Here is a 72,089-nt window from a genome sequence, read left to right as displayed (position 1 = left end):
GCCACATCCGTGGGCCTTTGGGGACTGATTCAATTGTACGGAATGTTGGGTTAGACTTGACTTAGAATATTGAGTTTGTCATGCCACAGCCGTGACTCAATTATTCAAGAGGCTAAAGTTTGATTAGGGAATAACATTAGATGTAATTGACAAGAGTTGTCTGCCTATTGAACATTACATGGCGTTTCGTGCCACAGCCGGGGTTGTGTAATGGAGTGTAGGATCCCTATTCCCACTAGCATTATGAATGCTTAATTTTTCATGTAGGGGGTTGAATAAATTAGGAAAACTAGTGGGAGCCACTTATGAATAAAGACCCGATTCATATAGTGTTTTGAAATGAAATCGAATATTTGCTAAGTGTTGTTATGTGTTTATCATTTACAGATTTACTTTGTACGTTATATCTTCTGCACTATCACTCAGGAGCAAACTAGATGCTCACAAATTGACTGGTCCTAATTATGCTGACTGGCTTCGAAACTTGAGAATTGTTCTTAGGATTGAGAAGCTGGAATACGTAATTGACTCACCTAAGCCTACTGAACCTGCTAGTGATGCACATAATGATGAACATGTTGTGTATCGTAAGTGGTTAGATGATGCAAATGTTGTTCAATGCATCATGCTAGCTTCCATGAACATTGAGCTACAGAAGCAACATGAGCATATGGATGCTCACACTATCCTCATGCATCTACAAGAGTTGTATGATGTGGCAGGGAGGACAGCTCGATATGAGATATCGAAGGAGCTGTTCGGTTGTAGGATGTCTGAGGGATCATCTGTGAATGACCATGTACTTAAGATGATCAATTTGATTGAACGTCTTGGACAACTTGGTTTTGCCATGGATGGGGAGCTGAGCCAAGACTTGGTCTTGCAATCGCTTCTGAGTTCGTTCTCGCAGTTTGTTGTGAACTTTCACATGAATAAGTTGGATGTCAGCTTGCCTGAACTCCACAACATGTTGAAGACTGCGGAATCGAATTTTCCCCCTAAGAAGAGTTCTGTTCTTCTAATTGGTGAAGGTTCCAATCCTAAGAAAAGGAAGAGGAACTCTTCCAAGAAGAAGAAAGTAGGTGAGAAAACGCCGGTTCCACCAAAAGCTGAAGACCCCAAGAGCAAAGTTGTTTGCTTTCACTGTAACAAGGTGGGGCACTGGAAGAGTAACTGCAAGGTTTACCTTGCAGAATTAAAGAAGAAGAAGGGTAGTGAGACTACCGCTTCTGATTCAGGTATGTTCATGATAGAAGTGAATATGTCATTTCTACTTGGGTATTCAATACCGCCTATGGTTCTCATATCTGCAATTTGTTGCAGGGACCAAGGAGAGATAGGACTCTTGAGGAAGAGGAGGTGATTCTACTGTTGGGAAATGGAGCAAGAGTTGCTGCTGAAGATGTAGAATCATTTCATTTACATATGCCTACGGGCAAGAATATTGTTTGAAATAATTGTTATTTTGTTCCCTCGATTGTGAGGAATATTATTCCCATGTTAGACTTGGATGGATTTTCATTTATTATTGAGAATAATGAATGTTCTATTCTTAGAGATAATATTCTTTATGGACGTGGTACTTTAAATAATGGTCTGTATATATGTGACATAATTTACTTCAGATTGAACAAACTAATAAAAGAAAAGGGATGATGAAAATCTCACTTCATAGTGGCACTGCAGTCTCCATTTAGTAGACATGGAGAGATGACTGCAAATTTGCTAGGAATGGTACACACAGATGTATGTGGACCAATGTCTAAGCAAGCCATGGGTGGATTTTCATACTTCATTACTTTCATAAGATGATAGATCTAGATTCGGATATGTGTCTGATGAAACACAAGTCTGAGGCCTTTGAAAAGTTCAAAGAATATAAGTATGAAGTGGAGAAACAAACCAAACATAGTATTATAATTCTTCGATAAGATCGAGGTAGTGAATACTTTAATGGAATGTTTCTAGATTATCTCAAAGTAAATGGTATAGTCTCCCAGTGGACTCCTCCAGATTGGTATCTGAAAGGAGAAATCGAACTTTGTTAGACATAGTTCGGTCCATGATGAGCTATGCAAATCTTCCAGTATTCCTATGTGGTTATGCATTGGAAACCTCAGCATATTTACTGAACAAGGTGCCTTCCAAATCTGTTCCTCAAACTCCGTATGAGATATGGAAAGAAAGGAAACCGAGTCTTAAACACGTTAAGATTTGGGGATGTCCAGCTTATGTCAAGTAAGTTGACCCAGATAAGCTGGAATATCGATCCGTAAAATGTAGTTTTGTGGGATATCCTAAAGAGACTTTAGGGTATTACTTTTACACCGATCATCGGGTGTTTGTCTCCAGACATACTACCTTCTTGGAAGAGTTTATCCTTGAAGGAAACAGTGGGAGCAAAATTGAACTTGATGAAGTTCAAGAAGCACAAACTACTACGGATCAAGTGGAAACACCTGTTCTGACTGAACAACCTTTTGTGGAACAGCCCATTCATAGATCAGGGAGAGTGTCTCGCCAACCTGAGAGGTAATATGGCCTTGTCATTGAGAATGACAATGAGTTGTCGATCATTGATGATGACGACCCTGTGACCTATAATGAGGCTATGAGTAGTGTTGACTCAGAGAAATGGCATAGTGCCATGAAATCCAGAATGAAATCTATGTATACGGTATATAAAAGATAGATTATAGCAGATGGCCAGGTGGAGACCTTTAAGGCCAGGCTTTTGGAAAAAGGATTCAAACAAAGGCAATGGATTGACTTTGATAAAACTTTTTGCCTGTAGCCCTGTTAAAATCAGTTCGGATTTTGCTTGCGATTGCTGCTTACTACGACTATGAGATCTGGCAATTAGCCAGGTGGTTTTATTTCCAAGAGAAATGAAAACCTAGTGTGTAAGCTATTGCGAACCATATGTGGTTTAAAGCAAGCTTCTCGTAAATGGAACATTCGTTTTGATGAGACAATCAAAGAGTTTGATTTTATCAAAAACGTAGATGAACCATGCGTCTACAAAAGGGTTAGTGGGAGCGCGGTAACATTTCTTATATTGTATTGAATTAGAGTTGACACACATAACAACATAGCAGACCCACTCACAAAGCTACTTTATGAAAGTCATTTTGATCGTCAAGATGGGTATTAGATACCAGAGTGATTGGCTTTAGTACAAGTGGGAGATTGAAAGGAATATGTCCTAAGTCCAATCGTGTATTAGGATTTAGGAATAACTTTTATGTAATCTGTTTTGATTTCATTGATATTAATAAAGACTTGTTTTGTTTTTATTACGGGCTTTATCTATTTAAGTGTTTAAATAAGATATACCATAGTTTAGAGTAAAGCTTTTTATGGATTATGATGAGATCATAATAGTGAGACCTAAAAAGATGATAACTCTAAACTTAAATAGTTCCTGGTCATAGGATTACTAACTGGTAATTAATAATCCGCAGAGATCGGTACATACTATGCTTGCTTCATTATGAAGGATGTCTGTTCTCATAGACATTTGTGTGGTGACACTATAGCTAGTATGTAGGTGCTTATTATAGAATAAGTTCACTGAACATGACTCGCACAGCTGAACAACTGATGGAGTTCACTCACGTGTCAGCAGTTGTTCACATAGTGATAGTTGTACAAGTATCCTTAGACTTGAGGTCATCATAGTCATCTTGTGTACACTGAACTATGCTTTGGTTTAGTTCTTAGTCTCCAGGGACAATTATTAGGGCTCTTCTGGGTATAGGAATTTGTACACGAAGATAGTGTATGATCAATAAAGGATCTACCCCTTCCAGTGAAGGAAGAGAATGTTCAAGGCTGATCCACTTATGCTAGTTCAGGAATCTCTGGCCAGAGTGAATGAAATTAGAAAGGAGTTTCTAATTTGCATAGAACTACACATAGTAAATGGTAAGCAAGTGATTGAATTAGATAGGCTTGACACGAGATCCATGCCTTGTATTTAATCGGAACATTGTAGGGTAGAAGGAGTTTATTGTACGGTAACTATTCACTGACAGGTTCTTGGTATTCTAAGCAGTGAATTCATATTATCCGGATAGTCGTGATATGTTGAGAAACATCACTCACGATGTAGAATAAATGTGATTAATTAATTAATCATATTTAATAAATTAGAGAATTTATATAAATAATGATAAAATAGTTTTATTATTATTTATTTCTACTACCGGCTTAATATTGAACCTACAGGGTCACACCATAAAAAGAGAATGATTTTATGGTGGAGGAATTAATTAATAATGGCTAATAATTATTTATTTGTGAAATAAATAATTAATTGGCAAATTTAATAATTGATTAAATGAGATTTAATTGATTATAAATTAATTAAGAAAAGTTCTTAATATTATTAATTAAGGATTTAATTTTTGGAAATTAAATCAAGAGAGAGAATTATTTCTAAAGTGTTTAGAAAAAGGATTAATAATTAAAAGGTGTTTTAATTATTAATGAGAATAATAAATGGGATAATAATAATATTATTTATGGGAAAATTTCAGCTGAAAATTTTGCCTATAAATACACTATTATAGACCCTATTTTATTCTAACCCCTTCGAAACCCCAGAAACCCAAAAGTTTCAGAAAACCAAATTCTCTCCACCTCCTCCTCCTCCTAAAAGTCGTTTTCTTGGTGGATACCGGTGGAGTGCTTCACACTTGAGGAGCAACTGCTAAGGATCTCTGATCGTTGTCTCCGAATTGTTTTTAAAGGTTAGATTCGATCCCTCGAATTTTTATTCACGATTTATATGCTTTTATTTGAATTTTGTATGTGTAAAAGTGTTTTTCCACGCCCCGCTGCGTTTAAAAATCCAACAATATTTCCCTCTTCTCTTACTCTCTAATTTAGTAGCTTTTTTATTGTTACCATTATTACTACTCCCTCTATCCCATTGAATTCTATACATTATTTTTGGCACGCTTTCAATGCTCGTTTAGATCATAACTCCATAATATTTTTTTAATATTTTTTTTCTGAAAAAAAGTTTTATGTTTAAACTTTTATTCCAAAAAAAAATTTGAAAAAAATATTATAAAACTATGTTAGATATATTTGATAATGTCATGTCTAATATGATTTGTGTTTAGTTTTCAGATCTTACTTAAACAGGACAAATCAGTACCTAACTGGAAATCAGTACTTATACTGAAGTCAGAACTTAAGTTGTCAGAACTTAAGTTATCAGGAGATATTTATCTAGAGATAATATCAGGACTTAAGAAGACTTTCAGATAAGGAAGACGGTTGATTGAAAGGAAAGAAGATCAAGACAAACGCAAGAAGAGATATGCATGAAGAAGGAATTCTATGAAGAATAGAATACTTGGAAGAAAAGATAACTAGTTGATATATTTTAGGAAGCAGAATTATATTCCATATCAATTAGAGATTATCTTGTAACTGTGTAGTATATAAACACAAACATAGGGTTTACACTATATGTGTTATCATAATTGAAGTTATTATTTATTGTAACCCTGGCAGCTCTCGTGATAATTTGTTCATCACTGAGAGAGGACAGTTCCATATTCTAACAGAGTTTAATAAAGTTTGTTTTCTGTTACTTGTGTTCTTTAATTCGATTTGATTGTGATAAACATTGTATTCAATCCCCTTCTACAGTGTATGTGACCTAACAAGTGGCATCAGAGCAGATCTGTTAACACACAAACAGTTTAAGATCCGAAAACAATCATGTCTGAAGAAGAACAAACTCCAACTAAGCCCACCAAAACTGAAGAACCTCCAAAGACTCAAATCCATAGTCGATATGAGCCTATTAGAGTTCCCATACTGAAACCATCTGAATATTCCATATGGAAGGTGAGGATGTCTATGTTTCTGAAAGCTACCGATCCAGAATACCTTGACAGAATCAATGAAGGACCACACAAGCCAACCAAACTCTCTGTTGTAGTTGCAGGTGAACCAGCAAAGTCTGTACCAAAGGAGAAGAGTGATTATACTGCTGAAGATATCTCATCAATTGCTAAGGATGCTAAGGTACGACACTTGCTGTATAGTGCTATTGATAATGTAATGTCAAACAGGGTAATCAACTGCAAGACTGCAAAGGAGATATGGGATACTTTGGAGACAAGATGCCAGGGAACCAAATCAATTAAGAAAAACAGGAAGACAATACTCACTCAAGAGTATGAACACTTTGACTCAAAGCCTGATGAGTCATTAACTGGTTTATATGACAGATTTGTCAAACTCTTGAATGATTTTTCATTAGTTGACAAGGAATATGATCTTGAGGATTCAAATCTTAAATTCCTGTTAGCACTTCCTGAAAGTTGGGATTTGAAGGCCACCACTATAAGAGACAACTATAATCTTGAAGAAACAACTCTTGATGAAATTTATGGGATGTTCAAGACTCATAAACTTGAGATGGAACAAAGAAACAAGAGAAAAGGAAGACAGTCAAGGACAGTTGCTCTTAAGGCTGAGGAGGAATCCCCCAAAGCAGCTTCCTCAAGGAAAGGCAAGGGAAAAGCTCTCTTCACAAAGTCTGATACTGAATCATCAAGTTCTGATACTGATTATGACTCTGAAACTGAAAGCTTACCTGAGATGGATCCTGATGAAGAGATGATGAAGTCGTGTGGTCTTATGGTGAAATTAATCACAAGAATTGCATACAGGAAATTCAGAAAAGGAAAGAAGTTTTCCAGGAAAGGTGCAAGTTCTGATAAGAAGAGTTTCAGAAAATCTGAAGGCAAAGGAGGAAAGTCTGACAGAGGAGATTACTCAAATGTCAAGTGCTACAACTGTGGTGAGAAAGACCACATATCTCCTGATTGCAAGAAAGTGAAGAGTGACAAAGGCAAGGCTCTTGTCACAAAGAAGAAAAGCTGGACAGACACTTCAGATTCTGAAAGTGAGGTGAACTATGCCTTAATGGCAAATACTGATAGCAGTTCTGAAACTGCTGACTTAAAGGTACCTCAAACTACTTATGCCTTTCATATTGATGATATTAATGAGTTGAGAAGATATCTTAAAAACATGTTCATTAGTTATAGAGATCAAACTTTAACATGTGAAAGATTAACTTCTGAAAATCTTGCTTATAAGAAGAGGAATGATTATTTAGAAAAAGAGTTAGTCATGTTCCATCAAACTCAGAAAGATAGAGATGATGCCTTTTATGTTAGGGATGAAATACTTAAAAAAAATGAATCTCTAAAAACTGAGTTAGAAATGGAAGAAGAGATAATCAGGACTTGGACTAACTCTGGCAGAACAACTCAGAATTTGTTAAGTAGTGGAAACTGGAAAGAAGGCTTAGGTTATGGAGATGATAAGAATGATAAGGGAACTGTAGAGATTGAGCATATAGTTGTTAAACAAAAGCCAAAGGTAAATCCTGTTAAGTTTGTAGCTGTAAAGTCTGATAATGATAAATCAGAAGTTAAAGAGAAATTAACTTCTGACAAACCAAAACAGGGTAAGCCAACTGAAGTAAACATAGGCTTAATGACAAAGAAGCAGCTTAAGCATAAGCTGAAAGAAGTTAAGAATGTAAACAAGGTAAATCCACCTAGGAAAAATAGGAATGGAAAGGAAGGTGTGAATAAAAGTAATGATTATAAGCCTGTTCATAATGCTCCTAGAAAAACATGTCATAACTGTGGAAATTCTAACCATCTGGCTTCTTTTTGCAGGAAAAATAAGAACATAAACTCCTTACCTTCAAAGTCGGGAGTTAATAGTCAGTCTGTTAGATATATGTCACAAAATCCTTGTTTTTATTGTGGTAGTTTATGGCATTCCATTTATAATTGTAAGGAATATCATAGTTTGTACTATGATTATTATCAAATAAAACCTTCTTTAAAGAAAGTTAGCATTGTTCCTTCTAGTGTAAGTTCTGATACAAAGTCTGATGGTGTAAATGCTGATAAGAAAAATGTTAACATAAACTCTGATGCTAAATCTGCTGCGAATGTTAACAAACTTAATAAGGCCAAAGGATCCAAGCAAGTCTGGGTCCTTAAAACTAATCATTAATGGTCTTTGTGATTGCAGGGAAACAGGAAAAACATCCTAGTTCTGGACAATGGATGTTCAGGACATATGACTGGAAATAAAGCCCTGCTATCAGACTTTGTGGAGAAAGTTGGCCCAAGTGTTTCTTATGGAGATGGCAACATGGGAAAAACCTTGGGATATGGAAATATCAATCTGGGGAATGTCATCATTGAAAAAGTAGCTCTGGTCTCAGGACTTAAACACAATCTGCTGAGTGTTAGTCAAATCTGTGACAGAGGTTATCATGTGGATTTCTTTGAAGAACACTGTGAAGTTGTAAGCAAATCTACAGATAAAGTTGTTCTGAAAGGATACAGACATGGTAACATTTATGAAGCCAAGCTTTCAACAAGTACTGATGGTTCTGCAATATGTCTGTTAAGTAGAGCATCAATTAAAGAAAGCTGGAATTGGCATAATAAACTCTCTTATTTAAATTTCAACAATATAAATGAACTAGTCAAGAAAGATCTTGTGAGAGGACTGCCAAAATCAGTATTTTCTCCTGATGGCCTTTGTGATTCATGTCAGAAGGCAAAACAAAGAAAATCTTCTTTCAAGAGCAAGACTGAATCATCAATTCTTGAGCCTTATCACCTACTACATATTGATCTATTTGGTCCAGTGAATGTCATGTCTATTGCAAAGAAGAAATATGCTATGGTCATAGTGGATGAGTTCACCAGATACACATGGGTGTATTTCTTGCACACAAAAAATGAAACTGCATCTATTTTGATTGATCATGTCAAGCAACTGGATAAATTGGTCAAAGATTCTGTGAAGATCATAAGAAGTGATAATGGCACTGAGTTCAAGAATTTGATCATGGAAGAGTTCTGCAAAGACCATGGAATAAAGCAGGAATTTTCTGCTCCTGGGACTCCATAACAAAATAGAGTCGTTGAAAGAAAGAATAGAACTCTTATTGAAGCTGCACGAACTATGCTTGATGAAGCAAAGTTGCCAACCTACTTTTGGGCTGAAGCTGTGCAGAGTGCTTATTTTACTCAGAATGCAACACTCATTAACAAGCATGGAAAAACACCATATGAGATGTTGAAGAAAAAGAAGCCAAATCTGAAGTATTTTCAGGTATTTGGATGCAAGTGTTTTGTTCTTAAGACTCATCCTGAACAGCTATCCAAATTTGATCTAAAAGCTAATGAAGGAATTTTTGTTAGATGTCCATTTTCCACAAAAGCCTTCAGAGTCTACAATTTAAGAACAAGGGTTGTCATGGAATCTATCAATGTCTTTTTTGATGATAAGAAGATTACAGGACTTGAAGATTTTAATGATCATAATCAGCTGAGATTTGAGAATGAAGTTTTAAATTCTGATACTGTAAATCTTGACAGTCTAAATCCTAATAGTCTAAATCCTGATACTGCAAACCCTGATGGATTAAACTCTGATGTTATTGAAACTGTGGTGACTACGTCAAAGGGAGATGCACCTGTGCAGGGGGAGCATACTGAAGATACAACCACATTTCAAGAAGTATCAGAACCTACAACAGGCTCTTCAAGTTCTGATTCATCAAGTTATGATGGGCCAAGTTCTGATAATTCTAGAAACTCAAGTACTGATAATTCTGGAAACTCAAGTACTGATATTTCTGGAAACTCAAATTCTAAAGGATCCAACTCAGAGAGAATAATTTCAGGGGGAGCATCAGAAAATGTTGATGAAGACAGCATGGATCATGGGGGAGCATCCAGTTCTAGAGAAAATCTTCCATCTGCAAGGAAGTGGACTAAAGCACATACACCTGACTTAATTATTGGAAATCCTGATGCAGGTGTCAAAACTAGAACAGCTACACCAAATGAATGTCTTTATCACTCTTTTCTCTCTCAGACTGAACCTAAGAAAGTGGAAGAAGCTCTTCAAGATGCTGATTGGGTGCAAGCAATGCAGGTAGAGTTAAATGAATTTGAAAGAAACAAAGTCTGGACCCTAGTGCCAAGACCAAAGAACAGATCTATTGTTGGTACAAAATGGGTGTTCAGAAACAAAACTGATAGTGATGGCATAATTACAAGGAATAAAGCAAGGCTGGTTGCAAAAGGATATTCTCAACAGGAGGGAATTGATTATGATGAAACATTTGCACCGGTTGCTAGATTGGAAGCAATAAGGATATTTTTGGCTTATGCTGCTCACAAAAAGTTTACAGTCTTTCAAATGGATGTGAAAAGTGCTTTTCTCAATGGAGAATTGAAAGAGGAAGTATATGTTGAACAACCTCCAGGTTTTGTAGATTCAAAATTTCCTAATCATGTCTACAGACTTGACAAAGCACTTTATGGCCTTAAGCAAGCTCCAAGAGCATGGTATGAGACTTTAGCTCAGTTTCTTCTGGAAAGTGGATTTAACAGAGGAACTATTGACAAAACACCGTTCTACCTCAACCATGGAAATGACTTACTTTTGGTGCAAATATATGTTGATGATATCATTTTTGGTTCTACAAATGACAGACTTTGCAAGAAGTTTGCCAAACTGATGCAGTCAAGATATCAAATGAGTATTATGGGGGAACTTAGCTATTTTCTGGGCCTTCAAGTCAAGCAGAATGAAGAAGGCACTTTCATTTGTCAATCCAAGTATACCAGAAATTTGCTGAAGAAATTTGGAATGCAAGATTGTTCAAGTGCATCCACTCCCATGGCCACTACAACAAAATTGGAAAAGGATACTGGTACATCAGTAGATATTACTGATTACAGAGATATGATTGGCTCACCACTCTATCTAACCGCTAGTAGACCTGATATCATGTATGCTACCTGTCTTTGTGCAAGATTTCAAACAGATCCAAGAGAACCTCACTTAACAGCTGTGAAAAGAATTTTCAAGTACCTTAAGGGTACAGCTGATCTGGGATTACGGTATCCTAGAGAATCAGACCTTAAGCTAATAGGTTACTCAGATGCAGATTTTGTAGGATGCAAAATTGACAGGAAAAGCACAAGTGGAAGCTGCCAATTTCTTGGAGGCAGATTAGTTTCTTGGTTTAGCAAGAAACAGAAGTCAATTTCCACATCAACTGCAGAAGCAGAATACATTGTTGCAGGAAGCTGTTTTGCATAGATTCTTTGGATGAAGAATCGGTTACTGGATTATGGGTTAGAATTTTTTAAAATTCCTATTTACTGTGATAATTAAAGTGCTATTGCTATGACAGGAAATCCAGTTCAACACTCAATGACAAAGCACATCAGCATTAGGTACCATTTCATAAGGGAACATATGGATGAAGGTACAGTGGAATTGCATTTTGTTCCAACAGATCAACAACTAGCAGATATCTTCACAAAACCACTGTGTGAAGCTACTTTTACAAGATTGGTAAATGAACTTGGAATGGTTTCAGGTTCCTTCTCTAAATCTGCTTAGTTTATGTTCTGATACATCAGATTTTATGATCAGTATTTACAGATATTACTATCTTTGTGTATTCTGTGCTTAAATTGAAATTTGCTTAAGTGCTGATTGTTGTCTGATGTGAATTTCTAAACTCTGATAGTGATATGCTTGTCTCTGTGACTATTCAATCCAATGAGGATAATTGTGCTAGATGCTGAACTAGTAGTCTTTAATATTCTAAAAATCCCATGTTTGAAGTAATTGTTTATGTGGAAATCTTTTAACATAAGCAAATTCTGATATTGAGCTTAGTTAAGTTTACTTTGTGTATCTTATTACTAAATCAAAAACTAGAATAATGCTTCTTATCTGTTAAGTTCTGATGTTAGTAAATCTGGTGAATGTGCTAAGTGCTGATAAGCTTCACTTATCAAAAGAAAAAGAAAAGAAAAGAAATAAAAATCAGGTACTCCTTTGAGATCTAAAGTAAAAATGTGGAAGGGAAGACCCAAGTGCATTGCTGTTATTAAGTTATATGCATTAGAAAAACAAGATAAATATTTTCTTGGTGACTTTTCACACTCTATGATTACTGGAGAAATACTCTGATAATGGCATAAATTCTGATAAGCAGTCGTGACTCACTTACACTGAGAAGCCACTGTAAAATGGAATTTTAGAAGATGCATAAAATGAGCACAAAACAGTTGAGGTGGACTCATGCATGAACTCATTCTATAGTAGACTTCAGAATAATGACAGATTTTGAGCAAAGTTCTTAGTTATGCCTTATTCCTAAGATGTACTGAAGTGAATCAGACTTTAATCTTTATCTGATATTTAGCTTACTGCACAAACATACACTCCATATGAATGATGAAAATTACTGTGGTGATAAATGTTATTTTAGATGAACAGTTTAAGTGTCAGTTGCATATATTCTGAGGACAAGTTATGATGGAAATTCTGATGATTAAGTTCTGAAGAAACGAAATCAGTATTTGTGTGAAGAATTATAGAAATAGGCATTCATTTTTTGAGTTAAAGATTCATGTTCTGATGACTGTTAAGTTCTGATATAAGTCTAAGTTCTGATATTAAATCCTGATTCTTTACTTGACTTATTTGTGGTTCAATCTGAAACTGTCATATTTAAAATCAGAATATGTTTGGGTGAGATATAAACAGTCAACATAATTTGGGTCAGTGGTACTCGTATATGCACAGTAATTTTTACTTGTTTCGTGTGCTCATTAACTCCTGTTTTAAGCTTCCAATGGCTGTCATTATTACTCATCGATCTAGGGAGACGAGGCTTTACTTCTATTCGTTTCACATTTCCTGCATTCATTGGTCTTCCCTTGTCTATATAACTGACCAATAATCCTTCAGTAAAAATTAATTTTTTCTTCTCTCAAAGAATGGCTCAGTTTGGTTGGTTTTACAACTATGGCACTGAAACTGTGCATATTTTTCAAAATAGAATTCCGACTGCATATCCTATCAACAACATTCCTTATAATCTCTGGATTCAATTTCCAGAAATCATTCAAAATGACTTGTTGACTGTCCAAAGAAATCTTCATCTCCGTTCTCTTCGTCAGCAGGAGAGAATCATCCGTCTTGCAGTGCTTTTCGTCTCCAGCAACAGGAACTAGTCGATAGGATCTTCTTAGACTATGACTAAAGCTGTTGATATTAGGAATCATAGATTAGGACTGTCTTGCAACTTTTGCATGTAATTGCTAAATTTCATCGAATGTATTTGTTTGATATATTAATGAAATTTTACTTTATTGCAAGATTTTGTCTATGAGTCGTTTCATATTCTGATGACCTGTTAAATTCTGATAATAATCAAGTTCTGACGACCTTTTAAATTCTGATAATAATCAAGTTCTGATGCTGACGTGGTAGTATTTATTTACTTGGTTTATTTTTGGTCATTACCTCAACGGTCATATTTGTTTGAATATTGGTTTATGAGAGATAAACCAGTAATAATCATTTATTTAATGGGATTACTTGGTTAGTGGGACGGTTTTTCTCCTTGAAAAACTGCATGTGATAAGTAATAATTGCTTATTTACCGTACCCATTAATTTTTGCCTTAACTACTGCATGCTTGACAGGTGTAAAGGTCTGTTTCACTACTTTTTAACTGCTGTCACGTGGGGTGTCTAAGTAAAAGAGATAAAAGACTTTTAAATCTTTTATTTTCAGTTTTATTCTACTCTATCTCTTTTCTTATTCTCTCTCACTTTTTCTGACGGTTTCTTTACAGACATTTTATCAAACACCTTACAGGCAATTTTATTTCTCACTTATTTCTCATGGCACCCAAGGATTTAATTATTGATGGAGCCAAGTTTGTACCAAACAACTATGCTGCAATCTTGAACAAGGCTGAAGCTCCATCAGATTTGTACTTTGTGCAAGATTTTTTAGCAAATAGTGAGATTGGGTATGCTTTGACCCAACCTCAAACTATTTCAAGCCAACAAGTTCTGACGTTCTGGCAGACTGAGCATTTTGATGATGGTGGTGCTACTGGTACTCCAAGCATTGTTTTTGAAGTCAATGATGTTGAGCATGTGGTTACTCCTGGAGCAGTTCATAAAGCTCTCCACTTACCAGAAGGCTGTACTTTTTCAACAGTGGAGGACCCTGTTCTACAGCAGCTCATGGCCAGTTTGGGCTATGAGAAAAGTTTGGGCAAGCTTGGACAGTTGAAAAGGGCAAATATCAGGAAGGAATAGAGCTTTTTCTTCGATTGTATCACTAAGGCATTCGCCAATAAGTGCTCCAACTTTGATGCCATTCCAATTCTGAGTCAGCAAATCGGGTATGCTCTTATTCATCAAACTCACTTTGATTTTGCAAGTGCGGTGTTAGGATTCATAGGGGATAGGATGACAGAGGATATGAATGTAGTCTACTTTGCTAGATTCTGTCAGCTTATATATAATTTTTGTTGTGCTGATGAACCTCAACCTACCAATGATTTAATTCCACCCTTTAAGCTTGCAAAAAGGGATTTTAATGATTTGTTAAATGCTGACATTAAGAAGAAAGTGGTTAGGCCCTTACAGATACCTCAGTCTGTAAAACAGATTCTTGTAAATGTTGATCCTCAAACCTACACATCTGTTTACCCTGATGTTCAACCCACCAGCACATCCCAGCCACCACATCAACCATCAGAACATACCACACCTACACCTCAAACTTCCCAACCTCAACCTACTCAACCCTCCATCAGGACATATTTTAAACCATCACAGACATCTCAACCTTCACCATCAGCACATCCTGTGAGGCCTTCATCTTTCAAACCTAATAGAACAAAGACTGTACCTCACACACAACAGAAGAGAAGGAGGATTGTTCTGAGAGATGAGTCAGACAGTGAGGAACATATTCCAATATCAGAACTTGTTGTTGTAGAAGCTGAGAAGGTCTCTTCTCAGAAGGATGTTGAAATTGGGAGTTCTAGGCCCTTAAAAAGGCTTAGAAAGCTAAATTCTGATGAAGCTCCCAAAGTCTCTAGTTCTGCAAAGAGACATAAAAAGCAAAGAGCCGGGAGGGTTGTCAGTGTATCATCACATTCTGAAGAAACTCTGGAAGAAGGAGCTAAGGAAGGGGGTCAGGAATCTCTGATCCCAACAGAATCAATTGTTGTTGAATTACTTCCTTTAGTACAACCAAAAACTACTCAAGACAGGCTGCCAACTCCTCCCGTGTCTCCTGTAAATGAATCAGTGCATAATAAAGACCCAGGCACAAGTGCTGAGATTGATATTCACAACCTGATTGTGCCTGAGGTTCTGTACTTGGAAGCTCCACCAGCTCAAATCACTCCACCAACAACCTCAATTATGGATGCTGATTTTAATGAAGATATTCCTACTACACCTATTCTGAATCTGGATGATGAAAATCAGGTTTTAGGTGGGCATCAAGATTTGGATGTTGATCAGAACTTAGTTGGAGATCAGCACTTAGAGGATGATGTTGAAGCCTCAATAGCCACTCATATTATTCTTTTATCAGAAGAAGCTGATGATGCTGATTCTATAAGTTCTGATGCTGCTAATGATGAAGCTGCTGCCACTGTGAATGCTGATGCAGCTGGTCCATCTGGGCATGCACCTCCACAAGCTCCTTCAAAAGCTGATCTTGTTAAAAAGTTTGTTAGAGGAGATGCACTAGTACCTTGGAGTGAAACTCCTAGAGGAAGGGAGTGGATTAAGGAATGGAACAAAGTTACTTTTGTTCCTTCTTCAACTATACTTGCTGAGCACGTGACAAAAGCTGGTGATATGCTAGTCAATGATGATTTCAAGACACAGCTAAGAGTTACTGCACTCAGTACAAGACACCTTCAAGGTCAACATCTGGTAACTCAGGACAAGGTGGACAAAATTCAAGAATCTATCAATCAGCAAGATATGGTTGCCAAGCTGGACAAGAAAAGGTTTTTCAAACCTACCTTTGACAGAATTGAGTACATTGAGAAAACTCAAGAGAAGCAACAAGCTCAGATTGATGATATTCTTAAGAATCAAGCTTCTCAGCAATCTCAACTCAATGAGATCCAATCCTCAGTGGAACTGTTTGTCTCTCTTCTTTTACCTGCTGATGCCAAAAAGGGGGAAAAAGTAATTAAGTCCAAATGCAAACCTATTAAGACACTGAAGGGAAAGGATGATGGGAAAGATGACCAGGGAAACTCTGGAATGAGTGAAGGTCATGGTCAAGGTAAAGTTCTTTCATCAAGTAGAACTGGAACTACAAGTCAAAGAACAAGTTCTGATACTGGAAGAAGAATAACTTCTGATACTGGTAAAAGGATAAGTTCTGATGAACATCTGGAACTTGATGAGGAAATTTCAAGACAGTTATTTCTGAAAGAAAATCCAGGAATGGACTTTGAGAGTCTAAAGGAAGAAGAAGCTAGACTTAAGTTAGAAAAAGTCAACTCCAAATCTAAAGATTATGTTGATGAAAAGAAAATTCCTAAGGCTAAAGGCATTGTGATAAAAGAAAGGATAAATCATGAGGCAACTAAGGCCAAATCACAAATGGAGATAGATCCAAGGTCCAAGGGAAAAGAAAAAGTTGGTGAACCTGTAAAGGTTTATGTGCCTGCTATGGATGAAGAAATATCTGATGAAGATGCTAATCTTACTCTGATTTCAAGGAAGATTTCTCAAATAACCTCTAACATGGCTCAAGTTGTTCAGAGTCAAGATATAGTAAGTTCTGATATGACACTGAAGCAAGCAACCTCTGATATAGCTCAAGTTGGCTTAATATTAGAAGATAAGTTAAAGGAAACCTCTGATATTGCTCATGTTAAACCTTCAAAGTTACTCCTACCAGGATTCACCAAAGCTAAACAGACTCAACCTTTGAAGACTGCAACAAGTGGTTTTGAAGCAAGAGTGGTTACGGGAAAAGAAGCAAGAGATAAATCTGGATTGGGTAGTGCTGATGAAAGAAGAATACAGAACACAACCAATGATCCAACTTCTTTAAGTGAACCAGGTGTTGGAGCAACTCCTGAAAGATTGAATCAGCTTGAATCTGTACAGATGGTTTACCATACCTTCTTGAAAGAACACATCTTGTTATATTTTATGACAGATGGAAGGGTATACCATATTAGACAGAATGATGTACCACTGAAGTATTATGAGGAACTAGAACATGTTCTATTCTTATTTCAAGTGAAGAACAGATTAACAGATGGTGCTGCAAATTATTTGAAGACTCAAATTCAGAGACAGAAGAAGCTTTATTCTGTGAATACTGACAGCACATACTGTCCCAAGTACGAAGATCACAAAGGTGATATTGTCGAGATGAAGCCTAACTCTGCTAAGATTATAACTACCTTTCTGGGTTATAAAGCTGTGGAATTCAATCTTGAGTCTGACAAGGCATATTTGATCAGACTAGATCGGGACATTAGAAAAGCTAGAATAAATGATCTCAGGGCTGCTATCTTTCAAATTGGCGAAGATACAGTTGAATTAAAGAATGCTAAAAGGAGGATGATTGATGAACTTAAATATGCTGAGAGATGTTTATTAAGGAACTATCTCAGAACAACTCCTGACATCAAAGAGATCAGTAATTAAAGCCAAGTCAAGATCTACAACTGCTCAAATTCTGATGTGTATACAGACTGAAGCTATTATCAGAAGTTAAAGATGGTAAAGCTACAAGGACTGTAAGTTGTAGTTATCTAGTCAAATTCTCATGCATTTGTACTTAATATTTTTGACATCGTCAAATATTAGTTAAACTTTTATATTATGCTAATTTACAAGTTGGGGGAGATTGTTAGATATATTTGATAATGTCATGTCTAATATGATTTGTGTTTAGTTTTTAGATCTTACTTATCTCCTGACAAATCAGTACTTAACTGGAAATCATCACTTATACTGAAGTCAAAACTTAAGTTGTCAGAACTTAAGTTATCAGGAGATATTTATCAGGAGATAATATCAGGACTTAAGGAGATTTTTAGATAAGGAAGGCGGCTGATTGAAAGGAAAGATGATCAAGACAAACGCAAGAAGAGATATGCATGAAGAAGGAATTCTATGAAGAATAGAATACTTAGAAGAAAAGATAACTAGTTGATATATTTTAGGAAGCAGAATTATATTCCATATCAATTAGAGATTATCTTGTAACTGTGTAGTATATAAAAACAGACATAGGGTTTACACTATATGTGTTATCATAATCGAAGTTATTATTTATTGTAATCCTAGCAGCTCTCGTGATAATTTGTTCATCACTGAGAGAGGACAGTTCCATATGAGAGGACAGTTCCATATTGTAACAGAGTTTAATAAAATTTATTTTCTGTTACTTGTATTCTTTAATTCGATTTGATTATGATAAACATTGTATTCAACCCCTTCTACAGTGTATATGACCTAACAAACTATATTTTATAAAAATCTCGAAATACGTGCAAACAGTGCACGTGTACTACCTAAAGGGACGGAGGGAGTAGTATATTACAACAACAACTATATTATAATTCTCCTGGGACATTTTTTAAAGCAGAGACTGTGATTTCACTTTATGTTTGGTTGTGTTCAAATTTGATGACTGCAACAACTATTTTGGTTGCAGAATCTATATGGAAGGAAATTGAGTCAACTCGTTCAGGTCCATCCCCAACTCGGTCCTTCCCCTTATTTTATTTATCTATTTTATAATTCATACTTATTTTCTATCTATTTTTTCCCATGTATCTAATGTTTCCTTGAAATAAACAGTGAATGATGAGCATTTAGACAAGTAAGTGCATACTGTATTATTACATTCAAATCATTTTAATTTGAATTTATGAATAAAGAGCTCCATTGATATTTTTTGTTATAATATGTGCAAGTAGATTGAGGTTTTTGTTTGGTAAGAACATGGAGAGTGCTGCTAGAATAGTGGACCTTAAAGGGGTCAAGAAGATTTCTGGAGACCAATCAGGACGCACTATTTTTCAGGTTTTGTCGATTTTTTAAACCCCGTTTAAATTAATTTAATCTTCTGTGTTTTTTTAGTAGATCGTGACCAATATATAGAGTTGTATTTGCTTGGGCTGCTTTTATTCTATGAGATCAAAGTTCAATATGTTTCTTGGCGGTGACATTTTCGGGTGTCGGGTAGTGTATGTGTCATTTTAGGCTGTTACGGAACTTATTGAAATTTGATGTAATAAATATACAGGCTTGAAGATAAAAATTTAAATTCATGGCTAATTCTGCATCATCTTTGGGTAAATCGGGTCGTGTCGGTGACATTTTCGGGCCTCGTATCTGCAGTCTTGCTGATAATAGACTTGAGTTATATTAATGTTAGACATTGTCATCCATTCTGTTGAAATTTTAAGTTGATTGATGTGAAACAGTCTAGGAGTTGCCGAGTGTTAGTTGATTATGTGAAATTTAGTTTGGTACCAGATTAAGTTTGATACTATGTAGTATTAGATTATTTCTTGACAGATGAATATAGAGGAGCTCTACGCATGTTTTTGTCAGCTATCTACCAACAGCTGCAGATGGTAATTCTTTCGTTTCAGAAGAATAATATCTGGTGGTTGTTAATTCTGTGTAGGTTACAGGGGAATCTAAGAGGAAGGAGGAGTATTTTTGCTTTCCTGAACACTATTGTAGTTGTCAATCTTTCTTCTACGACATCGTAAAGAATGGGAAACAGCTATTTGTGAGTACTATCAACTTTCTATTTCATCAGTTTTATGTTTGCAATTTCATAATAAGATTCTTGCAGTGCTGTGTTTCCTGCTCATTTAGTATACTCGTTTAGTCGTTTTGCTTCTTATGCAGTGTAAACATCAGATAGCAGCAAGACTAGCTTCTTCGAGTGGACTATGTGTTGATGTAAAGATTTCAGATGAGCAGCTAGCAGTTTTGCTTTCAAACCTCTGAGATCAACTACTCATCTGTGAGTATGTAGAAATGATGCGAGGAATTACTTCCTATTGAAATCACAACTGAATTGGTCTGGCAATGTTATTTTTTTGTATATTAAGCCACTTTTAGGGATCAAACCTATGGCCTAAAATATTAACCAAAAGCAAACTTAAAGCTGTAGAAGATTAACAGCAGCTTAAGCTGTTACAAGCAATATTATACTTATATTATTGCAAAATTATAGATTCCAGTTACATAAGACTTGGACATAGTTCCAAATGAAATGTACAACTTACACTTTGCAACAGCCTCGGAGGGGAGCTAATGAGAGCGACAAATTCTTTTAATACTTGATGGTTGATGCAATATTCCCAGAAAACTTGGCCTCTTCGAGGTGTTTGACTCAAGACCGTAAGTTAATTATTATTTTGTTCTTCGTTGCTTTAAGCTGCAAAACATTATTCTTCATAATACAATAGATATTTTGGTTAGCTACTGCATTTTTGTTACATTTGATATTAATTCTGACATAGCTGCACGCCTATTATAGACAACCATGTGAGATCTATTTTCGCTCCTTTTCTAGGACCACCTGCTAAGAGCCCAAGACAATATGAACTGAGAATTATTATCAATAATTTCAAAAATACTTTGATTATGAATGGAAACAGAGCGTGTACAAATAGACAATCATGTCACAAAATGCAAGCACCTGCACGGTTGCACTGTAATAAAATTCTGGGAGTTGTTCCGAATGAGGGGTTTCGTTTTTCAACACTTAGTTCAAACATAAAATTTCATGTTGTAGCGCTGCAGTAGCAAGAATATTGATGAATGATGAGCAAGTTACTCTTAAATAAATCCTGAAGCAGGACTCGGAGACTAACTTAGGTAATATCAAAACGTTCAGGGTTTGTGTTGGAAGAACAAAGTTAAAACATCCCAGAGACCCCAGATTGTGTCAGCTTATTGGGTACATGTCCAACTCAAATTAGCTAAGCTACTTATTGTGTGTTGCTTTCATATGGTTGTGCCCTATTGCTGTGGTAAATGGTTGGATATAACATTCTTCTGGCTATACGTATACAAATCTTTTGTTAAATGTAATGCTAATACTTGGCTGTTAAAAGTTTAGTTTTACTAGTCTGTGGAGCATGTCTAATTTCACAAGACAACTACAAAACATTGTTACATCAGATGCTCAAATTCTGTTTAAGAATATTCAGGAGAAGAATAATCTGGTTTTCTCCTATCATTAGGCTTGGCAACTCGAAGAAAAGATATATCACAAAATGATGAAATTTAAGACGATCTAACTGTAAGTAAATCAGTACAAACTCGAAAAGCTGTTCAATGCCTTCAGTATTGCTGCAGATTTCAAAATACCTGAAATGCAGTACATAAACAAACACAAAAAGAAACAGGGTACAAGAAGTTTGGGAATCAATCCTTCCTTTTATTTCTATTTCTACATTGAATAACATAGACATTCTTAAAACTCAAACTGAGATTAAACCAGTGAACCAAACAAACACAACTATGGAACAATTTTGTAACCTTTCATCCTATCAATCCAAGAGATGAGCGACGATTTTGAGTTCCTGAAACCCAAAAACCCATGTTCCTTGCTCTTGTTCATCGTATCCAAAGGACACTCAATCCCAAGTACCATATCAACAAACCACCAGATCGCTACATCTTCCAACTTCGTAGGTGCCAACCCATTCGCCTTGACAATCTCATCCCACACCGGCCCTTTATCCTTCATCAAGTCGACCAGGCACAACCCCTCACCCTCAAAATCTCCACACTCCACCTCAAACTGCTCGCCAAACACCTTCCACAAATGCTTCCACTTAAACACATCACCATTACTACAATTAAACGCCTCATCTTTAGCATACGGATCCACAGACGCCCAAATCTGATGCTCAGCAATCAAATCCGCATCAGAAGCATCTGAATACCCCTCCCAAGCCCCCTTAACCCCTGGAAACCTCATAGGCACACCCTCATGCTTACAAATCGTGGCGTAAACACACAATGTACCAATCAAATTCATCATACTATAAGGCGAAAACCCAAATATATTCCCCGGCCTATGCACAGACCAGGTCAATCCCTCTTTCTTCTCCACCTCCTCAAACAAAATATCCTCCAACGTATAATAAAAATTAGCCACATCCAATCTCGGAAGATCCTCACTAAACGGAGGCTCGTGAGCAACTTTTCCATACAATTCAAACGGACCTAAATAATGTTTCCTACCCGTCTGTAAACAAACATGTCTCAAATCAACAGCATTCGGGATCACAGCATTCAACACATTCCGAAACATTTTCCCATTAACTTCACAATTCTCGGCTTCTGTAGGCCTATTGGACCAAGTCACATAAAAAATGTGAGTAACATCAGTAAGCTGAGAGAGCTTGGACTGAGTTTCATCGGGGTTGGAGATATCGCATTGTACGTATTCGATAGGGTGATCGGCGTTCCAGGAAGGTCTAGGACGACGAGCAACGCCGTAGACCTTCCAAGGACCTCCGGGAGTGTCGGAGAGAGGGAGAATCTCGGCGAGACTGTTTCCGACTATGCCTGTTACGCCGATTACTAGAGCTACGCTCTCGTATTTCGGCGCTACCTCGGTTTCTTCTAGCTTTTTCTGCACATGATTAGATAGATACAATTACAAATTAAAATTACAAGTAGATACGGGAGGGAGAGAGAGGGAGAGAGAGAGAGAGATTTACCCTAGCAGCACCGATTGCGCCAGACCACCACCAGCTCATTGTGTTGATTGTTTGTGGAAGATGAAGATGGGAGATGTGCTGTAAGATTGATATACAGTGTTTGTATGTATAGACAGAATAATAAAGGGAAGAGTAGCAGATGATGATGATGATATAATTGAAGGCGGTATACTAGTTTACAACTTACTGATGTACCCTCTAGTTTCTTCTTTAACAAATTACCATAAAAAATGCTGATTTTTTTTTATTATATTCAAGATTATATTTGATTGCTTGCATTCGAGATTGTAAAACTGTATTTTTGTCGTATTTTTCACATTTAAAATTATAATAAACATATTTTTATAAAAAATGAAAAAAAACATATTTGTATACACCTAGTTTAATATACAATTACAATTTATCAGGGGATCTATATTTACTATACTCGCTAAATTAGTGAAATTTCTATGTCACAGGGGTTAAATTTCTTGGTAAGTAGTTAATATCTGAAAAATTATAATTAAATTAATTTCATAACTCTCGTTTGATATCGATGTACGTGTGAACATGAAATTTGTAGTTGGAAACATTGAAGGCATATTTTAGATCGTTTCTCTGCAGCGTCACATGTTGATAAACTTTGTGTCTATAATTTATACACGTATGTAAAATATTACACAGACAGCACCAAAAATGAAAAATACCAAAAATGAAAAAGCAACTACGGCACGACAAGTAAGCAAAAAGAGAGCTTTTTCTTCTTTTTTGAAAAACAAAGACTGTCATTCAAGAAAAGAAAAGATTATATTGGCAAGTCTGCAACAAAAATAGATCTTGCAACTTTGGAAAAATTCATATACCAAACAGTATTAGCTCGATTTGATAAAATTATTTTGACTATATAATGAGTAAGACCATTAGCGGATTGTGTTACATAATCAAAATCTTTAAGACCTACATGAGTGATCAACAATATGATATTATCGACTAATCCATCAAAGTCGCTACATCCATAGTAGGACTTTTTTTTAACAAACTTACAACATTTGCACAATCAGATTCAATACTAAATTTTGATATCTTCATGTCACCTTCCATGACGAGTCCTTTTTTTATTGAATAAAGTTTAGCCACCAACGGACTAAAAACTCTATGAAAATACATGGATCGTGCTTCAATAACTGACCTTTTTTCGTTTCTTAAAACTGTAGCAACACCACATCCTATATCTCCCTTAGAAATAGAGGCATCAACATTAATCTTGAAATAATCATGTTGAGGAGGTCTCCATTTACTTTTAACAGACTCATTCTTCCCAGGTGTATGTGATGTATTCACTTTCTTATAATCATCAATATATTTGTAACACCACTCCACCAAAATCATCCAATGATGTAGATTGAACTATTTTGGATAGAAAAACAACAACATCTGGACATCGATAATCTTTAATAATTTTTCAAAAGTCATATGTTCTCCACACCTCACTGATTTTCTGACATAACCATAAAGCATGAAATATATCTTCACATTGAGCTCCACACCTAAAACATGATGCATTTGAAATTACACCTCTGTAATAAAGCACTTGGTTTATTGGCAACCACTGGTGACTAAGCGTACAAACAAAATGTTTAATTTTTTGGAGGAACTCTCATTTTCCAGATGCTACTCCACCAGTTTTCTGCATTCTTCATCTCCAGGCTCTCTGCATATTCTGTATTTCAGATAACAACTTTATAGCCACTCCTGACAGTGTACTCCCCATTTTTAGAATAGTGCCAAAGAATCTTATCCTCTGTTTCCCATCCCTCACATGGAATATATAAAATAATTCGGCTGTCTTCTTCATTAAAATTTTTTACAATAAAATTCTCGTCCCATGAACCATCATTATTCTTTAGATCAATAACATATAAATCTTCTGGAATCGGCGGTTGATCATAAAATGTAAAATTATTTGCTCTAGGAATCCAAGGATATTTCAGAATTTTAACTTTGTTCCTATCACCGATTCTCCACATATAACCTTTTTTAATAACATCTCGACCTCAGATAAAACTTCTCCAAATTAATGAAACTTTAGAACCACACTTTGCTTCCAAAATATCACAATTTGGAAAATAACAAGCTTTAAGTACCTTAAAATAAAGGGAATTTTGATTTCTGATTAATCTCCATATCTGCTTTGCTAAGAGAGCCTGATTAAAAGTTTCCAGATCTCTGAAATCCAACTCACCACGATCTTTAGGCAAACATAAAACTCTCCATTTACACCAGTGTATTCTTTTTTTTTTTCATCCGAAGATCCCCACCAAAATCTTGCTGCCAGCCTATGGAGATCGTTTATAACACTTTTTGGCAACTTGAAATAACTCATGGTATAGGTTGGAATGGCCTGTATTATTGATTTAATAAGCACTTCCCTCCCTACACTCGAAGAAAGAGAACCCTTCCACTTTTTTAACTTGTTCCACACTTCATTTTTCATACCTTCAAAAATTTCTTTTCTCTTTCTTTCAACAAAAACCGTCAATCCTAGATACCTCACATATTTACTCACCACTTTAACTCCAAGATTTTTTGCAAGCTCACCACCCACATTTTCATCGACCTTTTTACCAATGCATAACTCTGATTTATGAAAATTAATAGCTTGTCCGGATGCCTTTGCATACACATTTATAATTTCCTTAAAAGCATTCACCTCTCTTATATTAACTTCCATAAACACCAAACTGTCATAAGCAAAAAATAGATGAGAAACCCCAATATCTTCCTTTCCAAAATTGAGCCCTGGGATTTTACCCTCCCTCTCAGCCTTTTGAATAAGACAAGACAACGCTTCAACGCACAAAAGAAATAGATAAGGGGATAACGGATCCCCTTGTCTAAGCCCTCTTTCTGGAATGACATGACCCTTCACTTCTCCATTAATTATGAAAGAAAATCACACGGATGAAATACAATTTATGATTTTTTCCACCCACTCTGAACAATATCCAAGCTTCAACATAACTTTTTCTAAAAAACACCATTCAACTCTATCATATGCATTGGCCATATCTAGCTTTATCGCCAACTTAGAACCATTCTTAAATCTATCTTTATTCATACTATACAGCCCTTCAAAACCAGTCACAACATTATCAATGATCATTCGTCCTGGCACAAAAGCACTCTGGTTTTCTGAAATAACCTCTCCTAGCGTGAACTTCAATCTATTCGCCAAACATTTTGTCACAATTTTATAGATGACATTACACAGACTTATAGGACGAAAACTTTCGACTTTATCTGGCTTCTCAACTTCTGGAATCAAAGCAATCAATGTGTCATTAAGACAATCCAGATAAGCATTATTATTCAAAATATTTAGACAGACTGCCACAACATCATTTTAATAGTTTCCTAGAATTTCTGATAAAATAAAGCTGGCAATCCATCCTCTCCTGGAGCTTTTGTAGCATTCATTTCTTTAACAGCTTCACAAATATCATTTTCATAAAAATTACACATTAAAATATTATTCATGCTATTTTTTACTCTTACGTGTAAACAATCAGTAACTCCCTTAATAACAAAACCCTCTGGACAAGATGACTTGAATAGATTTGGAAGTACCTGTTTATTATATCTATAACAATAGCCTCCTCATCTTGCCATATACCAGTCTCGTCTTTTAAACCCAAAATCTCATTCTTTCTTCTTCTTGCAGAAATTTTGTAATGAAAATATTTAGTATTTTTGTCATCCCATTTAAGCCATAAAGCTCTACTTCTTTGCCTCCAAAAAATCTCATTTTTTTCTGTTAAGCTTTTTAAAACCTGCTCTTCATCTTTAATCTCTCTCCAAACCATATGATCATTAAGAGAGCTAAGATAAGCCAATTTATTTTTTGACTCACGAACCTTGCTATTAAACTCCTTCATTTTCTTCTTATTCCACATATCAAGCTAGTTACCACATTTCTTCAATTTATTTTTAAACTGCTGAACACAACCCCCGTTTAGCTCATTCTTCCATATGTTAGATACCATTACTTTACAATTTTCATCGTTACACCAAGCTTCTTCATAATAGAATCTTGTTTTTCAATTAACTTTCCCGCACTTGTTATCAGTATCCAAACTTGGACAATCAATCAACAACGGTCTATGATCTAAGCACCAGCAATCAAATACTGAAACCCTTGCATTCGGAAAAATTTTCAGCCACTCCCAATTACATAAATATCGATCAAGTCTTTTTAATACTACTTTATTCCTCCGGGTCATTTCACTTTTAACCTGACCAAAGTCGATAAGTCTGCAATCGTCTAACACCTCTTTGAATGTGTTCATTACAACTATACTTCTTTGATTACCGCCCACCTTCTCATAATTTCCAATTATTTCATTAAAATCACCCATACACATCCACCTTCCATTGGAATCTTTACCTAATCTTCGCAAAAACTCCCATGATTGCACTCTAAATGAAGGCACTGGATGACCATAAAATCCAGACAGAAACCATGGCAAAAAATCATTACCTGCTACTCTAGCATGAATATGACCTTTTGACCAGTACAACACATTCACACACACATTATCATTCCACAATATTAATAGTCCACCACCCAAACCATTCCTGTCCATAGCCCACATATTATTAAATTTCAAATCTTTAGATAGCCGATAAGCTTGATGTCTGAGTAATCTAGTTTATGTAAGAAAAATTAAATCTGGTTTATAATTTCTCACATGGGAATTTAGTGCATTGAATGTCTAGGAATTCCCAACTCCCTGGACATTCCAACTTAAGAGCTTCATAGATTCTGGCGGTCCTGCTCTACAGGATCCGCCGATATAAACAAATTAGAAGAGAAAAGAGAATCAGTGGTAACCTTAGAAAGACCAACCCCCATAGATTTTTCAGCATCATATCCCAAGTTAAAATTCAATTCTCCTTGAGTCGGAATCACTTTGTTATTGTTTTGGCCAAGAGTTTTTGTTTGTGCTCTTGCTCGATTTTTGATTGAGATCTTTCTTCTACCATTAGTAGCAAACCCTTCTTCACCATCATTTATACTTTTCACTCCTATAAAAAATTCTTCAGCTGGAACTATAACTCCAGTAGTTTGTACACCTTCTTTGATATTATTCTTACCCGGAGAACTCAATTTTCTTTTTTTCTTTTTTCTCTGTGTCTTTATCTATGACTTGCCTCTTTCTACTACCTTCAGTATCTATATTTTGATCCATTTTCGTTATTGGATCAGCTTCAGGCCCTTCCCTAAATGCAACTAGACTTTCTTTATCAGGCCATGCAAGCCCATTAAAATTGACAACATCCATTGTAATATTTTTGCTATTATTTTCTTTGAAGCCCAATTTTCTTTTGTTAAGATGGCGTGGCATCACACTCTCATTCTTTTCATATGGCTCCACAAAGATATCATTATTCACATATGCATAGCCCCCGAACTTTATTCACGTTTGTCTCACTTTTTTGGAAATCCAATGTTTCCATATTGCTAGTCTTGCACGCTTCCTCCACCATCCCCTGGGGAATCGATTCCCCACGTGTTACCTAAACAAAAGGAGAGCTTCTTTCCTACAATTTTATATTTCTCTATCTTATTTTTGCCACATACTCTTGTACTGTATCACCCACAAATTGAAAGTTAAATTATTTAAAAGATATTTGATTCGTGATATTTTAAAATTATTTTATGCTTTTGTTTATATTAAACTCAAATATGATGTATTTGAATATAAAAAAATCACCCATAAATGCAATTCTTGCTTATTCCGATATTTGTCATAACAAATTTTATAAGGCATAAAAGAGTATTAATAATAGCCAAATATGTTCGAATGCTTCTTCTCTCTTATTTAGTCTACCTTGAAGATTCATTCTGATGATCTACTTTCTTAACCTTTTGGAACTTGTGAATCAAGCTGGCAAATATTGCTACTAAATATTATGTTTATGGCCTCAACTCAACGAGTGATCTTACGATAATACGATACCAATCCAATGGCATTGTATGTGTTCTCATTTGGTCTACATCATGTATAATCATGTATTGAACCATATTAACATCGTCGACAAATATAGCATCGGCTGCATAACTGGCTACAAAGATTTTGTATGTGATTGCATCTGCAGCAACTTAAAGAGTAACCCCTCTTTCTAACATGAAGTTGATGATCTCATTTTCCTTGGTCATAATTTGTCACCAACCATATCAGGAGAAAAACCTTTCCTCCTCAACTCCAAGAAAGCCCTTTCAGTTTCCATTAAAAGGTCACTTTTACTATTTACTAAAATACATCTCATCTGCACGAGCATGCACTCGCTCAATCTGTTTTGCATAAGCATATGCATGCACTGATGAACTATATATTTGCTATTTAGGCTTACACTGTCTATCTTTCATTTCAGCAAGTACTATTCAGAATAAGTATCATAGGTGGAATGGAAATATTGAGATTAATCCTCCCTAATGCAGCTCCATATTACTTATCATAGCTCAACATTGTACCTGATCATAACTAACACAAATAGAATGCCACCCGGCATAACTAACTTCTGCTAATGACAGCTAATGACCGCCTTAGCTTTTCACCTGTATATATACAATTATATATAATAAAGAAATATATGTAATTAGATACACATATAGATTGCTAGATACATAGCTTGTGAGTTCAACAATGGATTTTATCTTCATCTTGTTCATCCTGATTATCTTTTGAGTTTTATTGCTAATTCATACTTTATCGAATCACATTGTATCAGAGCTTGTCAAACTTCGAATCTGCAGATCGAGGTCTCGATTGTTCATCACATTCATTTCATTGTCTTCATCATCATCAATTGATCGCTAATCGTTTCCGCATCGTCAATCTAAACTCAGGTGTTCATTCTCGATCTTTAGCTACTAATCTGAATCGATCTCTAAGAGAAGATTATTTGCTATTTTCGATATTTTCTCAGATTGCTTTTCAATACTCCTTAATTATTGATTACTCTAAGATTATAATCGGAATCATCATCATCAAAACACTTAGTCCAGAAATATGATTATATCGATATAATCTTTTTGATTCATTTCTCAAATATCGAAATTTGTTATTCTAATTCTGTTTCTATGGCGATTCAAAGCAATTCACAAAATAATGATCAAACGAATGCTAGTTTTAATGTCGATTCATCTAATATCTACTATATTCACCCTTCCGATGCTAGTTCGAACCAATTAGTTTCTGTCAAGTTCAATGGAACTGGATATAACAACTGGAAACAAAGCATGATGCTTGCGTTATCTACTAAAAATAAGCTGATATTTGTGAACAGAACCGCGGTTAGACCTGTAATTGGAACAACCGAGTATAAAGCATGTGAAAGGTGAAACGATTTGGTAATTTCATGGATTCTATTCAATCTAGATGAGATTATAACACGTAGTGTGTTGTTCTTGAAATCTGCAAGAGAGTTATGGAAAGATCTTGAAGACCGTTTCGGATTTGCTTCTATAACTCAAATTTACTCTCTCGAACAGAAGTTATCTGAGTTAACTCAAGGTCAATAGAGTGTTTCTGAATTTTACACAAGGATCAAAACTCTATGGGATAGTATTGATGACATCCAACCTTTGCCTACGTGTGTTTGTACTGCATCTACCTACACTTGTGCTTTGATAGAAAGGATTTACAATGCTCAGCAAACTCAAAGAGTGTTACAATTCTTAATGAAGCTCAATGTTCATTTTTCAGCAGTAAGAGAAAACATCCTCATGATGACTCCCATACCGAATGTGACTCAAGTCTACAGAATTGTGGCTCAGGAAGAGGATCATATAGGATTTTTTCAAAGTGCTATAACTGATAATCTTACTTTTACTGCAAACAGAAAGCCTTACTACCAGGGATAAAATTCTTATTTCAAACTCAGGGATTCAGGCCAAACATCAATAATTTTGTCAAAAAGAAGCCCCAGAATAACTACTATTATACACACTACAAAATAGCTGGTCACAGCTTAGAAAGGTGCTTCAAGATTCATGGTTTCCCACCTAACTTCAAAGGAAACAAAGATAGAAAAGTGGATGTTATGGTTATCAACTCTCCAAATAATCAGACTCCTAATGCTGCAGGGACTAACAATAATCAGATTTCTGCAGAGCAATACCAGAAACTTATGGATTTGTTGAATAAACAAAACATGACTGATTCTAATGACAATTCATCTAGCCATGCTCTATTGGCAGTTAATCTATGTCTAATGTCTTGTTCTACATCATATTGGATATTGGATAGTGGTGCCACATGCCACTTTTGCCCTGACTTACAAAGTTTGAGAGTTTTAAACCAATTATTGACAGTAATAGAACTATTACTATTCCTGATGGTAGCAAAATTAGAGTTCTTCATAAGGGAACAGTGAAATTAAATGATAAAATAGTATTGAAACATGTTTTACATGTTCCTGATTTTCAATACAAACTTATATCAGTTCACAAGTTATGCCATGACATGAATTCTCAGTTGGTATTCACTGATAATCATTGTATATTACAGGACCTTTTGCAGAAAGATCCTCCACTGCTTCTTGGTGATCTGCAAAATGGACTGTATGCTTACTCTCCAAAGATGGTGATTGTTACTAAAGCTTGCTTTATTGCTGCTGTTGAAGAAGCTAAACTCTGGCATTTGAGGTCAGGACATTTACCATTTCATCAAATAAAATTTCTACACCCTTCCTGTGATGTCAAAGAATATAAGAAAACAGTTGTTTGCCAAATTTGTCCACTGGCTAAACAAACTAGAAATTCCTTTTCTAGTAATACTATTAAAACTACTGTTGTACTAGAGTTGCTTCATATCGACCTCTGGGGTCCTTATTGAGTTAGGAACCATAATGGTTGTACCCAATTTCTCACTATAGTTGATGACTATAGTCGTTTTACTTGGATTCATTCGGTCAAGTATAAATCTGATGTTTCTCAAGTCTTAGTTGATTTTATACATTATGCAGAAAATCAATTTCATACCAAAGTTTTATGTGTTCGATCTGATAATGCCTTAGAATTTGCTTCTAAGAATTTGCAGCAATTTTATAAAAGTAAATGTATTGTCCACTAAACCAGTTGTAGTTACACGCCACAACAAAACGGTGTTGTAGAACGCAAACATCGCCATTTATTGGAAAATGCACGGGCTTTGTTTCATCAGTCTAAGTTTCCAGAGAAATTCTGGGGAGAATGCGTTTTGTGTGCAGCCTATCTAATCAATCGAATGCCTCTTACTAGGATTAGCAATGTCACTCCATACCAACGAATTTATAAGAAACCACCTTATCTTTACAATCTCCGTGTCTTTGGCTGTTTATGTTTTATATCCACAAGCAAAGTTAATCAGAGTAAGTTTTCACCTTGATCTTCTATTTCTGTGTTTATTGGTTATCCTGCAACCCAAAAAGGCTATAAAATATTGGACATTGCCACTCAACAAATATCTGTTTCTCGTGATGTCACCTTTTATGAACATCATTTTCCTTATCATATTTTATCTTCTGATTCAAACACTTAATATCATAATGCTTTCTTTTCGCTACTAGTTACTACTCCTGACCACACTTTTTAGACACTGAGGAGATCAGTACATATAATATAATACATGAACCTCATGAACAGAAACCTGATGTTTCACAATCAGAAGAGGTTTCTTCAACCGATTCTACCAATGCTCCTCCTACACTTCCAGTTGTCCGGCATTCCACCAGACATCGACAACCTCCAAGTTATCTCTCTTCATACCATTGTAGTCTTGGCCATACCGATAAGTTGCAGACCACACATTGGTGTAATCTTGTCACTTATGATGGATCTTTATCTTCTCATCGTGTATTTTCTGCACAAGTTAACATAATAACAAGACCACAAAACTACAGAAATGCTTCAACTCAGCCAATTTGGGTAGATGCCATGTCAAAAGAAATTAAAGCATTGAAAGATAATCAAACTTGGTAGCTAGTAGATTTACCACTTGGAAAAAAGTCCATTGGGTCGAAATGGGTTTACAAAGTGAAACTACATGCTAATGGTACACTTGAAAGGTGTAAATCCCGATTGGTTGTAAAAGGGTATAACCAACGTTATGGTATTGACTACGAGGAGACCTTCTCTCCTGTGATTAAAATGAGTTCTTTACGCTGTCTGATTGCGCTGGCAGCAAGTCGAGCTTGGCCACTATATCAATTTGACGTGAATAATGCCTTTTTTCATGGCACCTTATAGGAGGAAGTGTTTATGCAGGTTCCTGAAGGCATGCCCAATCATGAGAATAAAGTTTATCGCCTCATCAAATCTATATATGGCTTAAAGCAATCATCACGTGAATGGTTTGCCAAATTCCATATTGAACTTACTACCATGGGGTATGTTCAATCCAAAAATGATTATAGTCTCTTGATCAAAAAGACAGGTGACCTTAATACTATCGTTGTTGTGTATGTTGACGACATAATTGTCACAGGAAATGCTGCTTCTGATGTTCATCATTTGAAATCACATTTGAATCAAGTGTTTGGTATCAAAGACTTGGGCCTTTTACACTATTTTTTAGGTATCGAAGTAGGGTATGTTCTGAATGGCATTATTCTTAGTCAACGAGAGTTTGCAAAGATCTCCTCGCTCTTTGTGACATCAACTTCTCTAAGCCTGCAACTACACATTTACCTCTTCACTCCAAAATCAGTAATTCCCTTGGTAATTTGCTACCTGATGCTAAGTTTTATCGATCTCTAGTTGGCACACTGAATTATTTGACTAATACCAGACCTGATCTCTCATTTGCTGTGCAGACATTAAGTCAATTTCTTCATCATCCTCGAATTAGTCATCTCGAAGCCTTAAACCATACTCTTCGTTATGTGCATTATACCTCAGCATAAGGCATTTTACTTAAAGATACTGATTCTTTGACTGTTCAAGCATTCTCATATTCTGACTGGGCCTCTTGTCCAGACTCCAAACAATCCATTACTGGTTATTTGCTTTTATTTGGGCAGTCTCCCATTTCCTGGAAATCGAAGAAGTAGAGTAGTGTTTCTCGTTCATCCTCCGAAGCTGAATATCGAGCAATGGCCTTTGCAGCTTCTGAGGTTACTTGGCTTGTTCGACTACTCGAAGAAATGGGTGTTAATAACCTTAAACCCGTTACTTTGTGTTAGTCGCTAAACAAGCGCTAATAATACACACAAGTATACGTGTTCGCAAGTAATATAGAATTATTTTTAGTTCATTCCCATAGAGACTAGCTTGGTTAACTAATTAATTTATGCACTTATGCACCGATGATATGGTTATAATCCAATGCTAAGACGATAACAATTTGGGATTGTTTATAGCTAAGAATTAAACTAACAATTATAACTAAGGGAATAAGAATGATTGAATCAATATATATGACAAACATGAGATTCTAACTTCATTAAATACTTCATTCAATAGCCTCTTCGTTCTTAACCTTATCATATAATAGTGATGACACTAATCAGATAACACGAAACTAGTAAACGCCAACTTTCGTTGTACGAATACCCTACTACCAAGCATCCACAAAAGAGATAGAAGTTGAATAGACACCAATTATGCTTAGTCCTTATATGTCTATAAGAATTGAAAACATAACGGTTTAATGCGCAAGTTATCTATCTTGATTACATAAGGCAAGTAAAATGGTTAAAATTACCTACGAATCCTGCATAACAAATACATGAACCTATGCTAGCATGGCAAGTTCTAAATCTCTATATTCACTTTCGTTTCAATAAATATTAACTTGTTATCTTATATGTTAGCTACGCACATAAGATGAATAAGCACAACCAATATTAGGATATCAATCAATCACCACACACCAAGATATTGAAACAAATTAACTATAAAAATCCATAAGTAAATCTGTTAGAACCCCATAACGATTAGTTCATAACCGAACTCATCGTCACCATGGGTTCTAATGAAAGCATGATAATAAACAATATAAGAGAACTAGGGTTCAAGAATAAATCAAAAACAAGCATCCAAGTATCGCCTAAATCAAAGAAAACAAAAGTCTTCTTCTCCGTGACCGTCTCGTGCTCTCTAGGTCTTCTTATTGCTCTCCCCTCGCTCCTTGTTAAAAACGTCTTTTTATTGGTGTATATAGGCTCCAGGATGACCAGGACTCTCAAAATCTTCAATTTTGACTAAAATCAATGATTCTGGGAGAGAAACCGGGCGCGGGCGCGCTATTTTCGGGTGCGGCCGTGCTGGAATAGTGTTTTCAGCGGCGCGGGCGAGCTGGTTCTGGCGCGGCCGCGCTGACATTCTAGAAAAATTCTGATATTTCTTCTTTTGGTCGTATTTTTAGTTCTGCTCGTCAGAATTAGGCGATTCAACTACCCACGCGAAGCTAACGAGATTCTCTACAACTTTAGAATGACCTAGGCTTCTAATTCTGATTTATTTTCAGCATATTCCCTTAAAAAGCTTCTTTCTTCATTTAACTAATGCCTGAAATGCACAAACACAAAAACATATCAAAAATACCAACAACTTGAGTCCAAAACACCAACTTAAGCCTGAAATAAAGCGTTCCAAGTAGATATAAAATCCACTTATCACTTTGCATTGCGACAACCAATCTGCCCTTTACATTGCCAAAAACCCTATTTTTCATGATCACACAAAGCACATCGCAATTGATTGCCATTTTACACGCGACAAAGTGATGGAAGATTGCATATTGAACTTACTACCATGGGGTATGTTCAATCCAAAAATGATTATAGTCTCTTCATCAAAAAGATAGATGACCTTATTACTATCGTTGCTGTGTATATTGACGACATAATTGTCACAGGAAATGCTGCTTCTGATATTCATCATTTGAAATCACATTTAAATCAAGTGTTTGGTATCAAGGACTTGGGCCTTTTACACTATTTCTTAGGTATCGAAGTAGGGTATGTTCTGGATGGAATTATTTTTAGTCAACGAAAGTTTGCAAAGGATCTCCTCGCACTTTGTGACATCGACTTCTCTAAGCCTGCAACTACACCTTTACCTCCTCACTCCAAACTCAGTAATTCCTTTGGTGATTTGCTACCTGATGCTGAGTTTTATCGATCTCTAGTTGGCAAACTGAATTATTTGATTAGTACCAGACCTGATCTCTCATTTGCTGTGCAGACATTAAGTCAATTTCTTCAACATCCTCGAATTAGTCATCTCGAAGCCTTAAACCATACTCTTCGTTATGTGCATTGTACCTCAGCATAAGGCATTTTACTTAAAGCTATTGATTCTTTGACTGTTCAAGCATTCTCATATTATGACTGGGCCTCTTTTCCAGACTCCAGATGATCCATTACTGGTTATTTTCTTTTATTTGTGCAGTCTCCCGTTTCCTGGAAATCGAAGAAGCAGAGTAGAGTTTCTCGTTCATCCTCCGAAGCTGAATATCGAGCAATGGCCTCTGCAGCTTCTGAGGTTACTTGGCTTGTTCGACTACTCAAAGAAACGGGTGTTAATAACCCTAAACCCGTTATTTTGCATTGCGACAACCAATCTACCCTTTACATTGCCAAAAACCCTATTTTTCATGATCATAAAAAAGCACATCGAAATCGATTGCCATTTTACACGCGATAAAGTGATGCAAGGTTTGATGAAATTATCCTATCTCCCTACTCAACACCAACTTGTGGACATCCTCACTAAAACTCTTCTTTCACCATATTTCTGGGACTTTTTATCCAAGTTGGGTCTCTCTTCAGCTCCGTCTTCATCCATGCCCAACTTGAGGGGGGATATTGAGATTAAACCTCCCTAATGCAGCTCCATATTACTTATCATAGCTCAGCATTATACCTGATCATAACCAACACAGATAGAAGGCCACCTGGCATAACTAACTTCTGCTAATGACAGCTAATGACCGGCTTCGCTTTTCACCTGTATATATACATTCAGTTAGATAGAATAAAGAAATATATGTAATTAGATACACATATAGATTGATAGATACATAGCTTGTGAGTTCAACAATGGATTTTATCTTCATCTTGTTCATCCTGATTATCATTTGAGTTTTACTGCTAATTCATACTTTATTGAATCACAAAGATTAGGAGTAACATTTTCTTCCAGCATCCCTTTATAAAACCAACCATGGTTTGGTCAAAATCTCTACACTGATTATATGCGCTAATTAAGAGAGTTAAACGTGTCCCTCTTGACGACAAAATATGATCTCTTTATTTCTCTAAATACTCTAGACACTTCACATCCATACCACTCTGCCCAAACACTATTGCGAGAGTATGTTCCAAGTGACGTAATCCGGTGAACAATAAGAAAGCTTGATCTCTTCAACAACCTTTAATCATTTTTTTAAAATTCCATGTTTCCATGCATTTTAATTAAGGAACTAAGGTACATATGTTCGGATTGCAGCCTGCACCATCTCTTCGTAAATCCTTGTTGCACCGTCATCCTTGCCAGACTTTTCAAAGCCCAACAATAATGTAGTATAAGTGAACACATCCAGCTTCATACCTTTTCCCACCATTTAATTTTTGAAATAATTTGCTTCATCCATCATCCTTAACATAAACTGAAATTATCGAATTGCAAGTAACAACACTAGACGATAACCCCTGTAACTCCATCTCTTTTAGAACTTCCATGACTTCCTTAGCTCTCCCAAACTTACCATGAACATCAATAGAGCATCGAAAGTAATTATATCCATAGTAAACCTTGTTACTTTCATCTCCTCAAATATCCGTTTAATTTCTTCATGTAAAGACCCCGTGCACAAGAACTTATGAGGGGTATAAGCACTAACGTAGCACGAAAGCGTGGGAGAAGCAAGCGCTGACCATCGCAAGGACTCTTACATGAGAAATTCTTTAAAACCTTGAATATACGAGGCCAGCCTTAAATTCACAAGGATTTTCTTGAACCCACAAGAAAGATAAAGAGAAAAACTCTTAGGGTTTAATTTCAATAAAAGATTTTTAATATGTTACATCTTACGATTGCTTATATAAGGAAAGAAAAAACTAAAACAATATAAAATAAATTCTAATTAAAAACAAATAATAATTAAAAGCGGCGTGATCATGCAGGATTTTAGCATGATCGTGCAATCTTCCCTCCTCCAACATTAAAGTTACTGGTGGATTGGCATGATCTTGCCATCAACCAGCGTGATCATGCAGTTCACGGTGTGGTCATTTTAATGCCCAAAATTTGGTAAGAGCAATATTCGGATCAAAATCGGGTCAATTGGAAAAAATTGGGGCAACATTAGGAAGATCACCTCAAATTAGGGCTTGCCCCCTTTCTTTATCAGAAAGGGCACTCCCTTCAGGGGAGGAGATCAGGCGCGCCCTAACTCATATGGATATTAGGGCGCGCCCTGTTATTTTGCTGGTAGCAGATGGATTTTTACACAGATTCTTTGGACGCTTCGTGAGGATAGGAAGATGATGGATGATTATTACTAACATATTTTCTGCAGGTACTCTATTGAAGAACTCCTTCCTATAATGCAACCACAGGAAGACGGTGTCCGTGGCCAAAGACCTCTAAGGGTATGCCTGGATGGAAGGCCTCATCCTATAGTCAATGAGTGTCCTCATTGAGGATGTGGGATAAAACTCTGGTGTGTGCTTTGGGAGCTCTGTCTCTGTAGTCACCGGGTGTCCTCGTTGGTAGACTTTGGAGTATACTGCACTTTGCACCCAAAAGCTTGGGATCACTTATCATGTAATCTGATAGGGCTCCTTATTCGGGGGACAAGGATGCGCCCAATATTTGGGGTAAACCACGGCTATACCTGTGTCCACGGACTAGAGAAACAGCTGGTAGTGGAGGGTTATCTTCTGCCGAGGAGATGCCTTATCTGCGAAGTCTCGAAACCGTGTACGAGCCTTGAGCCTTTGTGGTTGGGTCTCATCGGCGGACATTCCTAGAGCTAGTAAAAGACGGTTTCCAGTAGGTTTCCTACTGGGCCTCGGGATGAGAAATCTAAGCCTATTAGATTTCTTGTTCCCGAAGAACTACGTTGGCTGGATTCCTTATAAATAGGGATATGTAGGCAAATTGCAAGGGGTCGGAAGCGAGATCCTTAAGGAGCCGCCACCAACCCAAAGCAGTCTCAGCCCCCAATTCATCACAACCACCACACTCCGCTCACGTTTCAGGAGAAGAACCACCATCGTAGATCTTGATTCCGGCGACGAACCTCAAACTTTGTTGTAACCAAATTCCTCCGTCAATAAATTGGCGCTAGAAGGAGAGATGCTGATCAAGATAATAATCTCGGGAGGAAGAGATGTCTCATCACAATGAAGATTCTTTAACGCAAGAATTGAAGGAAAGCCACAGAGGAGATTGCAAACAACGACCATGAAGTAGATCCTTGAATAACTATTTTCGGCCAGAAGGGTCGAAGGAGATTTAAATGTAGTATCCGCAGCCATGAGGGAGATCCATGGATGATGATTTCCAGCCATGGGGGTTGAAGTTTACATCAATGGCCACGAAGGAATGAAGTTTGATGCAAAAATTCGGATTTGGTATGTTAAGCGATTTGCTTACACTGTTTGAGCCTTATCTTGAGTTCCGTAAGTCAGATTTGGGCGATCTTATAGCCTACACGAAGCTTATTGAATTCTATTTAATTAAGAGATTTTATGATTACGATAATTCAAGTTGAGCAGCACAAAAACAGAGGAAAACAGCAGCTGCGAATTTTTACCAAAAAATCCTATTTGCTTTAAAAAATTGCAAGAAACCTATTTTGTTTAGAATATTGGGAGAAACCTATTTGGTTTAGAAGATTACAAGAAACCTATTTAGTTTAGAATATTGGGAGAAACCTATTAGATGTAGATGATTGGAGAATCTTATTCTAATTAGAAGATTGAAGAATCCCATTCCATTAAGAAGATTGGAGAATCCTATTCCAACAAGAAGACTGAAGAATCCTATTTGATTTAGAAGATTTGAGAACACTATTCAGTTCAGAGGACTTAAATAGGGGCAAATCTAAGGATGATCAAGAGAACATTATAAGAAGAAGGCATTATTACCATGAGCTAATCATCGTCTTTAAAACGATCCCTCAAGGTAACACTCAACTAGTTTTGTTGTATTCTCCGTTACTTGTTTCTGCGACTTGTGCAAGAAGAAGATTGTAAAGAGATTTGGCACGGAGTAGATCCCCACAAACTTTTAGGACTCGCCTTGATTAAGAAATTTGGGGCTCAGACGACTTCCAACAAATTTTACGAGAATTCATCCACTGGACACGTTCGTCCCTCTAGGACGCGTCCTCCATGTAACATTTCAAATTCCATATTAATTCTGTTTCTTGCAGGTAGGAAATCTTATCTGAAAAAAATCTCATGAGTTACCAAGCACTGCATCACAATCTATTAATGCGCGCCCTCTGCATTAGAGATATTCAGTGGGGAATTGCCCTCCCAGGACGCGCCCTCACAAGAGAAAGCCTATGGAAGTTTTCAATGAATATGTCTTGATGAGCATATGAGTTATAGTCAGTACTTGAAGAATTCCTCGATTGGAACCAATTCCTTATCTCTCAAGATACACCATTTTCTTAGGGCGCGCCCACAAAATAATATTGATGGTGAGGTGAACTTTATTGACTACAAGGAGAATCTTAATATTGGAACTTCAGAAGAAAAGAAGCTATCAGAGTAGAGGTACCATGAATCCTAGGATGCGCCCCTTGACTTTCAAGGTAAGGCCCCATGTCATGAGTGAGCTCATCCATCTAAGGATGTAATGTTATATCCTCAACAGTTATAAGTAAACTCTCCAAGGCTATCTCTCTTAAGGTGCGCCTTCATTAAAATACCCATGTCATCTTCCCAGAAATTACAGACATAATTTAGAAAGAAGCAAATAAAGTACATTGATCTTCCTGGTATGTTGCAAGTTTAGTTTCAGCGAACGCACCCTCACATCCTTAATAATCTGAGTGAGTTTTCAGGACGCGCCCTGAGCATATCTGTCTCATATGTTAAGGATTCTTCTTTGATATGATTACCGTGGTCATGTGGCTATTTTTAGCAAAAAATAAATATGGGAGTTGCATTAAAAATGGATGAGGAAGATAAGGCTACAAAGTACTGTTAGGCGCATGCTCGGGGGTAGGTCACTTCTCATTAGTTTTGTGGTGTTACATATTGCCACAGGGGTAAGATATATGGAGTTTCCTAAAACACAGGGAGATGCTCAAGATCAGGAAAACACCCACGTTTAAGGAAACGCTCAACTTCAGAAAAAAGTCTCTGAGAGTGAGATGCCCTTTATTGGATGCCACTTCGTGAGATGCCTCGCTAAGAGATGTTTCTACATGAGATAGCTTCTGCATCCCTTGAGTCTCGTTGAAGATATAAGCCTTCTAAGAATGTTGATCTTTGATTTGGTTTTGTTACACGGAGATTCTGTAGAAAACCCTCGCTAAGGTAGATGCTCTTCTTATTGAGGACGCGCCCTCCAATTATGATTCTCCTTGTCGAGTAGATGCTCCTCGTACAGAGGATGCGCCCTCCAAGGACGAATACCCTTATCGAGTTAGATGCTCCTCTTATAGAGGACGCGCCCTCCAAGGATGAATATATTTGTCGAGGTAGATGCTCTTCTTACAGAGGACGCGCCCTCCAAAGATGATTCCCCTTATCGAAGTAGATGCTCCTCTTATAGAGGACGCGCCCTCCAAGGATAAATAACCTTGTCAAGGTAGATGCTCCTCTTATAGAGGACGCGCCCTCCAAGGATGATTCCCCTTGTCGAGGTAGATGCTCCTCGTACAGAGGATGCGCCTTCCAAGGACAAAAAACCCCTGCTGAGGTAGATGCTCCTTTTATAGCGGGACGCGCCCTCCAAGGACGATTCCCCTTGTCGAGGTAGATGTTCCTCGTACAAAAGATGCGCCATCCAAGGAAAAAAACTTTTGCTGAGGTAGATGCTCCTCTTACAGAGGACGCGTCCTCCAAGGATGATTCCCCTTAACGAGGTAGATGCTCCTCGTACAGATGACGCACCCTCCAAGGATGAATACCCTTATCGAGGTAGATGCGCCTCTTATAGAGGACGCGCCCTCCAAGGACAAATACCCTTATCGAGGTAGATGCTCCTCTTAAAGAGGACGCGCCCTCCAAGAATGAATACCCTTGTCGAGGTAGATGCTCCTCTTATTAAGGATGCGCCCTCCAAGGATGAAAACCCTTGCTGAAGTAGATGCTCCTCTTTCAGAAGAAACTCCCTCCAAAGATGATTCCCCATGTGGAGGTAGACATGCCTCTTACATAGGAAGCTCCCTCCAAAAATGATACCCTTGTCGAGGTGGACGCTTCACTTATAAAGGACACGCCTCCAAGGATTTTCCTTGTCAAGGTAGACTCACCTTATACAAAGGATGCGCCCTCCAAGAATGTTACCTTGTCGAGGTATACACGCTTCTTAAAGAGGATGCACCCTCCAAGAATAATTCGCCTTGTCGAGATAGACGCGCCTCATATAAAGGACACGCCCTCCAAGGATGTTACCTTGTCGATGTGGACACGCCTGTTACATAGTAAGCTCCTTCCAATGATGAATATCTTTGTTGAGGAAGACGCACCTCATACAAATGATGCGCCCTCCAAGAATGAATACCTTTTTCGAGCAAGATGCTCCTCGTAATAAGGATGCGCCCTCGAAGGATGAAAACCTTGTCGAGGTAGACACTCCTCTTACAGAGGATGCACCCTCCAAGAAAGTTACCTTTGTCGAGGAAAACACTCCTCGTAAAGAGGACGCGCCCTCTAATGATGTTAATTATTTGAAAAAGACGTCGCCACTATAAACGGCGCGCCCTCTAAAAATAGATGAGTGTAGAAGATCGTAAAAATTTTGAATTAGATTTGAATAAATGAATCACATTATTTGTGGAATAGACGAGATCAGCGGTTTGGAGTCATGATTTGAAAAAAAGCAAGAAATCAAATATGGAATGTGTTAGGAATATGTGTATTGTATTAGTTTGAAAAAAGTTCAACAAAACACTTAAGTAGAAATCTGGTGTTTGTAGCCTCAACGGATAAGACCATTCTGGCTATCCGTTGAAGGAGTAGCTTTACTTAGAAATGAGTTTAGTATTGTAGCACATTTCATTCTCTGTACTTAAGTTGTAATTCTTAGATGTTGTGGGAAATTATAAGTCATGTTGACTACTAGTGGATATACAAATAGGAGGGCTAATTGTAAATATTTCATGCCTTGTAATTTTGTATAAGTGAAGTAGTATCAACTGATATTAAAGGCCTTTAACGGATGAGAAACAAAGCTTCAACGGATGTCTCTTAAGCTTCAACGGATAACATCCATCAACGGATGAGTGCATCAATGGATAAAGCTTCAACTGCTAATGCTTCAACGGATAAAGCCATCAATGGATAAAAGCTTCAATGGATGCTAAGTTCAATAGCAGTTGATAGTGTCAATTCATAAGCTGACAGAGGCACATGGGTTGACAGAGACAAACTAGAATGTGGCAGCCTTTAGGAGGAATGAAGAAAAAGCAGTATTTCCATTCTGGTGAAAACAAGGAAGTATTCAAAGATTCACAGCTAAACCTAAATTGCATTGGATAGAGAAATGAAGAAGAAACATGTGAAGAATCTTTTAATTGTATTCTACAGTTTTGTCTTCACTTGTAAACTTGGTGTTATATAAACCAAGTAGCAGCTAGTAATTAGATAGAGAATTTTCCAGAGCTTTTTAGAAAAATCCAGAGAGAAAATCATCTAGTTTGTACTGGGATGCAGCTGTGATCAATTCTTTGATTCACAGATTTTCTGAAATAACACATCTCTGGTGGAACAATATATCCACCAAAAAAGTTTTTAAGTTCTTTGTGTTCTTTATATTTGTGCTTGAATATATATCTGTCTGTATTAGCTTAAAGCAATTCACACACATTTGTTCATCAAAACACTTAGTCTTAGAAACTGCTCAAAACTTGAAAAAGTTTTGAGATTTACATTCAACCCCCTTCTGTAAATCTCATTATTAGTCCACTGGGAATAACAATTGGTATCAGAGCAAAGCAAGCTCCTAACATACAAAGAGTTTAAAGATCTATTCTGCTAACATCATGAGTAAGAAGGATATTGGTGTAAAGATTCCAATCCTGGAAAGAGATAACTATCATCACTGGAAAGTGAAGATGCATTTACATCTTTTCTCTCAAGATGAAAGCTACATCAACTGCATTGAAAATGGTCCTCACATCCCTCACAAGGTGGCCACAGCCGCTACTGCAACAGTTGTTGTTGGACAGTCTCTTCCCAAGCCAAAAGCAGAATGGACTGTTGAAGATATTGAAGAGGTTCACAAGGACAAGAAAGCCATGAACATTATGTTTAATGGCCTAGATCAAGATATGTTTAACAATGTCATTAACAGCCAAACTGCTAAGGAAATTTGCGATACTGTGCAACTTATCTGTGAAGGTACTGAGCAAGTTAGAGAAAACAAAATGCAGCTTCTCATTCAACAATATGAATATTTTCATTTTGAAGAAGGAGAATCATTGAATGATACCTTCAACAGATTTCAGAAACTGTTGAATGGATTGAAGTTGTATGGCAGAGTGTACCAAGTCAAGGACTCCAATTTAAAATTTCTGAGATCTCTACCAAAGGAATGGAAGCCTATGACTGTTTCTCTAAGAAATTCTCAAGATTATAAGGACTTCACACTTGAAAGATTATATGGAATTTTGAAGACATATGAACTTGAGATGGAGCAAGATGAGTTGTTGGAAAAGGGAAAAAGAAAAGGTGGATCAGTTGCACTTGTAGCTGACAATGAGAAGATTGAAGCCAGGAATGAAGAAAAGATAATGCCAAGTCTTAAAATTGGCACAAGTAAATCAGAATCAAGCAAGGGAAAGGAGCAAGTAGCTGAGGTTGAAGACAATTCCAGTCAAGATGACTCTGATGATGTTGATGAACATCTGGCTTTTCTGTCCAGAAGGTTTGCAAAGATGAAATTCAGGAAAAATGCAAAATTCACTAGGTCAAACAAGAACATGGTGGACAAATCTAAGTTCAAATGTTATAACTGTGACATAAGTGGACACTTTGCAAATGAGTGTAGAAAGCCATCCTCTGACAAGAAGAAATTTGAGCAAGTTGATTACAAAAAGAAATATTTCGATTTGCTCAAACAAAAGGAAAGAGCTTTTCTGACTCAAGATGATTGGGCAGCAGATGGTGCCAATGAAGATGATGATATGGAATATGTCAACCTAGCCCTGATGGCTAATTCTGATGAAAATGAAACTAGTTCATCAAGCAACCAGGTAATTACTACTGACCTCTCTCAGCTTTCTAATATTGAATGTAATGAAGCCATAAATGATATGTCCAATGAATTATATCATTTGCGTGTTTCCCTTAAATCACTAGCTAAAGAAAACACAAGAATCAAAGAGAATAATGTGTTTTTAAGTGATAGGAATGTTGTGTTGGAGGGTAAGGTAATTGAGCTTGAAAAGATTAAAATCAAATGCTTGACTGTTGAGAGTGAACTAGAAGAATCTGTTAAGAAAGTAGAAATTCTTTCTAAACAATTAGAACGTGAGCAAGAGGTAATCAAGGCCTGGAAAACATCTAGGGATGTTAGTGCTCAAATTGTCAAGGTTCAGGGAATTGAATCACTCTGTAAGAATGCCTGGAAGAAAACCAAAAAGGAAGTTGAATTAATTGATGGATTGTCAACGGATGTGGAATCAACGGATGATGAAAGTTATCCGTTGAAGGAAGAAAAAGAGCATTCGTTGAAGGCTCATCAATTAAAACAGGCAAGTGATTTTAAAAAGAACAATTTGAAAAATCTCAATAAGAAGTTTGGTTCAACTTCCAAGAACTTTGTCAAGGAAGAAGCTAGCACATCCAAAGATGCCAGTAAGATGAATATAGGACACATGACCTTAGATCAGTTGAAAAATAGGCTTAAGTTGGTTGAGGATAAAAAGGAAACTAAAAGAAAATCTAATAGAAATGGGAAGGTAGGGATTAACAAACACAACAATTACACACCTGATAAGTATGCTCCTAGAAAAAGCTGTGTGCATTGTAAAAGTGTTAATCATCTATCTGATAACTGCAAATCTGTTAAGAATGCTCCCATGCCTTTAACTCCTTCCATGCCTAACATGTCTATGTCACCTCTGCATGCTATGCCTGTTATGTCTCATCAGAATCCTCATGCACATTTTGCAAACATGCCATATGTTAATAACCCTTATTTTACTGCATTCAGTATGCCTCAAATGCCATACAACATGCCTATGTGGAATAATATGTTTGCACAATCTATGCCTTATCAAATTCAACCAAATGTGCTAAATGATTCTGTGACTAACCCTACACTTCAACCAACTGCATCTGAGACCAAGGTTGACCCAAAGTTACCCAAGTCAAAAGATGCAGGAGGAATAAAGTCTAAGAAAAAGACTAACAAGGCTGGACCCAAGGAAACTTGGGTACCAAAATCAACTTGATTGATTTTATTGTGTGCAGGGAAAAAGAAGGAATCTATGGTACTTGGACAGTGGTTGTTCAAGGCACATGACAGGAGATTTCACCCTGCTCACAGAGTTCAAGGAGAGAGCTGGCCCTAGCATAACCTTTGGAGATGACAGCAAAGGGTTCACTATGGGATATGGCTTGATTTCAAAGGAAAATGTCATCATTGATGAAGTTGCATTAGTTGATGGTCTCAAACACAATCTATTGAGCATCAGTCAACTATGTGACAGAGGGAATACTGTTTCCTTCAGTTCTGAAGCCTGTGTTGTCACAAACAAGAAGGACAAAAAAGTGGTTCTAACTGGAGTTAGAAAAGGGAATGTGTACTTGGCTGACCTCAACTCTACAGATGCAGAATCAATTACTTGTCTTTTCAGCAAAGCAAGTCCAGTTGAAAGTTGGCCATGGCACAAGAAGCTGTCCCATTTGAATTTCAAGACAATGAATGATCTAGTCAAAAAGGATTTAGTTAGAGGAATTCCTCTAGTGGAATTCACAAGGGATGGACTGTGTGATGCTTGTCAGAAAGGAAAGCAAAAGAAAGTATCATTCAGTAAGAAGCTTGAATCAGCAATTGATGACCATTATAACTACTACACATGGATCTTTTTGGACCAGTCAATGTATTGTCAATTTCAAGGAAAAGACATTGTCTAGTGATTGTAGATGATTTCTCAAAGTTTTTATGGACTTATTTTCTTGGATCAAAGGATGAAGCTAGTGAAATCATTATCAATCATATCAAGCAAGTCAACAATCATCCAGATTTCAAAGTAAGGAATATCAGGAGTGACAATGGAACTGAGTTCAAGAATTCAACCATGAAGTTGTTCTGTGAAGAAAATGGGATCATGCATGAGTTCTCAGCTCCAAGGACTCCACAACAGAATGGTGTGGTGGAAAGGAAGAACAGGTCACTAATTGAAGCTGCAAGAACAATGCTTGAAGAGTCAAAACTCCCAACATACTTTTGGGCTGAGGCTGTTAACTGTGCATGGTACACTCAGAATATTTCTCTAATCAATCAAGCAAAAGACATGACTCTCTATCAATTGTTCAAGAGAAGAAAACCAACCTTAAACTTTCTTCATGTCTTTGGTTGCAAATGCTACATTCTAAGGAATCAACCAGATCACAAAGGAAAGTTTGATGCAAAAGCTGATGAAGGAATATTTGTTGGTTATTCTGCTGGAAAATCATATAGGGTCTACAATCTAAGAACCAACATTGTCATGGAATCTGTGCATGTTGTGCTTGATGATAAAAAGATTGATGGACTAACAGATGAGGGACATCATGAAGGACTCAAATTTGACAATATTGAGATATATTGTGATGATGGTGAAGATGAGAATGATGGAGAAGGCACCTCGAAAAGAATTCAAAATCTGCCTTTGGACAATGCACAGAATGCTGCATCCGTTGAAAGTCATAACTCAGCTTCCATTGATAGAAGCAATGTAACATCCGTTGAAAGACAAAGTGCATCATCCATTGAAGTTCATAATGAAGCATCCGTTGATCACAGTCTGTCAATGGATAATCATTTCACTTCATCAAGTAATAGAACTCCCAATTCCTTTCAAAGGATCAGCAACTCAGGGGGAGTTTCAACCAATCAACATTCTATCTCACATCATGACAATACCGAGGCAACCTCATCTAGAACTAATCTATCACCTCAAAGAAAATGGACCAAGAATCACCATTTTGAATTTATCATTGGTGATGCTACATCTAAAGTGCAAACTAGAAGGGCTACTCAAGATGAATGTTTGTATAGTAGTTTTCTATCACAGGAGGGACCTAAGAGAGTGGAAGAAGCTCTATTAGATCCAGATTGGATTTTAGTAATGCAAGAAGAGCTAAACCAATTTGAGAGGAACAAAGTATGGAAGCTGGTACCCAAGCCAAAGAACAAGAGTTCTATTGACACAAAATGGATATTCGAAAACAAGATGGATGAGAATGGAATTGTCATAAGGAATAAAGTCAGATTGGCTGCTAAAGGCTATTCTCAACAAGAGGGAATAGATTTTGATGAGACATTTGCTCCGGTTGCCAGACTTGAAGCCATCAGAATCTTTCTAGCCTATGCAGCCCATGCCAATTTTAAGGTCTATCAAATGGATGTCAAGCGTGCATTTCTGAATGGAGAATTGGAGGAAGAAGTTTATGTAAGCCAACCTCCGGGATTTGAAGATCCAAATTTTCCAGATCATGTTTATTATTTGTTGAAAGCACTCTATGGACTAAAGCAAGCACCTAGAGCCTGGTATGAGACTTTGTCAAAATTTCTGCTAGATAATTACTTCACAAGAGGTATTGTTGACAAAACTCTTTTCTTTAGAAATGTTAATGGCTCTACAATACTTGTTCAAATTTATGTGGATGATATTATATTTGGTTCTACAGATGATAAGCTTTGCAAAAAGTTTGATAAGTTAATGCAAAGTAAATATGAAATGAGCATGATGGGAGAGCTAACTTATTTTCTTGGTTTACAAGTTAAATAAGTTAGTGGTGGAATTTTCATTAGTCAAACTAAATATATTTATGATCTTTTAAAGAAGTTTGACTTAATGGATTGTTCATCTGCAAAAACTCTCATGGCCACTGCCACCAAGCTTGAATTAAACAAGGCTGAAAAGTCTGTGGATATTACAAGTTATAGAGGCATGGTTGGCTCACTTTTATATTTAACTGCTAGTAGACCTGATATAATTTTTTCTACATGTCTCTGTGCTAAATTTCAAGCTGGCCCTAAAGAATCTCACTTAGTGGCTATTAAAAGAATTTTCAGATATCTCAAAGGGACTCCAAATCTAGGAATTTGGTACCCTAGAGAGTCTGGTTTTAATCTAATTGGCTACTCAGATGAAGATTATGCAGGTTGCAAAATAGACAGGAAAAGTACAACTGGCACCTGTCAATTTCTAAGGAATAAATTTGTGTCATGGTTCAGCAAGAAGCAAAATTTTGTTTCTACATCAATAGTTGAAGCTGAGTACATTGCTGCTGGTAGTTGATGTGCACAGATACTATGGATGAGGAATCAACTATATGACTATGGGCTAACTGTTGACAAAATTCCTATATTTTGTGACAATAAAAGTGCCATTGCCATTACTGAAAATCCAGTACAGCACTCAAGAACCAAACACATTGACATCAAGTACCACTTCATAAGGGAACATGTGATGAAAGGTACAGTGAAATTTCATTTTGTTCCAAGTGAAAAGCAGATTGCAGACATATTTACCAAGCCACTTGATGAATCAACATTCACAAGATTAGTAAGTGAGCTAGGTATTCTTAATAATTCATAATTTCATGGTCCTATTGCAATTTGTATTGTAGCCTGAAATGAATTTGTTGCAAGAACAAAGTTGGCTTTGCATATAGTTTATTTCATCAATGGATATTCCCTATCCGTTGAAAGCCAAAATTGTTCTATCAACGGATGTTCATTATCCGTTGAAAGATAAATACATTTCTGGTAGTTTTATCCTTCAACGGATAAAACTGTGTTAATCTTCAACGGATAACCATTTACCTCATCCGTTGAAGTGTCACATCAGTCATTTTACATGAGTCACAGTCGTTGATTCTTTTACTTAACCATCGATACATATACAGTTGTATGTATTTGTATTAAAGGCAGTTTTAAGAATTTCTACCGTTTATTTTATGCTCAAACGGTTGTAATTTACTTAAAAGAACTATTTAATTCAAGAAAGTATAAAAGCCCCCTTGAATTCTTATTTTCACTTTACGCTTTCTTGCTATTTTTCAAAAGCTTTTATTCTCTTTCTCTCCCAAAACTCTCAATATTTCTCTGCAACCTCTACTCACAACAATGGCACCAGTAGTCAAGATTATGTCTCAGTCTGGATTTGTTTATGAAAAGAACAATTTCGTAGCCTTGGTGGAAAAGAATGAAGCCCACTCAGATTATCACAAGATGATGGACTTCATCAAAAACTGCAAACTAAGCTATGCAATGCTGGAAGCCCCAACTATCTACTGTGAGGTAATTGAGGAAATTTGGACAACAGCAGAGTTCAACTCCACAGACATGACCATTGCTTTATCTCTCAAAGGTAAGGATTACTGTATTAACTGTGATGATATACAGTCTTGCTTTAAGCTACCTGAGAATAATGCCATGACACCACACACTGATAATGATGTATCTGCTATGTTAGATTCTATAGGCTATTCTTTTGATTCTGCTAGTTTAGGGAGCATTAGAAGAAAGGGCCTTAGGAAAGAATGGAGTTTTCTTGGAGATGCCTTTATCAAGGTTTTCTCTGGGAAGATTAGCAATTTTGATGCCATAACTTCATCTCTTGTTAATATGCTCTATATGTTAGTTTCTGATAGGTACTTTAATTTTAGCAACTATGTCATGCTAGAATTAGGTTCCAGGTTAGGTAACAAAGCTAATAGACCTCATAACATCTACTATGCTAGATTCTTTATGTTATTGGCTAACCATGTTGCTGAAGGTTTGGTCATAACCAATGAGAGCAATAAACTCAAATGTTGGGCACAAGAGAAAAGGGTCCTTGCAGACCTTTTGAGAATTAACCTCAATAGCCAAGTGTCATTGGTATATTTACCAATAATGAATGCACCTTAGGTAAGTGAGGTAAATACTTCTGCAACTCCTACTTCTTCCAACCCCATTATTTCTTTCCCTTCTAGTGTGGCAATGGAATCTGTGTCTTTGTCCCAACAGATTCCTACCAAAGCCACCAAAACTAAAATTCCAAAACACAAGTCAAAGAAAACCATCTCTGTTATTTCTCAAAAGACAACAGTTGTAACAACTACCATAAACCCTGAAGGGAGTGAACAGGGTGTGAGTGGTGAGGGGAGGGGTGAACATCAAAAAACCCCCCAGGATAAGGTGGGAGAGGTGAGTGGTACCCTAGCCAGCCAAGCCACGGTTTCTCAAAAGACTGTGGTGGTTCAAAAGGATTCAAACACATCCCTAGTTGCATCCTCCCAAAAGGATGCAGCTATTGAAAATAGTCCCCAACCAGGGACACAGAACAAAAGAGGGAGGGACACTGAAGCCACACATTCACCTATCAAAGCCTTTTCAAGAAGAAGAAGGCTAAAACTAGACCCGACAATTTTGGACACGACACGACTTACACGACACGAAACGACACGAAAATTTAGTGTTTGTGTTTATATTTTTAGTACACGACATGAAAGTACACGAACACGAAAGTACACGGTCGAGATTTAGTGTCGATTTTGTGCTTAACCTTCGAGTACACGACACGACACGAAGTATACGACATAAATAAATATTATAATTAAATTTTAATATTTTTTATAAATATATGTAGAATTATAATAATTTTATGCATATTTATTTTTAAAATATTATTTGATTTCATTATATTGTATAGAATTGAGATCTAAATATATATTTCATATATTTTATAATTTTTCTACCTAAAAATCTTATATTTTAATTTATATTAATATTTATTTAAATATATTAATATTAAATTAACACGACATACACGACACGAAACAACACGAAACGAAAGTACACGAACATGAATGTACACGAACGCTAAACATGTCGGTTTTGTGTTTAGCATTCAAGTACACGAAACACGAAAATACACGACACGAAAGTATACGACACGAACAAATTGCCAGGTCTAGCTAAAACCCCAGTTTCAACACAGGGGGCACACACTGTACAGATACATCCACCTGTGTATCTTTGCCTTCTCAAATTCAGCTTGATGTGGCTCCAGCAAATGTGGAGTCACAGCCCCATTCTCTCATAATAGACACACATCAATCACCAAATTCTCCATCACCATCTCTGGATGTGGATATGATATTCACATCAATTCCTGATTCTCCCTCTTTAAAACTCAGGGAGGAGCCCCACTCAAATCCTGGTGATCATCATCTTTTAGATGATTTGTTGGATCATCAGCCAATTCTTTCAGACTTAGTTGAAGAATCTGTGTCACCTCACTTAAAATCAATCCACACAGATTCAAAAATTATGTCACTTTCAATATCTACTTCTTTTCCTTCTTCAACGGATATTTCTCATCCGTTGACAAGTGGTTGTTCTTCGACGGATAAGCTTAACAGCAGTTATCCGTTGATATCATCAGTTCCTACTTCAACGGATACTCCCTATCCGTTGATAGTCTCTACAGATATATCTGAATCAATTCCAAGTGTAGAAGACATGGTTACTGTACAATCACTTCTAGGATTGAGGGAAGGGAGTGATAATTTGAGTGAGAGGCTGGGTTGCTCCCAGGCAAAAGGAGAGGTTGAGAGTCAAAATATGCATGCTATTTCTTCCAGCATGGCAAAAGTGAGTGAGAGGAGTGCCACCTTAGTAGGTGAGGGTGAGGGTGTGTGTGAGCCAGGGGGAGCCCCTGATGCAAGAATATAGAGAAAATCAGAGAAAAGCAGGTACAGAAGCTATAAGGGTGGATCCAGCCATTGTTAGTGAGTCAATGATTGTGGATGATGCTGAAAAGGGAAGACAATTTCAGCAACATTACAAAGCTGTAATTGATAACATTTCCTTGGATGCTGAAACTTTTACTAATCCTGTTTCAGCCTATCAACTGTTGGCTGCTCAGGGCAATGTGGAGGCAGAGCAGACTTTGAACATAGTGCACACTTCAGAATCTCTTCAAAGAGATAAAGCTGCTGTTAATAGGATGCCTTCTCAAGCTGGTGAGCCATCTGAAGAATTTGAAGTAAATTCTCATGATGATGACTCTGTTTCTTTGGATGGAAGCATGAACTTAGGGGGAGATGAAGGCCCAAGTTCTGTTCCAAATTTACCTTAATGGGCATGGACAAAGAAATCTACACCAGGACAGTTTGGTGTAGCTTTGGTCAAGCAGGTCATGGCTATTCAAAAGACCCTTCAGGATACTTCAGATGCTGGTACCAAGGCTATTCTTCAAGCTCATCTAGACTCTCTGCATCTCCTGCAATTGTAGCACATCAGACAGAATTTGAGTGTGGATGAACTTAAAAAGGATATTGCTGACTTGAAATCCTACAATTCTGAGAAGTTGGATTCAGTCATGCCTTATGGTACAATGCAAGATTTGTTGCTGAGACTGAGGAGAGAATCTGATGCTAACAAGAGGCTGGCCAAGTTGGAAGACAGAGTTCAAGTCATTGAAAACTCTGTGGTCACCATTCTTCAAAATCAACAATCTCAGACAAGTCTACTATTGCAGCTGGCAAAAGCACAAGGCTTGACCCCTATCCTTGATGATAACAAAAAGGGGGAGAATAAAAGGGAAGGGGAAGGAGATCCATCAACAAAAGTTCAAATATCTAAAGTGCTAGTTCCTGCCATCACCACTTCTCCAACACCTCAAATCAAAGGAAAGCTTGATGGAATTGATCTAATCCAGATAGCAGCAGCTGAGATGAAAGTCAAAGAGCAAAGGAGGAGAATTGATGAAAGGATGCAACAAGTATTTGGCTCTACAACCTCAAAATCACAATCTGTGAAGCATAGCACAAAGGTGGAGCCAATCATTATGGAGCTCAAGCCAGTAAGGAGGAATAAGGGTGGAGAGACTTCTTCAAAGAATCTGAAACCTATGGTTCTCAAGCCTAATAACAGATCCAACAAGGACTCTACAAAGACCCCTCTAAGCCTTGCTCAGTTGAAAGGAGTGGATTTTCCTCTTTCAAAGCCTGATGAAGACAAGGTTTTAGGTGGTAATATCATAAAGCACAAGGAGACCAAGGATGTGGTTGAAAGAATGAACATGACTATTATCTTCAGAGAGGGAAAGAGTATTTGTGTGATACAAGGACATCCCAAATTCTCAATAGCCAAGAGGGAAGAAACCAGAAGGTTGAAGGAAGAAGCTAAAAAGCTAAAGGCTGACAAAAGAGCACAAGCAAAGCTTGAAAAACAGCTAAAATCAAGTCAAGCTGAAGAAAAGAAAGAAATTGAAGACAAGGGTGAAGATGTAGGTATGGGGGATATGTTTAGTGATGATGTGTAAGAAAGAAGTGAGGAAAGAAAGGAATGGCAGAAAGGGAACAGAAAGAAGGTCAATGCAAAAAGGAAGATTGTAGATGGAACTGAAGAAACCCAATCAAAATCCAAACCACTACCTTCTATTCCTGAACCCATTGTGCCTGACCCCTTCATAAACATCCATGGTGAAACAATCATTCCTAAGGAGGAACCAATTGATTGGGACACCATCAAAATGCCCACCTTCTTAACCACTTCTCCACCATCAAAGAAACAGAAAAGAAAAATCAAATCAACACCTCCCCTAACCTCAATCAAATTCACTTAGAAACTCAAGCCTAAGCCACAAGCCTCAAAGGATGATTATGTTCACATTTGTGACATAAAGGAATTTACAGACATTGAACTCTATCTGGATGAGCTGGAGGAAGTAAGGGGAATAGATGCCTACAGACAGCTTCCAGAAAGACTAGTGTTCAAATATAAAGGAAGTGGGGAAAGAACTTGGCCTCTTTACAGAATTCTGGATGAAGGCTATTCTACCTTGATTAGAGTCTACTCAGCTATCAAAAGGGATTCTGGCTTTACCAGAACTGCCAAAACTGAGATTCTCAACAAGATTGCCAGCATAAGGAAAACTTGGTGGGAGTCCAATGCCTTGCCTAGAACATTACTCATCCCAGAGCATGGAGTTACAGTTCATAAATCACCTCATTGGTTGATGGAGTTCAGAGACAATAAAGGAGTCAGAAGATTTTTTAGACTTGAAGATCAGCTCAAGATTGCCAGTAATGAAACTCTCAAGGATATGCAATCTAAGTTGGACATCAATGAAGAAGATGAAGCTGAATTCTACAGACAACTCCAACTCCAAATAGAGGAGAATGAAAGGAGACTAGGAAAGAAAACAAGGGATCAAAGGAAAAGGAATTAATCTGCTCAGGCTAAAGGAGCACCCTTGGAAATAATGTAATTCTTCAATTATATCTCAGTATATACACTTTTGCAGCATTTTTGAATTTCTACTTTATCTCAGTTCTTATGTTTATTAAGTGTTTTGTTATCATCAAGTTAAACCCAAATTTATGCCTACAGTTCTAGTAGACATAAATAGGGGGAGATTGTTAGGAATATGTGTATTAGTTTGATGATAAGTTTAACAAAACACTTAAGTAGAAATCTGGTGTTTGTAGCCTCAACGGATAAGACCATTCTGGCTATCCGTTGAAGGAGTAGCTTTACTTAGAAATAAGTTTAGTATTGTAGCACATTTCATTCTCTGTACTTAAGTTGTAATTCTTAGATGTTGTGGGAAATTATAAGTCATGTTGACTACTAGTGGATATGCAAATAGGAGGGATAATTGTAATAATTTCATGCCTTGTAATTTTGTATAAGTGAAGTAGTATCAACTGATATTAAAGGCCTTCAACGGATGAGAAATAAAGCTTCAACGGATGTCTCTAAAGCTTCAACGGATAACATCCATCAACGGATGAGTGCATCAACAGATAAAGCTTCAACTGCTAATACTTCAACGGATAAAGCCATCAACGGATAAAAGCTTCAACGGATGCTAAGTTCAATAGCAGTTGATAGTGACAATTCATAAGCTGACAGAGGCACATGGGTTGATAGAGACAAACTGGAATGTGGCAGCCTCTAGGAGGAATCAAGAAAAAGCAGCATTTCCATTCTGGTGCAAACAAGGAAGTATTCAAAGATTTACAGCTAAACCTAAATTGCATTGGATAGAGAAATGAAGAAGAAACATGTGAAGAATCTTTTAATTGTATTCTACAGTTTTGTCTTCACTTGTAAACTTGGTGTTATATAAACCAAGTAGCAGCTAGTAATTAGATAGAGAATTTTCCAGAGCTGTTTAGAAAAATCCAGAGAGAAAATCATCTAGTTTGTACTAGGACGCAACTGTGATCAATTCTTTGATTCACAGATTTTCTGAAATAACACATCTCTGGTGGAACAACATATCCACCAGAAAAGTTTTTAAGTTCTTTGTGTTCTTTACATTTGTGCTTGAATATATATCTGTCTGTATTAACTTAAAGCAATTCACACACATTTGTTCATCAAAACACTTAGTCTTAGAAACTACTCAAAACTTAAAAAAGTTTTGAGATTTACATTCAACCCCCCTTCTGTAAATCTCATTGTTAGTCCATTGGGAATAACAGAATGGTATTGTGTCGTTAGTGGAAGGATCACTCTCACCAACAAGGCACGCCCTCCTTATATCAAAGATTATTTATTACTTGAAGATCAGAGAGCTAGTCTTTTATTATGGACGCGCCTTCCCTTAGAGCGCGACGTCCTATGTTGACCCTTTCAGTTTAAGGCGCGCCCGTAGGAGACCAATATTGGGATGAAAAATTTAGAGAAAATCCTCAAAACTTTTTTAATAGATTGTGCTTTTCCAAGGTATGCGAGGTGCACACTTTTGTACGATTTCTCTTATTTCTTACGCCGAGTTGGCTTATATAAGCTTAGAGATGTGGTGCACAAGTGGTAAACCTCTCTAGATAAACCAAGGTTAAAGCCATCAAGAAGAGAAGCGGTAGAAAGTGACAAATGTTACGCTGGGGGTTGTGAAGTTGTTATGCAAATTTATGAGATGTGCATTCATCTAGGGCGCCCCCTATGGTGTTTAAAGAATAAAGGGAGGAGGATGAAGAAATGGTAATGAATAAGTTCGCAAGGGCACACCCTCAAATTGGTTGACGCTCATACAAATTTTTCAAGTTTGGCAGGGGGTTTAAAATTTCAATCCCATTTCCCATAGCATATGGAATTTGGGGGGTAGTTGTTATGCCCAAAATTTGGTACGAGCAATATTCGGGTTAAAATCGGGTCAAGTGAAAAAATTAGGGCAAAAATATGAGGAGGGCTTGCCCCCTTTCTGATAAAGAAAGGGTGCACCCTAACTCATATGTATATTAGGGTGCGCCCTGTTATTTTGCTGGAAGCAAATGAATTTTTCAGGTAGATTCTTTGGACGATTCGTGAGGATAAAAAGACGATGGATGATTATTACTAACATATTTTCAGCACGTACTCTATTGAAGAATTCCTTCCTGTAATACAACCACAGGAAGGTTGTGTCCGTGGACAAAAAGCTCCAGGGGTATGCCTAAATGGAAGGCCTCCTCCTGTAGTCAATGAGTGTCCTCATTGGGGATGTGGGGTAAACTCTGGTGTGTGTTTTGGGAGCTCTGTCTCTGTAGTCAATGGGTGTCCTTGTTGGAAGATTTCGGAGTATCCTGCACTTTGCACCAAAAATCTTAGGATCACTTGTCCTGTAATCTGGTAGAGGCTCCTTATTCGGTGGACAAGGATGCGTCCAACATTTGGGGTGAACCACGGCTATACCTGCGTCCACGGACCAGAGAAACAGCTAGTAGTGGAGGGTTATCCTCGACCGGGGAGATGCCTTATCCGCGAAGTTTTGATGTCGTGGACGAGCCTTGGGCCTTTGTGGTTGGGTCTCATCGGCGGACATTTCTAAAACTAGTAGAAGACGATTTCCAGTAGGTTTCCTACTGGGCCTCGGGATGAGAAATCCACGGCCATTAGGTTTCTTGTTCCAACTGATATGGTCTGCCCAATGCTAACTCACATGAATCCACATTAACATTATCAAAAATCGCAACATCTTTGTACCTCAAGTTAGCAATGTCAATCATAAATTTTTTACTCTCATAAGTGTCGACCAATGTATTATCACAAACAACATTATATGGTGCTACGTGAATTTGGAGAGTTATCTTGATTTCATTAACCATATCTTTCAAACTAAAGTGATCGTGATATTGACAATCCACCACAATCTCAAAAGTTTGGGGACTTACCTTGCATAACTTATGTAGTAAGCTTTGATGCTGCAAATCATCCACCAATTTATATGTCCAAAGATGAAGTATGCACGCCTTTAACATGTAGTTCAACGTTGTTCTTATTCTCTTCTTTATAAACACCAATGAGACTTACTTTGTTGCTTTATTTTCCTCCTTCGTCATTGTCATGTTCTTTAATCACATCAATTTCATCACAATCCATAAACATATAATTTTCAGAATCCATTATCTCATGCCCTTCTTCAACTATATCCACACTTATTAAATCTTTCAAAGAAAACTCCATATTAAAATATCCAAGCTCTTTTCTGTATATCACGTCCAACAAACTATCATGTTTTGGTTGAGTACATTCATCAAACACATTATTGACATGACATGGTTCATGATCTTGAACTGTATTACCCTCTTGTTTGCGATCAATATATATCTTAGACTCATATCTCTTCGATAAAAACCTCCCCATCATCAATTCTTTCATCCTTCGCCATGGTTTAACGGGTTTATTCATTTGTTTCTCCCTATGTACAAGTTTATCCCACCATATAAAAGCAACACTCTTTAATCAAACTGCCACCATCTTAACTTTCGTATTTTTAGGAAAATTCATAACATCAAAGAATTTATCAACATCGATATACCAATTTTTGAATTCATCAATTCCAAGAGACCCATAAAATATCGGTAAATCAGTCTGTCCTGCATAATCATTATTATTATACTGATTACCTGTATTTGTCTTCGAGCGATAATACATGTCGTTTCGATAAACTCGATTCCAATTTTTTTTCACCTATACGTTGATTGTTATTAGTTTTCACTCGGCTTGGCAACGTATCCACTCAATTTGTGAAAACCTTCAGAGCCGCGGTTAAATTCGCCATAACCACTTGAAGATTTTCTTTAGTAATTGGTTTTCCCATATCAAATTAGTTAACGAAAAGATAGGATATAGCCTGCTCTGATGTCAACTGACGCATCACACAAGCGTATGATAAGCAAACACTAATCCTCGGAACGACTCATACACGAGAAATCTTTAAAAACCTTGAATCCATAAGGACTTTCTTGAATTCACAAGAAAAATAAAAGAGAAAAACTCTTAGGGTTTAATTTCAATAATTTTTTTTTAATTTGTTACATCTTACGATTGTTTATATAGGGATATAAAAACTATAACTAAATAAAACAAATTATAATTAAAAATAAATTAAAATTAAAAGCAACGTGATCATGCAGAATTTTAGCGTGATCATGCAATCTTTCCTCCTCGAACATTAAAGCTATCGGTGGATCGACATGATCTTGCCATCAACCAGCGTGATCATGCAGCTCACAACATGATCACACCTTGCCTCTTCTCGAATTCAACACACTGTCGATATACACCCAAAATCCTTCCTACAACAAGCACCCAGAGCAACACATTTCATAGTTTATACCATCAAACACAGAGGTAAACTTATTCCAAGACATACCTATTTTCCCATACACATTCCAGATAATATTATATTAGCACGAGTAGTTATCAATGAAGTATAAGAATATACATCATGAGAGAATTAAATTTTACATCCCTTAGCTTTGACCCAAATTCAATATTGTATACTTATTTTCAGAAATTGCAATTTGCAACCCCTAACTTTCAATTTGTATGCAAAATGCACCCATTAGACACTTACAACTAAAATAATCAGGGGTAAAATAGGAATTTTAATATAAAATATAAATAAAGTTAGCAGTTTTCATTTTAAAAAAAGCTAAAAATATTTATAATAATGAATTCTCCCCCATTAAATACACACTAAAACAAAAATAACGTCAAATAATTAAAAAAAAGTGATCCAACGAATTTAATATTAAAATTTAATATATAATTAAAATTAATGTTTAAATTTATATTGTAAAAATTAATATTAGTAAAATTATAAATTTTTGAAATTAACATCATGTAATAAAAACTGAAATTAAAATTATTAGTTGACTCTAAAATTCAAAAATATAAAATATATATAAAACTATTTTTTAATACAATGTAGAACATATATATATATATATATTTATCGTAGGTAATCCGCAGCCGCTACCCTTCGGGTGCGCACTAGATAAACCCTAGAAGCTCACGCAATAGCCTGCAAACCACGTAAACCAAGGTAAACCGAATTTAAACGACAAGCTCTGACTCGGGAGACATAATTATAAATTCTCCTCCCGTGAGATTCGAACATGTGACCAAGAGAATAATTATCATCTTTTTAAACAATTAAGCCAACCTTTGCGGGCTAAAATATATTTTAATTAATTTTTAAGATGAAATTCCTATTTTACCCCTGTCCAATAAAGGAAATTAGGCAAACAGAATGTTATTTGTATCGGGTTACAAAGAAGAACGATACGAACTGCAATTTCTGAAAATAGTTATACAATATTTAATTTGGCTCAAAGTTAAAGGATGTAAAATGCAATTCACCAGTAAATCAATACCCACGTGACCATCTTTGCAAAGCATGTAAAACAAAGTAGACGCAATAGAAACCTGACCATTTCTACTAAAAATCACAGCAACAGACCCATTCAACAAAAGCTAGGAATCATAGCGGTTTCGGACTCATTCAGACACTTATAAGGCCAAATCACATTTCTTATGATACCCTAGACCCTTAATTTCACCCAAAAACAACAAAAGATAGAGACTTTACAGATAAACCAGGAGGCTGTTCATCAACTGAACTAAATTGAGTGGACAAAATTTCAACAAAATGAGCAGAACTGAAATCAAGGAGTATTGGAGCTTGAAGGTGTGTTCACCTAAAGAAGAAGGATGGCGATTAATCCACGGTTTGCCTTTATGTGGGTAATGCTGATTAACTTTGTGTTTGGTTCATGCAACTCAGACAAAGCTTTGGCTAAAACACCAAAACAGAAAATTTCATATCATCCATGTGGGTTGTGCCAAAGCACGCCATGCCACAAATCAAATTTAGTTCGCTCTTGTGTAATCTCCAGGAATTAAGTGTTAGACTCTGTTTATCATGTCAAGTTAATGCTCTCTTTGATTAATCACATTAGTAGTATCTCATTACTATCTGCATTTCTTTGTAATTAGTTTGCAGGGACTTCAGCCAAAACTGGCTACCGTTTGGCGTTCAATGGAATTACATCAGAGAGTGTGACATTGGCTAAACTTTGGCAGAGCTGGTGAAGAAACAAACCCAAAAACCAAGATCATAAGATCTAATTTGTTTTGATAAACAAGTAAGAAGGTTAAAGAGAAAGAATGAGATGCTCAGCAAAAAAAATCAGCTGACAGGTATAGATGAAGAACAGTGGCTTCGACAGGTTACGAGGAATGTGAATACTAGACACTCTGTCGAAACTTTAGGAGGATAGGTTTTAAGATTCAGAGAGGTTATGCAACTTTTTGTCTGCTTATCCTGTAAATTTAAGTAATGAATAGATATAAACCACAATAAAGAAAAAATAAAAAAAAAGATAGATAGATAGATAGGTTCAAGAATTTAAACATCTTGAGTGGCTACAAAAACACAACTAACACCTGTATACGTCCAATAACATCCACAAAGCAAACACTACTTTTTGATAAATCAAAATTGAGCTAAATCCTGTACACCTCAGGGGTGTGTGACTAAAGGCCAACTACAAAAATTAATGTAAGAGGCACCACTGTTTCTGAAGATATATTGTCAAACCATGCTTAACTGCCATATAGTCCTATACTAAGGAAGATAACTTCGCAGACCTTGTCCACCTAAAGAAAGTGAGGACTAATTAAACCTGCAATCTCGAGGAATCCAACCCGATCATTCCCTTTGAAGATCTTCTTGAGCTTCTCATCACATATGATTATCTTCTTGTTTTCAGGGTCCTATTATCAAGAACAAAGATTTAACTATCATTTTTTCAGGAAAAAAAACTGTAGTGATATGTAAACATGTCATGGCATTGGTTACATGTACAATCAGCTGTAAAAACATGTTACCATGTATACAATAATGAGTGAAACTAATTTTTTTAATAGATAATTTTCTAAGCAAGTGCTCCAGATAATAGTCCTGCAAATGGGCTAGTTTCAAAAAAAAAAAAAAACTCATCACCTAAAATAATCGTCAGACGTTTGAAGCATCAGCTAACATAATATGGCCGACACACGAATGAAGCATCGGCATTACAAAATCATGACATATTCATTATCTTTTGACGGGCTATAATCTATCGAAAGGATAACATATCAAGCCAGCAAACCGCCTATAAAGAGATTATGTCGTTCCAACAAGACAAATACCTATTGTCTCCAATGAGGCAGATTATCCTATATCATTGATGTAGGTAAGTTTATTCTTCTTATAGGCACAATTCAAATTTCCATAAAATACCAACAATTACAGTCACCACAATATGTGCACAATCTACGTAGGACATAATTTCATTCTACACAACAGTGTTCAGCATCACTTAATAGCATGTTAAGTAGGAGTGCAGCTATGCCTATCATCATGTTGTTGCAAAGTGTAGCTGGCTTACAGTAAACAATAACAAACACCGCTGATTTCACAAAGTTGAGTTCAGACTTCCCTCAATTTACCAAAATTCAGTCCTTAAAAACATTTTTATACAAATATACTACCAAGTTAGATCATGAAGAACTTTAACAGCTTCCTTCACACAAAATATCCATATTGAAACTCAATTTATCTTGCTCATTTACTTTTTCTTAACCAAGGAGAGGAGGATAAGGATCAAAGCTTAATAGATTTCAAAACTAAGGATATACCTTACCGATAGGATGTCCACTGATCCTCTTTTCATCTCGCTAACATGATTACGACTACCAACATATGTGATCAATTACAACACAATTTATTCAAATTCATTACAAGTGGCACTAGACCCTACAGACATATCAAGTAAAACAAGTTCTAAAATTAAGTCACACTTTTCCATCCCTGATATTACTTTCAATACAACTCATCCATTAAATCACGTATATTACCGACCAAAGCACACACAGAACTTAAGACTTAAATGCAATCGAATCGACGGCTGGTTCTATTTACCTATATCTTCTGCTTTTAAAATGAAGACTAAGACAGGAGTTTCGTGGAAAATAAAGAACATCACATTAAAAATGTGAGTCTCATGCTAGTGAAGACTCGAACCAATTGGCATAAAAAGTCCGCAGTGGCTAATACACTCCTTCCTATGAGACTACACGGACATCTAATAAAATCAGCTTCATCTGGTATCAGTAAATTGGAATGGAAATTCCTAACATACCTTAAACCCCAACTCAATCATCGACACAATTCGTATAGACAAAACGCTAGCTAAAACTCAACACTTCTCGATTAACTCAGATATAACTCCAAACAATTAAAATCTAAAAAAGTTCATACTTTTAACTTTGCACATTCATTTCTGTCAAATTTAATTACAACACAAAACCGATACAACTAATTTAACCTGTTTCATAACCCAACCCGAAACTCCACCTCCAATTACTAACTAACATAAAATCAACATAAACACAAACATTATAAACAAAACCCACATTTCAATTCCCAACTAAAACCGCAAAAACATTATAAACAAAACCCACATTTCAATTCACTTTATCAAATTTTAGTACAACACAAAACTAATACAACTAACTCAACCCGTTTACTAACACGACCCGAAATCCGAAACCACGCCTCCAATTACTAACACAGAACCCCAATAAACATTATACTCGACAAAACCCACATTCCAATTTCCAGCTTAACACACAAAACACCATCAACACAACATTATCAAACACACACTAAAACATCAACTCTGTGTTTTTTTATACCTGCAAGTTATGTTGTTTAATATATGCCCAAATAACTTTAAGCGCCTGAGTTCTAGGAATCTCAGGCACGCCGACAATATCTTGCATTTCCGGCGTCACCGGCCGGGGCTTTGTAATACCTCTAGGCTCTCTAATCTTCTTGGTCTCTTTTACTACCTTAGCAGCAGCGCATGTTAGTCTGCGCACATTAGCACCAGATGGGTGTATAACAAAGATTGTTTTCTTGGGTGCCGGAAAATAACATGACTTGACGGTGGTCGCCGGCGGTGGGCCGGCGAGTAAAGTGGTGAAAAGGCCTAGAGAGATGGACATGTTTTGGTGTAATAAGATTGTTCTCTCTCTAGAAAATGTGGTTTTGAGGAGAGATGAAATGTGGGTAGTGTGAGAAGATAAGAGAGTGACGGAGTGAGTATTAATAATAAAGATTTATTTATTTATTTTGAGAATAATGATTTAGATTGGGCTTTTTTGAATGGGGATCATGTGTTTGATTTGGGGCTTGATTATTTTGTGTGAATTTGGGTTTTCGAAACATGGACTTGAAATGATAAGCCTTTTGTAAAACTATATAGCTCTGACTGCGGAGCATGTGCTTCGGTTAACCGATACCGACCGAAATAACAAAAATAATTTGATTCAGTTTTATTATTTCGGTTATGATTCTCTCTATTATTTTGGTATTTTGATAATCGAAATATATTTTGGTTTGGTTATCGAATAATCTAGTACTCAGCCCTATTACCATTATTTAAGAAAAATACTTACGGATATCAAATTGGTTTCCAAAAACTTACAAAACGACACATGTCAATTTTTTATTGGCTAAATAAAAATGGACCTTCTTATATTTACATCAAAAATACTAATAAAATTATTTCATATTCCTACATTATCCATATTATTTTTTGTGTTTCTAGCATTACTCGTAAGTTAATCCAAAAAATTTAGTTCTCGCAACTTTCGGGGTTATCATTTGAATCAGAACAATCAGCAACACTGCAACAGACCATGTAATCTTTTTTGTCAGGACAGACCATGTAATCTTGAAACAAAAAAGATAAAAAGAACTGGCATGGTCAAATATAGAATCTAGATATAATTTATAAGAAAAAATTAGTGCAGTTTTATATATTTGATTTGATATGTGATTTATAGGGCCTTCTGTTAAAAGCTTTTGGAGTTGATTGGGCTTTCTAACTATGGGCCTTGTTTCAAATATTTGAGGTACTTGTATAAATAATATGGGCCTTATTTTTGGATAACCAGAATTGAAGTATATAATTATTAAATATTTAAATTTTAGTTGTTTGACTCATTCTATTCCTAATCTGCTAATCATCTAAAACACTTGAACACCCACTTCATTTCTTAAAACATCCATGTTTGTAATTTTTATCACAATAATTTTGTACAATTTTTTCCCCCAAAATCTTCCTAACAACTTTGTTAATTTTCTTTAATTTTTAATTTATTTCATTTAACACATCCAACCAAGCACACCATTAATTTTTAAATTTTGTTCTTTATCAATCTATAGAATGAATTAATAAATAATCTTTGTTCAATTTTGAAGAATATTTAAGTAATGATGGGAGGTGTAATAGTAATATAATTTTTTTTTTTAAAATCAAAGTCAAAAATTATGTAAAAATAAAGTTATGATCGGATATGATATTATGAAAGTTGAAATTGCAATCATATGATACATAGACGTAGATGAATTGTATCGAGATACAATGTCACAAATGAATATGATATCTTTCTTTCAAGAAAGTTCATCAAGAAAGTTCATTATCTTATCAAAAGACATATAAATATATGTCCAGATGTTTAAACAAGAAAGTTCATTATCTTATTAAAAGACATATAAATATATATCCAGATGTTTAAACAACAAATCTTTAATAATTAAAAAAGAAAACCTGTATAGTCAAGTGTCTATCTCCCTCTCCAGAATTTTGCTGCTTCACCAAATTTATAATCCGAAAAACATGTTGTAATAAACAAAATTAATTAGTCTAGTTTATTATCAAAATGATTAAATTCATCATAGTATCTTATAATATTTAGTATAAAGAAATATCTAGTATTAGAAAGAATAATTAATAAGGACTAGCTACAAGCAAGATAAAATCTAATCAAAGGTGTTCCTTTGATTAGTCAGGTTGCAAATGTTGGGTATAATTAACACTACGCACAATAATAAGGTTGTTTTATATATCACAAATTAACAAGAACATGCAAATTAAACCAAATAACGAAACAAAATATGAAGGAAAATAACAAGATATTATCACTAATTTAATTGACAAAGATAGATAAGAAGACTTATCTCTAACAGAAGTTTTAATAAATCTGAAAGAGCCAATAACAGCTGAGGCGCCTAACCTTCGAGAAGTTTAGATTATTCTTGAAGAGATTATTTCCCCACTTACGCGGTATTGGGTTGCAGCAATATCACTTCCATGATACAACAACACAGAGTAATTCGTCCACAATTACGTAAAGCTCAACAGTCACCTGATCTCAGTTCGCCCATAAAACCTATGCTAATTTGTATGTTGTGGAGGAGATGAACAGAATGAGATAGCAGCTAGGGTTTCACACGTATGTGATTGCAGTATATCTCATGCAAACATTTTAGTTTTGTATATAAGACAAAACAAAACGTAACTGAAGATATTATATTAATTAAAATAAATATTTAGACTTAATATGAATTTAATAGAATATCTCAGAATCAGAAACGTAACAGTCAGCCCATCAGGATTAACCACACCAAATCCTGATCCAGTCCATCAGTATTTGCCTCAACAAATCCTGAACAGACATCAGGATTTATCAGCTTAAGAAAATCCTGACCGGCTTCAGAATCTGACGGTCTTGGCAAATCCTGACCAGCGCCATGATCTGTCAGTTCCAGCAAATCCTGATCAGTATTCCAGCAAATCAGAGTTTATGATTTCTGATATTCCCTGTTACACAAATTCAATATTCATATTAAAACAATAAGTCAGTAAATATTTTAATTAAACATGCAAATCAGAACTTTTCTTGAGTAAATCAGAGTTTATAATCAACTGCCCCGTCATTTACTCTTGAGTAATGAAGGCCTTCTCCTTTTGTTTGAGCAACTCATAATATTTCTTCTTATAATCCACAAACTCAAACCTTTTCTTTTCTGAGTTTGGATTTCTACACTCATTTGTAAAATGACCATTCATCCCACATTGTAAACATTTGAATTTAGTTTTATTAACCATGTTTCTTTTGGATTTTGCAGCTCCAAAATTTTTCTTGAATTTGAGCTTTGCAAACCTTCTTGATAAAAATGCCAGATGCTCATCCACATTAATGTCATCTTGGCTGGGACAATCATCATCTTCAACCATTAGCCCTTTACCCTTGCTCAAGTCAGATATGTTTTCACAAACATTGTTGTTTGGTGCACCTTTAACAGCTTCAACCTTCAATTATACCACTGTGAGATATAATTGATGATATCAGGATATAACCTATCAGAGTTTATTATCAAGAATTAATATCAGTATTTACTGAAGGTGACATCATTAGTACTTGTCTATCAGTACGTGATGATCAGCATTTGATGTCATCAGGATTTAGTCACTTCAGTAGATATTCGAGAAGGAAAAGGATTGAAGAATTCAAGGCGGTGAATGACTTTATTTCAGAAGCAAATATACATGGATATGTATTAGGTTTCCTTATTGTAATAGAATATGATTTCTTATTGATTGTGTAGTTGTGCACTATATAAGCACAAATTAGGTTTACACTAAAGGTGTTACAAATTATTTTATATTTCATATAATCTAGCAGCACTCGGGGATAATTGTTCATCCTTTGAGAGAGTATTTGTGTAATAGTTTTTATCAGATTAATATAAAAATTGTTGATTTTGCTAAAGTTTTATCGAATTGTTTTCATAACCTGTATTCACCCCAATCTACAGTTGTATTACGTACCTAACAATTGGAATCAGAATTTGTTGTTGATATACAAATAGTTTATGATATGAAAATCAATCTTTAATGGCAGACAAAGAAGCTCAATCGAATCCCCCACCTCCTCCACCAGCCAATCAACCCATTAATAATAATATGAGCAGATATGAGGCTATCAAAGTTCCAATCTTGAAGATTCATGAATATCCAATCTAAAAAGTGAAGATGGCCATGTATCTAGCAATAGATACTGAATATCTGAGCAGAATTTATGATGGTCCACACAGGCCAATGAAACTATTTGTTGTTGTTGCTGGCCAAGAAGAAAAGATGGTTGATAAAGACAAGAAGGACTATCTCTTGAGGATCTTTCATCTATTATGAAAGATACAAAAGTAAGACATATCTTGCATAACAGTCTTGATAGTGTTATGTCCAATATGGTTATTGGATGTAAAATAACAAAGAAAATTTGGGATGCTTTAGAAGTAAACTGTCAAGGTACTACTGCTATCAAGAAAAACAGGAGGACAATACTTACTCAGGAATATGAGCACTTTGACTCAAGAGACAATGAGTCCTTGGGTAGCACGAAAACTCACTCTATTATTCCATCACTTACTATTTTCCCTGTTGTTGATGAAGATGTAGTAGCACGAAAGTCCATTCATGAAGATCTATTCACTACAGGATCACCACAGCACTTCACATGTACTGAGGTTCTGGAGGTAAATACTAAAGCTCCAGCTCACCTGTCTACAATTTTTGAAGATGTGGAGCTAAATGCTGATGGTATGGAAGTTTATGAGGCAACTGGTTCTCATACAACCCCAAATTTTGATTCAATATTAAATGCTGAAGCTGATGTTGAAGTTCAACAGATAGTATCAGTTCCATTTGCTGATGAAGGATCTGTCCATGAGAAAGAATCTAATGATGGTGAAGATATCAATACTTCTAATCTTAATGACATTATAGATCCCGAGGATGATCTATTCTTTCCTAAAGATATGCCTAAACATATGAGGCAACAAAAGCTGGAAGAGTTAGATGCCAAGAAGAAACATGATTTCTTTGATGATGTCTGGAACAAGAAATGGAAGGATATTGCATATCCTTTTTTAAAGAATTATGCTGTCAATCATCTGGATACATCTGAGAAGACTATTCAGAATCCTGATATGTTTAATCATCTTAAAGCATCTACTCAACTGATAAGATATCTACATTATGCTCAGGAAGCCACCACTTGTTAGGTCCCAATGTGTTTGTAGAAGGGGGGGTTGAATACAAACAGTACCAAATAATCGAATAAATGCGGAATAAAAAATGTGAAATAAAATTCAAGTTAAATAAAAATATTATTAAACTTGAAAGGTGTTACAACAACTGTATCGATTACAAGGTATTAATCTCAAATCAATTATCACAAATCTAGAATAAATTTGATATGAACTTTTTCTATTTTTGCAATAATTAGAATCAAATGCTAAACGCGATTTGAGATTAAGTTCTAGGGATTTTGATCCGCTAGATTGTTACACAAGAACAAGATAAATAATTCTAGTGGTTGAATTTAACATTAACAAACTAGAATTTAATCTTGATGATTTGCAGATGAAGAAATAAAATGTTTCAAGGCGGCTGCTTTTTTGTTCTTGGATGTTTTCTGTCTGTTTTGAATGACTTGGTCTTCTGCTTCTTTTATCAAACAGCCGAATGGAAAATTGATCTGGTATGACAATCCTTTGCTCAGTAAGACTTTCGGTGTGACAATCTTTAGAGCTAGCAAGACAATCAGAATGAACTAGCAAGACTTTCGGTATGACAATCAATTGTCATACCGATTGTCATAGTAGTTCAAGCAGATTATTTTTGCTGAATTAATAAGTGATTTTAATCTAATAATAATTCTGGTAAGACAATCAACTGAATTAGCATGACTTTCGGTATGACTATTGATTGTCAAACCGATTGTCATACTAATACAATCAGTTGTCTTTTTGGAATTAAAACAGATTTTAACCAATTAAAAATTCTGAAAATTCTAAATATTAATTCATAATTAATTAATCAATTAATTTAATTAATCAATAAATTAATCTTTGCAGATATAATTTATTTTCTTAATTAAATTATATGACTTAATTAATTAATAGAGAATTAATACTAATCCTGAGCAGCAACCAATCTTCTGAATATCTTCTGAAAATCATTGAAATTATGAATCAATTCCACCACTTCAATGTTGACACTCGATGTACTGTCTGGTTCATGAGTGACTAACTTCCGTGACGTTTCTTCATGTCTTGACTTTGACACTTTGATTTTCTTCAGATTAAATCCTTGTAATTAATGATACTCTGACGAGATCTCTGTCACTTGATTAAATCCACGATCTTGATTTATATCACTGAGGCATGATCAACTTCTTGAACTTCTTCCAGTGAATTAACTCCTCAAGTCTGTAGATGAACCTTGTTTCTGAATCCTTTGACAGATATTACTTTGCGAGATCTCTCTGACGGTCGATCCACTATTTACTTATTACATTCTTATTTGAGTTGAGTTGAATCCTCGAATATACAAATAGGCTATGACATATGACTTACAATCTCCCCCTATTTGTTTGTTAGACAATAACACACAAATACCTAGAGGATAACTCAACTAACAAATAAGAAAAAGATATAAACATACATGCAAAGTAAATAGCAGAAAAGTTCTGGATGAGATTTAACATTTTCCAGATTCCAAGTAGATGTTCCTCTAGACTGAACATATCTTCAAGTAGTTCCATCTTCATTTGTACAACCACATTTCCTGTTGAGAAGCCCATATCTCTTGCTTCTCCCCCTATGAGAATCAATTGATTAAAGAAGATCACCTTCGTTTAACACCTCTCCCGTACAATAGGATCCGCAGATAAAAACCAATGGTACTCCCCTTTTGAAAACAGCTTCTTCCCTTACTAGAAAATCACCTTGTGTTTACCACCTCTCCCGTACAATAGGATCCGTAGTTACAAACAACAATGGTGTGGTGTAGTGTACATGTTTGATCTTTTTCTTCCTCCCTGCTATTTCTCCCCCTTAGTTGAGGAATCCTCCAAACTATTACTTAAGCTTTTATCTCCCCCTTAAAGAAGGAATGTATGCCGTCGTCTGAAGAAGTTCTCATATTTCACTTGGTTGGAAAAGAAATAACAAGTAGTTTCTCTTTCTTCCTCACTGTGAGTGTGTGATTCTGTTTAGTGTACCTCACATGTGTTTCACTCTTCTCTCCACTCGTGTTTACACTCATTCTCACAAGTGTATCACTCCTCTCATAGCTCCAACATTCAGCTGTACCTGCAAGGAAAATCACCTTAGCCATCCTTAAGGAGGTCACAGGTGGTGCAATGGGAGTTCACAAATCCCCATCCTTGTTAAACTCGTCAGATAAATCTGAGTCATAATCTACAAGTTGCTAGTTTCCCTTTTAGGGTTCCAGATTTGAATTCTGGGAAGGTAAACAATGATCCAACGAATTTAGCATAAAGATCAAAGTTCCCTTCTAATGTCTGTGAAGACATTTCCTTGTGACTCATCAGGTAATATCTGAATCATTGTCAACAAGTTGCCGATCTGCACCTATGTCAGATCCACTATCCGCAGATGCATCCAGGGGATTTAAGCCTGGGGAGGTAGACACTGACCACTGACATATGGCTTTTGGATCAGTATCCTCTCCTAACACCTGTAAAGGCAATTGGTCCACTAACGAACCTTGAACAATCGAATCTGACCTTAAAATGGTCGAAACTCTTGTTTCCGTCAACTCATCCTTTGTGTGTGTAACCTCTCCTTGTGCATCAAGAATTGTTTATGTTTGAAGTGGTGACACTACATCGGATACCTTGGCCGACAGGCAAAATTCAATAGACTCACCCTGTTGAGAGAATGAATCTAGTAACTATTTTTGTGCCTTTTCATCCACTACATCTTTTTGAGAAGATGTATGGGGGCTAGCAGTTGTCTCGGTTTAAATACTACTCATCTATGTAGGAGACATAGCTACTGGG

The 72,089-nt window shown here is 36.2% G+C and overlaps 3 protein-coding genes and 1 pseudogene across 3 annotated transcripts; 1 reads left to right on the top strand and 3 right to left on the bottom strand.

Moving 5' to 3' along the window:
- The first annotated feature begins 18,523 nt into the window (after positions 1-18,523).
- Positions 18,524-20,269, top strand: LOC141667095 (uncharacterized). Its single transcript, XM_074473449.1, has 5 exons — positions 18,524-18,660; positions 18,771-18,792; positions 18,890-18,995; positions 19,606-19,713; positions 19,836-20,269. Exons 1-5 carry the CDS (start codon positions 18,597-18,599, stop codon positions 19,935-19,937), a joined length of 402 nt encoding a protein of 133 aa, XP_074329550.1. The 5' UTR covers positions 18,524-18,596; the 3' UTR covers positions 19,938-20,269.
- A 949-nt stretch (positions 20,270-21,218) lies between these two features.
- LOC141667565 ((S)-8-oxocitronellyl enol synthase ISY1-like) lies at positions 21,219-22,843 on the bottom strand. The gene is made up of 2 exons (XM_074474112.1): positions 22,673-22,843; positions 21,219-22,584 (listed from the first exon to the last, which is right to left on the bottom strand). The coding sequence occupies exons 1-2, from the start codon at positions 22,709-22,711 to the stop codon at positions 21,460-21,462; spliced, it is 1,164 nt and encodes a 387-aa protein (XP_074330213.1). The 5' UTR covers positions 22,712-22,843; the 3' UTR covers positions 21,219-21,459.
- Positions 22,844-36,623: 13,780 nt separating this feature from the next.
- LOC141666045 (pentatricopeptide repeat-containing protein At2g18520, mitochondrial-like) lies at positions 36,624-59,716 on the bottom strand (annotated as a pseudogene).
- Positions 59,717-61,691: 1,975 nt separating this feature from the next.
- On the bottom strand, positions 61,692-64,459 carry LOC141667731 (uncharacterized). Its single transcript, XM_074474337.1, has 2 exons — positions 64,062-64,459; positions 61,692-62,096 (listed from the first exon to the last, which is right to left on the bottom strand). Exons 1-2 carry the CDS (start codon positions 64,371-64,373, stop codon positions 61,980-61,982), a joined length of 429 nt encoding a protein of 142 aa, XP_074330438.1. The 5' UTR covers positions 64,374-64,459; the 3' UTR covers positions 61,692-61,979.
- Positions 64,460-72,089: the final 7,630 nt, after the last annotated feature.

The sequence above is a fragment of the Apium graveolens genome, chromosome 6 (assembly GCF_009905375.1).
Source record: "Apium graveolens cultivar Ventura chromosome 6, ASM990537v1, whole genome shotgun sequence".
Classification (NCBI taxonomy): Eukaryota; Viridiplantae; Streptophyta; class Magnoliopsida; order Apiales; family Apiaceae; genus Apium; species Apium graveolens.
This window is presented reverse-complemented; position numbering and strand designations above follow the sequence as displayed.

What these genes read in the sequence shown, in the direction of transcription:
- LOC141667095 (XM_074473449.1), top strand. Translation starts at nt 18,597, where the DNA reads ATGACTGCAACAACTATTTTGGTTGCAGAATCTATATGGAAGGAAATT. An exon ending in AATTGAGTCAACTCGTTCAG is followed by an intron (nt 18,661 to 18,770) that starts GTCCATCCCCAA and finishes TGAAATAAACAG; the next exon opens with TGAATGATGAGCATTTAGAC. An exon ending in AGAATGGGAAACAGCTATTT is followed by an intron (nt 19,714 to 19,835) that starts GTGAGTACTATC and finishes CTTCTTATGCAG; the next exon opens with TGTAAACATCAGATAGCAGC.
- LOC141667565 (XM_074474112.1), bottom strand. Translation starts at nt 22,711, where the DNA reads ATGAGCTGGTGGTGGTCTGGCGCAATCGGTGCTGCTAGG. An exon ending in GCGCAATCGGTGCTGCTAGG is followed by an intron (nt 22,585 to 22,672) that starts GTAAATCTCTCT and finishes AATCATGTGCAG; the next exon opens with AAAAAGCTAGAAGAAACCGA.
- LOC141667731 (XM_074474337.1), bottom strand. Translation starts at nt 64,373, where the DNA reads ATGTCCATCTCTCTAGGCCTTTTCACCACTTTACTCGCCGGCCCACCG. An exon ending in TTAAACAACATAACTTGCAG is followed by an intron (nt 62,097 to 64,061) that starts GTATAAAAAAAC and finishes TCTTGATAATAG; the next exon opens with GACCCTGAAAACAAGAAGAT.